Genomic DNA, 72,089 nt, shown 5'->3' on the forward strand with positions numbered 1-72,089 from the left:
TACTATGTGTGTATGTATATGGGTGTGTGTGTATGTGGGTGTGCCTGTGTGTATGTATGTGTATGTGGGTGTGTCACACATGCATGTGTGTATGTACACACCTGGGTGTCTGGGCCAATACCCATGTCTCCACGTGGGGTTAAGGACAATGTCCTCTTGAGACTTACGGGCAGATGAGCCCAGAAGCTAACACACAGGCTTTGTCCTCAAAGAGATCAGATTCAAATATCAGCTCTATCCCGAGGCTGGAGAGCTTTTAATAAATGACCCCACTGTTGGGTACTTGAGGAGAACTCCCTACATTCCAACTGTTTCTGTGAAGGTTAGACATGAAGCTGCCACATGATCCTCTGCTGGCTAGTGTGCAGACACTTCACGGGGACATACAACACTCAGAGTAGATAAACGTGTAGACATGGATGAGCGTGAAAGCAGCTCTCTCTAACTACATTATTCCACGTGTAATGTTTGTTTCTGTCCAAAATTTTTTCTAATAATAGAAGCGTTTATTGGATTATAAACCTCAAGGCTCATTAAAATAATAACCAAATTGAAGTACTTTAAAATTAATTATTCATTTAAATGTGACATTTTGAAATTTATTAATTTTATTATAGTTTATAAATGTTGCCTATACTTTATATGCATGTAAATTTTATAGAATCTAACTTTTATAAGCAAGGCCATGTTCCTGGACCTGGACACCTCAGCCTCTCATTATGTATCTAACTAGTAAATAAATAACTAGATTTTCCCCAACCTCTGCTCTGTGTGACAGCAATATGAGCACCACATTTTAGGACTTCCTTTCTGTGAAAATTTCCTGAATAATGATGTGCATGCATTAAGACAAACTCCAAAGCAACTGATATATCTGTTTCTTTACAGATATATTATGTTAAACAACTAACTTTTCATATTAGGCACACCATACGACTTCCTACAGGGTAATCTAAGGGGCTGACTTTGCCTGGCCCTCTTCAGATCCCATCCCATTTATTCCATAAACCGGATCCGTAGGGATGGCTTCTTTCTCCTCCTCAGGAAAGAAACGTGGTCTCTTTGATACACATTCAACAAACACAAAAACTGACAAAATTCAACACGATGTTAAATGCCAGCAATCTCTCTCCATTGATATTTAAAATTTAGATATTTCAGATGCAGGAAATAATGCAATCCACATGCACTTACATCTTATAATGAGCGTGGAAAATGAAACATTGTGGAAGCTACTAGTTTTAAGTGTAGTATATATTAATTAGATATGTTAAATGCGTCTATGCAGACATTATTAAATCATTAAATCAAACATCATTAACTGACTTCATTCAGTCATCATTCCCTCTCAGTAGGAAGACCTGAGTCTTTTCTCACTGGTAAAATTTGAACATTCAAGAAATTTCTCCTTCAAGTTCTGACGGTCTAAGAAACAAAATATGCTTCTTTATTTTTAATAGATCTTAATTTAAATTACTAAGGTGTTGCCCACAATTTGAGATTTTTTTCCCAATTTGCAGATGCTTTTAAAAAACAATCTATCCTCAGAGTTTTAGATAGAGGCACTAAATTTTCCAGTAGGGAGAATATTAGATTGGAAAGAATGACATATGTCATCCATCTTGATACATGGACCAACTCTTTTCTCTATTTTTTTTATTAGGAGAAACCAAATTGAGCAAAAACTTTAAATTAACACCTGAAAGAGCCATGTATATGTTATATATATAAATATATGTATGGAATGGATCTGTAACCTGATAAATTAGCTACAAATATACTACCTTCTGGGTCTCTAAATGACATTAAGATGTGAATACTTGTTTACACCAATAGTATCTACCATTTATTGGGTCCTAATCTGCTGCCTGGTACTATAGATGGCTTATCTTGTTTGTGCCATATACTATGTTATGATAGGTATTACTATCATCATTTTCATATTGAAGGAAGGGTCCTTGTTAAAGGAGCCAGCCAGGAGTCTTCTATCCTAAGAAGACTGGTTGAAACACAGGTATGTGACTACATTTTGCCACTGTATTACAGCCAACATCTCTGATTTATAAACTAAGACTACAATATAGATCCCACAGAATAAAGTTTCTGTTGCTCCCTCAGAGATTTTAGAGAAACCTGGAATCCATCACATTGTAAATCACAACTAATGTTCATAGTATTTAATAGAAAAATATAATAACGCTAAAGAGACGTAGCTGAATTAAAATAAATGATGTTTGTGTGGTAATCTCCATTGAAGATCACAAACAAGATATGAAGAATTTTTTTGCTGTTTTGGAGGGATTTGAAATAACAGAAAATATTTAAAGTTATTTAGAATATATTTGTTTACAATTCACACATTAAAATTTCTAAACTCCTAAATTCTCTCTTTTGTGGGTAGCACGAGTGCACAAAACACTGTGTCAGGGTTTCCACTATAAAAGTTATTTCTCAGGGATTCATAACTTTTGCCATAAAATGTGACCCCAGGCATTAACTATCTTTTCTCAACACAGAGACTGACATTTTAATGTGTAACTTTTCATATGCCTGCAGAAAAAAAAGCTAGTAGTAAAGTTGTTTTTAGGCCACATATAATTACTGAAAACATACTAGTATTGTAGCTTAAGGTGTGTTTGTACCTGAAATGCACTTACTGCAAGTCAAAAACCTTCATAAAATGGTAGTTAATTAGTCTGTGATAGGGTCTAATCATATTTTAGTTGGAAACACTTATATGAGCCCTACATTTTGGTCTGGGTGTTACTGAGCCCTCCCCACAGGCTTTATCTCCCCCTTTACCCTCCTTCTCACTTATCACGTGACCTAGTTCATTACACACAAAAGTGCTTTGTGGCATTACTGGTTTATGAGAGAGTGGCGGCATCTAGAACTTCCTATGAGAAATGAACATTGACTTTCTCTGAAAAAAAATATAAATGGATTTCCTTAATTGGACTTCAGGCATTGGAGCAATTAATAATAGATTGTGTCATAGTGAGGGCTTTGTTTGTATTTAAAGCCATAAATTACAAGTATTAAATGTATATTTATTCCAGGTTAAACTCATTCCTAATTGACATGTTACTTAGCCCAAGGCTTTTAAGATCTTTTAGTATAATTAAATTAATAGAAAGCTATAGATCACAGTATGATAAACAAACAGCCTAGACTTTAATATGACAGATATACAGAACAGGCCATGTAAGTATATCATTATTATCGGTTTAGGTTCAGCAAAAATACCACCAGAATGGAAAGAAAAGAAGAGAAGTTGCGGCTGATGTGGGTGACATAAGGCATCTTTCTGGTCCCTGTCTGACTAGCCAGCATCAGAAATCCCAAGCTGGGTAGGAACTTCGTTATGAAAATTTCTTGGTTGGATCGATGCCTTATACCAGAAGCTCTTAAAACCCTACATCAAACATCTAAAGGTAATTATCATGGTCAATCCAGGCTTTGGACAGTCAAAAAACATAATGGTATTTCATGTATGTGGTGCAGAATTAGCCACCTCTAGTTCCTATCATTTTTAAAACCTTTATTTATATTTATATAGTTTTTAGTGCTAAATGCATTTTGTAAAGTCTATTGACCCAGGATGTAACATGGGCTTCAGTCTTACAATTTCATTTATTCAAAGGACTCAGAATGCTTTACAAATATTTGTTTGCCGCGTTTGTTTGACAATATTCTGAAGAGACAAAAATAACCTTCTCTAATAGGAGGAAAGACTGAGATATAGACCATGTCTACAGGCTGAATTGTTTTATTTCCAATCAAAATGGTTTATTGTTGAACCTGATGTGGGCACCCGTGTGTCTTCTTGGTCCCAAGGGAATCTTGCCCTCATGCTCACATGTCTGGTGTTCTGTTTCCCTGAGATTTGTCATTTTAGGTGTCTCTTCTTTGTGCCAGATTAATTGGCCCTCAAGTACCAGAGGCCTCTTATTAATCTTTGTATCCCCAATGGCCACATTGCCAAGCACACAGTATGTGTGTGATAAACACCTGTCTAATGAAGAAATGCATTATAAGGACATTTCTTATTATTGAGATGATTCCTCTTCACACAGCAGATAAAGCCTGGGAGGAGCAGGGGCCTGTTCAAGATAAAACACAAGGTCTGTGCAGCCTTTGATCCTTATGCAAGATTCTATGGCTGGGGTTTCTAAATTCTCTAAATCTGTTAGTCACTTCTCAAGTGTGATCAAACATAGGGTAGGCCCTAAAAGCCAAACCAGCAGGGGGACTTGTAAGACTGAACTTGAATAGTTAGTGAATGCCTATTACTGTTTTTGAGTCTATGGGTATTACGAGTTCTCATTCCCCAAGAGGTGTTTAGACAGTGTTTTACTGTGTTGACAAAATAAAGTTTTGCTGCTCTTATTTTGGAGAGGCTGGATGTATCAGTGAAGCCACCAGCATGATTTATAACCATAGTTGGGTTTTTATTATTTGGTGTCCGGGCAAGGATTTTTAGGCAAAAAGTTGCTCAGGGTAAGTTGTCACCTTACCCTGTGTGACATGGCCAGTGTCACACTGGCCACACACTATATATATATATATATATATATATATATATATATATATATATATATATATATATATATATATATAAATGCCACACTATACCATTTTGACTTTCTAAAGTTTTTTTTCTTTTTTAATACACTTTTACATTTTGGGATAATTTTGATTCACAGAAAACTTGCAAAAGTGGTACTACGCCCCCAGTTGCCCCCCATGGTAATATTTTACTTCATCATGATGCACTTGTCACAACTGAGGGACAAACATCCATATACTGCTCTGAATTAAACTCTATAATTTAATCGTCACTGGTTTTCCCACTAATGTCCTTTTGTTATTCTAGGATCCCCTCCAGGAGACCACGCTGTGAATCAAGGCTGCACTTGACTCTTCAGATATTCAGAGGGTTTCTCTCCAGTATCTCCCAGACAAATCGTGGGTGCCTCCCTCCTTGCCCCAATTCTTGCTCTGATTATTTAACCATGTGGAAGGTGGGCATGACGGACCCATTTGAATGGTCATAGAGCACTTGCTCCAATAATCTGTATATTTCCCATGAAACCTGATAAAACTATTTTGGCAGACGAATTAATAGAGATGCTGCTTCAAACAGCCCTTCTGATTCTGTATCAGCACAAAGAGAAAACCCATACCAAAAAAACCTTAAATATTCTAACCAAGCTAATCATAACATGTCATAAAGCTACTTCCCTGATACTAATATAATGACCTTGTGTTGCTTTCTTTTATTCTCTGTCTCAACAGGAAAGGCTGAGGGTCCAGTATGCCTTAACTGGAAATGTATGTCACCAGCAGGAAGCAATTAAACAAATCAGTACTGGTTTAAGACAGTCTAGGATTTCATATTAGTGAGCAAACGCAGGGTACATAAGGACCGTGCATTCCATCAAAAGTTTTGTACAAGGGACATTTTTCCACAGGCCAGGGCTATCATAGTTTTATAACATGAATAATTCCAAAAACTCAAATGTGCTTTTGCTCAGGTCTATGCCATTCCTTGGAATATATTCTTCAGAATATATCCTGCAAGAGGACAATCCTAGCTGTGCTGATAGTTTAGTCAATGCATGTCTGACTTCTCCTTGGGGAGGACAGTGTGGGCTAGAGGTGACAAGTATGTACTTTTCTAATGAAATGGGCCATTAAAACTTAACTAAGAATATAGGGCACAATCTTAGTTTCTAAAGCCTTACTCAACAATCAGAAGCACATTCAATTTACCTCTAAGACTTTTAAAAGAAATGTAGAAAAATTGATGTGAAAGACTGTCAGATCCAACAGTTATGTCAATGTATATGTTTGAATCTGTTATTTCCTTGGTCTATTTAATTTTGTGCCTAAGGGCTTTGAAACCATCTATTCTAGAGAGTAAGGTCTTTATCTAGGACTTAAATAGGTCGTTTAGCTTTATTATTCTGCACAATGATTCTAAATCCAGTAATCTCTGTGGGGCCCTTAAAATACATCTCTAAGTCCAATAACTTAATTATGAATTAAAAAGCACAAAAGTTTAATCTGCACAATTACATGACTTATTGGATGCTATAATTTCTTTAGGTATACATCAATTAAAATTTCAAAATTTCTGAATATTGTATTCTACTTTTAAATCTTATCAGTTTAAATGTGCCTCACTATTGGTGGGAATGTAAATTAGTGCAACCACTATGGAAAGCTCTGTGGAGATTCCTCAAAAACCTTAAAAAGAGAACCATCAAATGATACAGCAATCCCGTTTCTGGGTATATATCCAAAAGAAATGAAAACAGGAACACAAAGACATATCTGCACTCCCATGTTCATTGCAGCCTTATTCACAATAGCTAAGATATGGAAACAACCTAAGTGTCCATCGATGGGTGAAAGGACAAGAGAATATAATGTGTGTATGTATGTATGTATATGCATACATACATACATACACACACATACATGTTAATACATATAAAAATCTACCATGAGAAAGAAGAAAATCCTGCTGTTTGTGACACAGATGGACCTTGAGGGTGTTGTGCTGAGTGAAATAAGTCAGACAGAGAAAGACAAATACTGTATGACCTCATTTACATATGGAATCTAACAAAAAGTTAAACTCATAGAAACAGATTAGGAAAGTGTTTTTCAGGGTCTGGGGGCAGGATGGGAGAAATAGGAAGAGTTGAAAAAAGGTACAAACTTTCAGCTATAAGATGAATAAGGTCTGAGGATCTAAAGTATAAGATGGTGACTATAGTTGAAAACACCATATTGTATTACTGAAATTTCCTAAGAGGGTAGAACTTACATGCTCTCACATAAAAAAAGCGGGATGATAGATGTATTAATTAACTAGTAACTAGATGGGGAGGGATCCTTTTACAATGTATACCTATATCAAATCACCACAGTGCACACTTCAAATATAATTTTCTATGTCAATTATACCTCAATACAGCTGAAAAAAATAAGATAAAGAAATAAAGACAGGTACCTAAGTCGATGTAATTATGGATTTTCTTCCCCATGTTTACTACCTGCTGTGGTTAGGTTATCAGTAATTCTTTGATCAGGGGAAGTTTACAAGAAGCAGGACTAGGTTGACTGTTCCTCACAATATGAAGGTTAGAATCAATGACACATTTTAATTGATTTTATATTAAAAAAAATAAAACAAACAAGTGGCAACCTTCTCAACTCCAGCCCACTCCATAGTATGGGGATGAGCAATCTAAAGAGAGATGAAAGGGCAGTTAAACTGGATTGTAAGATTGAAATGGAATGCAAAGTCCAGATGGACTTTGATTAGTAAAGTCTCTTTATGCTCTGAAAGAGACTGGCCTTGGGTTCCTCACAAAACAATGGCTGGGATTTCTGCATTGGGATAAGTGGTTTATGTGGGCTGCTTCTCAAGTTTCCCTGTTGGTCAAGGATGCCATCTGGAAGGCTGCTTAAACGGATGATCGCTGGCCACAGGCATTAGACCTTATCAGTGAGAACCATAAATTACTTAAACAGTCGATAAAAGAAAAGAACAGAAAAAAAAATGTGAGTGAATTCTGTGTTCAATGGATTAATTGTCTCATTTATGTAACTTGTGGTTAACCTCACTCAGCATTCTTCACATTGTTGGGTTTGTGCTTAATTCTACAATAGTCTGATGATCATCATGAAAGAGTGCAAGAAAAAGAAATCTAAAGCCTCCTGGATGTTTTATCAAATATGTAATAAAGTTCCTTTGTCTTCCCACTCAATTAAATAAAACCAGAAGGCTGGAATACTTTCAGTAAGGTGTGTCCGGAGGCATTAAAATTTTGTTGTTTTTCTTTGTGTTAATCTCTAAACCAAACAAAAACTGTTCCAGTCTGTCTCTGGTTGCACATGTTATTTTTTAAAACTGCTTAAGCATACTAAATTAATACAAACCAAAATTGGTTTAAATTGGACAAGGCAGTTGGAAAGAGTTTTAAAATTTAGTCTTAAACAGCAGAGTTGGATTCTTACTCATTTCAATTAGTATAAGCTAATGTGACATAATATATATATTTTTTTAAATTTTATTACGGAATAAATTTAGATTTAGAAAAAAGTTGCTAAGATAGTACAAAGAGTTCCAGTACACCCATCACAAGATTCTTCTGTTAACATATTACATAACAATGTCAGATGTGTCAAAACTAAACAAGCAATATTCATACAATACTATTAATTGAACTATGGATTATCTGAATATTACCAGTTTTTTCACTAGTGTTCTTTTTCTGTTCCAAGATCCAATCCAGGATTATACATTTCCTTGTTCATCATGTCTCCTTTGATGAGTGAATTTTTCGGTCTCCCATTGTTTTATGAATTTGAGAGTTTTGAAGAATGCTAAAGTAGTATTTGTAGCATGCCCTTCAGTTTGGGTCTCTCTGATGTCTTCCCACCATTGGATTGGAGTTATGGATTTTGGGGAAGAAAACCAACAGAGCTGAGGTGTCTTCATCATTTCACATCAGTAGGTTCACGGGAGCCACAGGCATTACTGGTTGAGTCAGCCTTGACCAGTTGGTGCAGGTCGTGGTGCCAGGGGTGTCCATTTGTAAGTGGCTATGTTTCCCTTTCCAGACTCCATTGTTTGCAAGGAGGTCAATGCGTCTAGGCCGCACTAGGTGTGGGAGATCCAGCTACACCTTCCAGAGCGGGAGTGTCAACTTAGAGTATTTGGAAATTTTCTGTAAGAAAGATTTGTGACATACTATTTTCAAAGGAATAAAACTTTTCATGTAGAAAAGGTTTGATGATTTATCACAGGCCACTGCAGCACACACTTCTGAAACTACGCTGTGATAACGTCCTGTAGACGTCTGCCTTGCCCCGCTAATTATTAAATGGGAAAAGCAGCCAGTGACAAATTTTTCAGAGATAAAGGTATGATTTCTTCATTTTTCTACATCATATGTTGTCAACATATACCAAGAGAATTTTGAATAGAAACATCTTTTCTGAGGGAAACATAAGAAACATGGAAAATTCATCCTGGTAAGGTGAGAGCCCAGAACAGGATTATGCTCTACATTAACCAAGTGAAACAGCCTATAATTTATTTGACTTTAGTATAATAATTCTGAAAACAAATCCATTAGTCTTGATATCTTTTCTCTAGGAATGATACCTGCGAGGCTATAGCTTAAGCCGAATGGTGACAAATGACATTAAACTATTACGTTTTTAAGTCCAGGGTAGTCAGCATATACATATTATATGGCACAATTTAATAACAATTTGCCTTAAATCTCTACCAGTCCAGAACTTTATGTTTTGTGAGTTGTCTCTATGATAATTGATTTTAAAAGCAGCTAATAAAAAATAGAAGTGTGATATTGTATTACTTACATATTGCTGCAGAACATATTATTATAAAGTTTAGTGGCTTAGAACAAGACACACTCTGGTCTTAGAGTTTTTTGTGGGTCAAGTATCTAGGCATGCCTCTGCTGGGACCTCTGCCTAAGTCTCTCAAAGACCTTAGTAAAGGTGTTGTCCCTGGTTGGGGTCTAATCTGAGACCCAGCTGGGGAAGGATCTGCTTCCAAGCTGACTTACATGGCTGTTGGCAGGTCCTGTTTTCTTTTGAGCTATGTCACGAGGATAAAAGTTAAGTTCCTTGCTTGCCCTTGGCCAGGAGCCCATCTCACCTCCTTGCCATGTGGGCATGGTCAACACCAAAGCCAGCATGAGGGAGAGTCTGATAAAAAGATGGATGTCATAATATCTGCAGCTCAGTCACCAAATACATCCCCTCGACTTTACCATGGTCTACCAGGTTGATTTGATGGGGTGGTCCAGTCCTCGCTCAACGAGAGAGGGAATCACACAAGTCTGTGGCTATCAGGAGGCAGGGATTATTGAGGATCATTTTAGAAGCTGCCTACAAGAATCATATTTTTGTAAGAAATGTGTTGTGTGCCTTATTAGTAACCAAATTATACATTAAAGTTATGAGTAGCTCTTGTTCTACAGAAACTGGATATTTAGAATTAAGCTTACAAGCTTAAAAAAGAAGAGTGATCCATTTATTAAGGGTTATTAGGGTTGCAATACATTATTTATTATGGAGAAAGCCTGGTATAAACGGGTACAACAGTAACCTTGCTATGCTGGACATCCTTAGTAGCCTTTTGAAGAAAGAAGGCAATCTTTTGAAGTTTTAATTATGCAATCCAGGGAAATCCAGTTATGGAAGAATTACCTATGATTCAACAAAGAGAAGGGTGGAAAAAATGCTCTAATTGAGTAGGAGAAGAAAAAGAGGGGGAAAAAGTGACACCTGAGTATTTATGAAGAGTGACAAAGGACCAAACATTCTTATAGAGGAAATAAACTGGTCAGAAGTAATTAACTAACATCCTAAGACTGTCTGTAGGTACACCAAGACTCCTTTTGAATAAAAGCAAGACTACTCCTTGATGGGACCTGAAGTTGCATAAGACACAAGCTTTTGTTTTACCTGAATCTCTGTTAACTAACACTTTAGGGTCTGCATTTAACAGACGCAAGAGGATAGATGCATCCGAGATGTTCACTTCTCAGCTTTGTAGCCTTCCTGCCATTGAAAATCTATCAAACTTCAAGACAAAGAAAAAAATATTTTTGAAGATGCCAGAGAAGTTAGAGGTACATTGTTCTTTGAATATTCTAAAACCTACTCTTAGACTTAGTCTGTAATCTTCTTGAAAAATATCTCATTCTTCCAACCATTTCAAGAAACTCTGATAAAACAATTGTTCTATATCATAGAGACTTCTAAGCTACGATCATTTTACTTATTTTCTATCAGAATTAAACCCATGGTCCAAAGTTATAATACCTTTAAGTTCAAATACACTTCTGCATCTTCTCTCTGTGCCAATTCACAGCTCTAGATAAACCCACACTTCTACCCTTGTTCTACTTGTACTTTCACACTGAGAAGTTCTAGGAAATAGTATAGCACAGCTAATTTGATGATGCTTTCATAAAAAACAAGGTTAAGGAGACAGTATGGCATAGCCTAGGTTGAGAATGTGGGGACTGAAGCTAGGATTCCTGAAAGAAAGACCCAGTACATTAGGGCAATGCAAAATAAAACCATAATGAGATGACACTACACATGCATTAGAACAACTGAGATTAAAAACACTTGGCCATACCAACTTTTGGTGACAGTGCGGTGGGCCTTGGACTCCCATTCATGGCTGGTAAGAATGTAAAATGGTACTATTAATTCAGTATCATAGTTTCTCAATAAATAAATAATACCTATCATATGATTCAGCCATCCCATTACTAGCTTTTAACCCAAGAGAAAAGGAAATATAGTCCATACAAAAATGTACCTGTACATGAATGTTCCTAGCAGCTTTGTTTGCTATAGCCAAAAAATGGAAGCAAGTTAAATGCTCATCAAAAGGTAAACAAATTGTGGTGTATCCATGACATGGAATATTATTCAGAAATAAAAATGAATAAACTATTGATGCATCAAGACAATAGGTGAATTTCAAAATAACTTTGCTGAGTAAAAGAAGCCAGATTAGAAGGGTATATACTGTACAACTTCATTTATAAAACTCTGGAGAATGCAAATTGATTCATATTTACAGAAAATGGATTCTGGGGAGAGTGTGGGGAGGGACATAAGGGAGGAATAAGTCAGCATGAGGACATTTAGGAGTGATGAATACATTCATTATGTTGATTCTGGTGATGGTTTCATGGGTGTGTACATCTATCAAAACTTAGATTGTATACTTTAAATGTGTATGTCAATTACACCTTGCTAAGGTTGTTCAGAAAATTGTACAGCCTTTATTTCTAACCACAATGTAAAATGATTAGAATTTTAAAACAAAGCATTAAAATTTTAAATTGTGGAAAAATGAAAGGCTGTCAAGGAATTACCATCAAAACAAGGTGCTATACCCAGATCATTAACGTGTGAATTATTGCAGGTTTTCAAACCAAATCAACAGCAAGATCCCAATCTGCTTACATATCTTCAGAAAATCAAAGGAGTAAGCGCCTCCTGATCCTAATGTTTGGAAGTCAGCAAGACAAAGCAAACCCAATGAAGAAAATCAGCCAATCACACTTACCTGTGGAGATGCAAAATACTAGATACAATACTATTAGGTCAAATATAGCAATATACTCTTTCTGAAAACCCTCAAAACCAAGCATGGTGTTGTGCAGAAATGTAAATACCATAGGTTAAATGAGAACTATTACCAGGAGCAAAATTATGAGATTACAAACCCCCAAATTTAACTTCTATCCTGCTTCAAAATCAAGATCAATCTCTTAATATATTATAATAAAAAAGAAAGTTGAAAAATATGTTAAGGAATATCTTTCTTAACCAAGAGCTATTATATACTTAAGGATAAACCTTTCATACATTCCTATTACTAGGATTATTTAAGCCAATTTTGAATATTTCAGTCTACACTTAGAGAAAAGAAAAAAAATTACAAATGCTATACATACAAATAAATTATTATTTGTGAATAAATTATGCATCTATTTGAAAAATGCAAGAGGATCAACCGGTAGGGTTAAGATCCATGATTACAACCCACCTCCTAGAGAAATGGAAATAAAAACAAAAGTAAACAAATGGGACCTAATGAAACTTAAAAGCTTTTGCACAGCAAGGGAAATCAAAAACAAGATGAAAAGACAACCCTCAGAATGGGAGAAAATATTTGCAAATGAAGCAACTGACAAAGGATTAATCTCCAAAATTTACAAACAGCTCATGTAGCTCAATATTCAAAAAACAAACAACCCAATCCAAAAGTGGACAGAAGACCTAAATAGACATTTCTCCAAAGAAGATATACAGATTGCCAACAAACACATGAAAGAATGCTCAACATCATTAATCATTAGAGAAATGCAAATCAAAGCTACAATAAGATATCATCTCACACTGGTCAGAATGGTCATCATAAAAAAATCTAGAAACAATAAATGCTGGAGAGGGTGTGGACAAAAGGGAACCCTCTTGCTCTGTTGGTGGGAATGTAAATTGATACAGCCACTATGGAGAACAGTATGGAGGTTCCTTAAAAAACTAAAAATAGATCTACCGTATGACCCAGCAATCCCACTACTGGGCATATACCCTAAGAAAACCATAATTCAAAAGGAGTCATGCACAAAAATGTTCATTGCAGCTCTATTTACAATAGCCAGGACATGGAAGCAACCTAAGTGTCCATCATCGACAGATGAATGGATGAAGAAGATGTGGCACATATATACAATGGAATATTACTCAGCCATAAAAAGAAACGAAATTGAGTTATTTGTAGTGAGGTGGATGGACCTAGAGTCTGTCATACAAAGTGAAGTAAGTCAGAAAGAGAAAAACAAATACCATATGCTAACACATACATATAGAATCTAAAAAAATAAAAAAAAAATGATCATGAAGAACCTAGGTTCAAGATGGGAATAAAGACACAGACCTACTAGAGAATGGACTTGAGGATATGGGGAGGGGGAAGGGTAAGCTGGGACGAAGTGAGAGAGTGGCATGGACATATATACACTACCAAACGTAAAATAGATAGCTAGTGGGAAGCACCTGCATAGCACAGGGAGATCAGCTCAGTGCTTTGTGACCACCTAGAGGGGTGGGATAGGGAGTGTGGGAGGGAGGGAGATGCAAAAGGGAAGAAATATGGGGACATATGTATATGTATAACTGATGCACTTTGTTATAAAGCAGAAACTAACACACCGTGGTAAAACAATTATACTCCAATAAAGCTGTTTAAAAAATTAAAGAAATAAATAAAATAAAAGAGAGCCCCCCCAAAAAAATCCCTGATTTCAAAATGACCATATTAAATATTATGCAAAAAATCTGTTCATAGTAGCAACAAAAATACATACTACTTAGAAATCAACTTAACCACAGAAATGAAGGACCTATATATACAAGATAGAGGTAGTCTGCTAAATCACATAAAAGAAGATGAATCCATACAAGGAGAGGCAACATTTCCCAATAGAAAATAATATGTCTTTAAAATGTCAACTATTCCAAAATTAATCTTCAGTGTAATATAAATATAAATACAATACAATTTTGAATAGGATTTTATGTAGAACTTGGCAAAATGGTAATAAAGCTATTTCTTCAGGAAAACGGAATATCCTAATAACATAGACAACACTGGCTATTTTCACTATTCCCCTGAGGGGGCTATGTTCTAGTTTGGTGAGAATAGGACTGAGTTGACGCCCTGCATTCAATTTGTGCTTTTCCTGGAATTTCTTTTCTGTTCTTTCCGGAGGGGGAGGGCCGAAAAAAGGACCATTCCAGGGCGCGGCGCTGGGCTTGCCACATTTGGGAGCGCCGCCTGAAGTTGGGCGCACAGCCTCCCGACGCCCTGCCGTTGGGCTGGTGGAGGCCGCAGCACTGCTAGGGTTGTATCAGTCCTCCTGTTTGCACTATTTCTTTTTGCGACCATGGCCCCGCCTTAAGTATTTCTAATTAAGAAACAAAACCTCAGGAGACCGAAACTTAACCAGCCGCTCTCGCTTCTATAATTACGCCTGCTGACCCCCCCCCCCCCCCGCAACCGTCCAACCAATCAGACGGCGACTAGCGTCTCTGTTTAAAAGTCAACCAATCGGTGACTAGCGTCTCTGTTTAAAAGTCAACCAATCGGTGACTAGCGTCTCTGTTTAAAAGTCAACCAATCGGTGACTAGCGTCTCTGTTTAAAAGTCAACCAATCGGTGACTAGCGTCTTTGTTTAAAAGTCAACCAATCGGCGACTAGTGTCTCTGTTTAAAAGTCAACCAATCGGCGACTAGTGTCTTTGTTTAAAAGTCAACCAATCGGCGACTATATTTGTACCGGTCTATAAAAGAGCTGTACTAATCTCCGCCAGGGCCTCTTAGCGTCACGGGCAAGGAGTGCGCGGAGGTCCAGGTTCGAACCTGCAATAAATGACCCTTGCCGTTTGGCTTTGACTCTCGACTCTGGTGGTCTTGTGGAGGGGCCTCGCGACCTTGGGCATTTCACCCCACCTCCCTAAATAAGCATCAGATTCAGAGGAATTTGGGGGAAGTTGTAAAAACTATCTCTGGGACAGATAACGGTGTTATCAACTTTCATAAAAAGAATGAGTTGTAACTCACTTTTTTGAAGCCAATCTAACATGAATCTCAAATGTTGTCAAGGAAAAGCATAAACCATGCTCTGTTAAAAGTACAAATTTGAAAATACTAAATAATATGTAAGTTAAACATAAATACACTATAAACAATTCAAAGGTATTTCTAGGAAAATATGTTACTATCCTAATAGTTCAAATGAGTGGGTGTTGCTTGATCTTGTTAAGAGATAAAAAGAAAGGTATTTGATAGTTTTTAGCATTTATTTCTGATAGCTACTCTCAGAAAACTGGACACAGAATCTTTTATTACATGAAAAGGTAAACAAATTAGAATTCAGTATGAAACATAATTAACAGGGAAAAACTAGTGAAATTCCACGTTAAGACCAAGAAAACAATGCCTGCTTTTAAACATTTTTCTGGGGGTCTGAGCCAACAAAATGCAAAAAATAAAAGAAGCAGACCATATACATTGGAAAGTAAGCCTCAAGTTTGTCACCATTTCCCATTAGTTGGCTACTTGGATTCTGAAGAGAGTATTAAAGAGCTTGTTGAAATTAGATAGTATAATTTTATATCCAGATAGACAGTGATAGAACTGGTGTGAGTTTAAGTTACAGCTTTGACATCCAAAAATAACAAGCAGAGTGAGAAGCAACTAGAAAGTATGGAGAGAAAGAAAGAGTGAACCAGGCCAAGGAAGCCCAAGTGGAGGGTTTTAAGGAGGAGGTCATAGAAAGGGGTGCACAGAGGTCAAGAGAAAGATGTTATGGTTTGTAGAAGCCACGAGAATGTTTCTCCCAGTGCTCCAACAGTGGGACTCTGGCCGAGCTCTGAAATCCGTACCCTCCTGTGCTCGGAGGCCAAGCTTCCCACAGGCTGTCACCAGCCCTGGCTGAACCAGAGCAATGCTAAGGTGAGAACTTTCCTGAAGACAGGACACCCACAGGGCCCTCTAGGGTGCCTCCTGACCCTTCTCCCCCTCGTCCTCCCTGGGGTCAGCCTTTCTGTGGTCTACCACCCCAGCCTCCTCTGCCTGATGCCGAAAACTCAGCCTCTGTGCACAGGTGCCGAATCAAATCTCAGAGACAGAGTTTTGGGTGAAGAACCGCTTTGCTGCTTTGCCAGGCAAAGGGGGCCATTGAAGGCTCGTGCCCCTCAAAACTGTGTGTCCCAACCCGGAGGGATTTGGTAAGGAATTTTATAGCAATGGTTCAAGGGTGGGGTTGCTGATAAGAATCAGGGTGTATACAGGGCCTGCACTCCTTTAATCTGGTCTCAGGTGGTCCCTTGAAGGGCTTCTCTGGTTCCCTTAATCTGGAATGACAAATGCTAACATCTTCCTTTTGTTGGGGCTTTTAGTTCTGTAAACAGCTCAAAGATTGTTATGTGTATTGCTTGAGGAGGGACCAGGACCCTGCTCCTTGAGGCTGCACTATTGTTCCTTGGCTGCTCCTGCCTTATCTCTGCATCCCTGTTCCCCAATTAGCAACTGTTTGCAAGGCTTTTCGTGCCCAGTAGCCCCACTGGGTCATGCTGGGTTTCATGCCTCCCCCTCATTTCCTCTCACACTCAGTTCTCCTAATAAAGTCCTTTCTTGTTTATTCCTCTCAGTGTTTGTTTCTCAGAGGACCTGGACTTACACACAATTACAGTGTTCTATTCATATTTCAATTTAATAAAATTTTTAAAAGTCTTTGAAAGGGCCCCATGTTCTCCCTGTGCACAGTATTTTCAGTGTAGCTGAGCAGGAGTTGGAGACCATGCCTTGGAGCGGACAAGGCAGTGCTCGTTTCCTGAGCCACTGGGGAAAAGGTGGGGGGCCTGGTCAGGGACAAGACACAGAGCTAAGGGAGGGGGTCATTCTCCACATGGTACCCAGGTGGGGTTTCCTCCAGTCACTGAACTCCCTTCCCTGAGAGGAGACGTGGTTGAGTAAACCTAAGTCTGTAGGCAAAGGGGTGTGGGAATTTAAGCAGTGCTGCTTGCCTTGTAAACTGTAGATAGAATCAGACAGTAAATGCTCTGCAGGTGAGGGTGGGCTTGCTGGTCGTGGCAGGGCTCAGTGTCAGGGGTTGAGGGGGGGCATTGGCTGCAGGGCTGGAGGCTTGGGTTGGGGGGACTGATGCCTTACCTGAGGACAGCAAGGTCTAGAAGATGGTGATGTCAGTGGCTGACTGGAGGGCAGGTGAAGATGGAGGGCTTCCTGAAAATACCAAGGACATGACAGGCTTGCCCTAGAAGGGGGGATTTAAGAGAAGCCTTGAAGGATGGGTCAGCAGCACTTTCCTCCAAATATGGGGGTGGACTCTTGCACACAGGAAGAAGAGAGAGTGCAAAAGTGGAGACGGGCCATCTAGTGTACAAGGGTTAAGTCTAGCCCCACACAATCAGCCTCAGCTATACACCCATTGTATGTACTCTTCATATATCATGAAAGTAGCGTCAGCTATTTCAGGCTGTTCTCACAGAAATCACTCCTGAAGATTTTGAGAAAATTTAATTCTATAAGCTCTCATCCAAAGTTCTCATAAATCTACTCATGGTTGCCAAAGGGGAAAGGGGGTATAAATTGGGAGCATGGGATTAACAGATACATACTACCATCTATAAAACAGGTAACCAACAAGGTCCTACTGTATAGCACAGAGAACTATATGCAGCATCTTATATAAACTATAATGGAAAAGAATAAAAAAATAGAGAGAGATATATACATACATGTATAACCGAATCGCTTTGCTGTACACCTGACACTAACACAATATTGTAAATCAACTATACTTCAAAAAACAATTTTCCATAAATCTGAGTTTCTGGCTTCTCCCTTTGAGTGTAGGGCAAAAGCTAAGGCCAAAGTAGAGGTTCTTTACTGAAATGTGAAATATGAGCCTTGAAGGCATGTAAGGGAAAAATACCCTTTGATGGCATCAAAATTTTATTTTACAGGATTTTGTAGACAAATTATTGGTACATAAACAAAAAAACTAAGGCCTTCAAGATAATATTAAAAACCCAAAAAAATCCAAATTTCTGACTGCCTTTTAAAAGTATCTAAATTATTTTTAAAACAATAGACTCGATATTATAAATTTTATCATATTTTGCTTTTGTTTTTTGTTTGTTTGTTTTTGTTTGTTTTGCGGTACGCGGGCCTCTCACTGTTGTGGCCTCTCCCGTTGCGGAGCACAGGCTCCGGATGCTCAGGCTCAGCAGCCATGGCTCACGGGCCCAGCTGCTCCGCGGCATGTGGGATCTTCCTGGACCGGGGCACGAACCCGTATCCCCCTGAATCAGCAGGTGGACTCTCAACCACTGCGCCACCAGGGAAGCCCTTTGCTTTTGTTTTAAAATTTTATTAATATGAGCATATGTTTTCCTGACTCTCTGAAACTGGGGTAACCACACTTTTTTTTTTTTTTTTCCTGAATGCAAATATAATCATTAATATGAAAGAAAATTTATACAACTAGGAACACAGGGCAGCCCAATTCCGTGCTGCAGAAAGAGGCTGCCAGAAGCAAAAGTTAGAAATCCTCAGGCTTCCCTGGTGGCACAATGGTTGAGAGTCCGCCTGCTGATTCAGGAGACGCGGGTTCGTGCCCCGGTCCGGGAAGATCCCACATGCCGCGGAGCGGCTGGGCCCGTGAGCCATGGCCGCTGAGCCTGCGCGTCCGGAGCCTGTGCTCTGCAATGGGAGAGGCCACAACAGTGAGAGGCCTGTGTACTGCAAAATAAATAAATAAATAAATAAATAAATAAATAAATAAATAAATAGAAATACTTGACCTAAAGCACCATTATAAAATTTGTTTGTTTACAGGAAGATTCCACTAGTCTTAGAATTGTTTACCATCTCCTGACACAGAATGGAGCTGTAAGCTCCCCTGTGTAACAGGCAGGATTTTGCCCCACTTGTCATGAGATGAGGGCCTCTGAGATTCACCTCCAGGATTTCTAGGACATCAGAGGGTTAGGAGCAGCTGATGCCAGAAAAGCAAGCTGGGCTTCCGTCACCTTCCCGCAGATGGATCAATAGGCAACGCTGAATCCCCAGGTGCTTCCTCTCCATCCTACCATCCCCCACAGGTGGACACCAGCTCAGAGCTATCAGCATTTCTTACCAACTGAATTGCCTTTGTGGTCCTTCTGCTCTGCTCTGGATTCTGGCCAGCGGGATCATTGTATGAGGTCTGACTAGATCCTTATTGCCTTGTCTTTCATTTCAAGGGCAAAGGGAGGACCTGTAGGAGGGGTGAGGCAGCCGCTACAGCTGAGTCAGACTGGCCTTTCAGGGGACGGGTGAGTGCTGGAGGAGGGAGGATGTCTGAGAAGGAGATAACAGTCAGAGCCTCTGGAGGGCCAGGAGCTATTTTTAAAAGGAGTAACATGACTCCCTGGAATCATAGAAAGAGTGGATTTTCATCAAAAGGACACATTGAGGTCAGTGTCTTGATTTCCAAGAGACACTTGCTGCTAGAGGTTTAGGCTGCATTGCTTGAGACAGAAAGATAATCTCAAATCTCCACTGGTAAGGATGCAGGCTGCTGGCTGTTAAGACTGGAAGGGATCCAGCCCTGTGTAGTGGTCTATTGTCAGAACAATAGGTGGGTAAACAGAAGGATAAGAGCTATGAAAAACGTGTCAGGTTGCTCTAACTGCCTCTTGACCTTCCTTCCCAGAAGCTGCTTGAATTCTGAGAGTCCACGGAACCTTAGCTGGTTATCTCTTACAGAGCTCATGTAGGAGGCCAGCTCCAGGTCTGTGTGGTGTAGGGAAAGGATCATCTTATCTGATGCAACAATGACCGTTGCTACCAATGTCATCAGGCAACATAATTCCTTCATCTTTGTGCAGCTATTTTAAATTTCCCTTTGATGGTTAACATACAAAAGCAAACAGAACCTGCTTTTTTTTTTTTTTTCTGTGAGAAAGATCTTGAGCTTTTTCTGGATAAGGCAAGAGCATGCAGATTGCATCTTGCCACAACCTCCATTGCTACTCTCCTCTGGATTGAGTGTCACGTGATACGGAGACATTCAATTCACTTCTTTCCTCTTTGGTCCAATCCACCTCTCCAACCTCATCTTCAACATAAACAATCTTTCTGTCTAAAGATAATGCGCCACTTAGAATGTCCTCTCCCCCAATTCCTCCTCCCCTCAAGTTCTTAATTCGCCAGCAAAGTCATGGTCTCCATCTAAGCCTGTGAGAAAAGAGTTCCCCCACATTTATGGGGTATTCGATCTGCCCTTCATTCTGGGTTCCAGCCTGTGGAGAAGTTACAATTCCTGCTCGAATCAGCTGCTGTGTTTTCAGGTCTTTCTGGATTTGCTTAGACACACATTTAATAAAAACATCTTTAAGATATTCCTTTGAGTCATGGATAATCATGTGAATATGATTGTTTCAAAAACAGAGCCTAGTAGCAATTCACTAGTCATCTGTATCGATTTTGATCAATTAATATTTTTTCAGAACAGTTGTGTAAGGAGCAACAAATTCTCCCAATGGACTCTAAGTATGTGGCTTATTCCATATACATTTCTAAATGGTGTCATGGACAACTGTGTCACGTGTTTTGGAGAAGTCAGTTTAGTTGTGTCCACAGAACTGGATGTTCCATACTCTGGACCTCATGAAAACAGAGGTGGGGATCCTTGGACAAGACTCATTTCTTGGGAATCCTCTCCAGTCTTTGGTGACTTCTGCCAGCTTTCTAACTGCCCACAAATGACCAGCCTAACAATTGTTCTAGAAATCTGCTGTGAATCAATGGCAATAAGATCACTCAAAAAATCCTGCAATTTACTAACTTTTGAAAATGGATATACTTTTTCCTCTTAATTTATTTTGACACCTCTATGTTTGAAGAGAAATTCTATTAGCTTATAAGTTCAGCCAGTTCTTTGTATTAATTTTAAACAGATGAAAATCAACAAATTCTGTCCATTTCATTTTGACCTTTGGCCCTCTGACAGTCTTCCTCAGGGTGTGAGCCATGCTCCGGAGATTTAAAAAACTGTGCTATATGACCATGGGTTACCAGTGGTCTCTGTCCATAAAATCATATTTTTATTTTCCCCTGAACTTTTCAAAATCTTATTATTTTACCAGTTGGATGGATGACATTGTGAATTTCACACAATAGGTCTGTGTTTTCAAAATATTTTGGGGAAAATGTAGCTGAAGAGAAAAGTGTTGAAGAAAAGAAATCTACCTGTTGTGTTTTTTCATGAATAGCATCTCAGGGGTGTTAGGAGTCCAAGGTGTCAGGCTCTGGGCTCCATCCAATGCTTCAACTAGGTCACCTCTGCTATTTCTGTCTTTATATTGGTTTTCATGTAATATTACTTTTGAAGAAAAATGTTCTCAGATGTCATCTTCTAACTCCTGCATGTATTATTTCAACTCTCTCCAGTTCCCATCCTCTTCTCCCACTTTCTTGCTCTCCTTAGCCCTTGTTATTAACACATGTTCTCATTTATTTTACACATTGCCTTCCTCCCCACTTCAGGGTAAGCGCCAGTACGGAGGGGCTTTTGTCTGTTTTGCTCATTGCTATGTTCCTAGTACCTTGAAGAGCACCAGACATGTAGTGGGATTCAGGAAATATATTTTGCTCAGCAATATCTCAGTCTGTACCGACTGCCCAACCTCTCTCTCACATCCCTTCCACACCTTCCATCCTCACTCACAAAGAGGCAAGCTGGGAGACAGTGCCAGCAGGAGCATCCTCGCCCTGCCTGTTCATGTGACTTAGAACAATAGCCCACTAGTGGGAGAAAGAAGAGGGACAGCTCCACACAAAGTGGTTAGAAGCCCCTGGTTTTCTCTACACAAATCCCTGAAGGTGCCATACTCAGTGAATGGAATGTCTGTCATGTACTGACTTTTAGGTGGCTGGACCAAGAGCTACATATATTAGAGTTTACTGTACCAGGTCTGAAGTTAGGGGCATTCAGCAAACTATTATCCTAAGTCCCTCTTGTGTAAAAGGAATTCTGACCGAAAGTGGGATCTGTCTGCTCACCACTCAAAGCCCAATGGAGAACAAGGTTGGTGGAAAGGAAAGTCTGCTTTGTTTTGGATGCCGGCAACCTGGTGGAGGGAGGAGGGTGGATTCCTCTCCGAAAGCCGACTCCCCGCAATGATAAGAGAGCGTTTATAGGTGGAGGGAGGGGGCTACATGCAGGAACAGCACTGTCACCTCTCACAGTCATCTTGAAATTGGTCATGAAGTGGTCTGATCAGCATCCTCTTGATTGTTTTAAGTGCAGTTAGTCTTCAGTTCCAGGTCAGGCCAATTTTCATAATTGTGGCAGCTTAGGTCATGGCTACAGTCTGGTCACCATGTAGTTAACTTCGTGCACCTGGTGGGGGTCTCAGTATCTATAAGACAGCTCACAGGATGTGGCTCAGAATATTATCTATAGCCCTTGAGGAGGAACGAAGGAGCTTGACTTTGCTTACTGACTAAACTATTACTGTTTTGTTCTGTTTGACTGCTTTTCTTTGCTTCTGCATTTTCTCACTTCTCTCATTAAACTTATTCTTTGGCTAAAGTTTTTCCACAGACAAAAGGCAGGTTGAGGACATGGGGGGCATAGACCATAGGGCCCTGTTCTGTTTTGGAACGGGTACTAACCTCAAAGTTGACAGCCTCTAAGGCTGAGTCATTCATGAACACTCTGGGCTGTTCTCTTCGGAGCCACCATCACTTTATATGGGAGCTTGGAGGCTGGTTTAATTAAAGTTATCTGAATAGTGTACAGTATGCCAGATGTTCACAATAAATGTAATGTAGCTTATGTAATGTCATGCCATCATGGAATACATTGGAATGATTGTGATTACCCATTATTACCCATAATAAATCTAAATTTATTTCACTGTTTTGAGGCATGAAGCTTTTCTCAATCACTATATTAGCTTGGTATTTGAACTTTGCCTTTTGCTGAAGTTTCTCCAATAGAGATAATTAAAGAGCTCTTTTGGCAAAATTAGTTCATGTTATTACCATTAGAATTAAACATACACATGGGATACTACCGCCTATGATATGGAAGTTTATGGTTGACATATTAAAGTACAAATATAAATTAAACAGTTTTTCTCTTTCCACTTTTCCCCCCGTACAAAGGTGAAAAACTCTTATTTCCATAAACTCTTTATCTCTATAGTCAAAAGGTATTTTTAACATTTTTTGAAACTAGTAGACTGTGTGATATTTTCAGAATTAGAAGGTCTTGGCTTCATAAACACTTAGCATCTGGAGAAGACTCACCTCTCCTACAACTGTGACTAAGGAAGGTTCAAGTGGAGAGCCAGAATCTCCTCATGAGAAGGGCCAGTGTGTAGCAGCCTTATCAGAAGCGTAGGTGTACAGGGCAGTTGATTTTTCTTAAAGGTGTATTTTCCTTTTCTTTTTATTTTTTTAAATTTTGTTGAAGTATAGTTAATTTACAATGTCATGTTAGTTTCAGGTGTATAGCACAGTGATTCAGTTACATATATTTGTGTGTGTGTGTGTGTGTGTGTATTCTTTTTCAGATTCTTTTCCCTTATTACAAAATATTGAGTAGAGTTCCCTGTGCTATACAGTAGGTCCTTGTTGTTTATCTATTTTATATGTAGTAGTGTGTACCTGTGAATCCCAAACTCCTAATTTATCCCTCCCTCCCCCTTTCCCCTTTGGTAACCATGTTTTTTGTTTGTTTGTTTGTTTGTTTTTCTATATCTGTGAGTCTATTTCTGTTTTGTAAATAAGTTCATGTGGATCTTAAATAAAAATAAAAGCAAATAAATAAATACGACTTTCTCAGTTGGGATACTGTTCTGTTAAACAACAATAACAAAAAATGTATTATATCATGGCTTTTCTCTTATTACAAAACAAAGCTATTATATCTCTATTATATCTGGTACCATGCCTGGAAGGCATGGGCACCAAAAAAATAACTTTTAAATAAATAGATAAATCAAAGTATCCTAATACCAAATTTAAAAAAAAAAAAAGAAAGAAAAGGAAAAAAAATGATCTATTTTCATAGGAATCACACATGCTTTTAGGTTTCTTGTGGTGTTTGAGGGATGATGGTGAAGCCCAAAATCCCCCATGTAAACTCATATCCTTTTCATCCCTGCAGTGAACTCACTGATCGACTCACACAGAGAGCTCTACTCCTCTGACCCTGGGGCAGACCAGGGCTGAATCTCTTTGTTGATAATTAGCCTAATATTTAAGTAGATACATTGTTAAGTTTGAGGACCTGGTTAGACATTTGGGGTAAATGGGAAGGTGCTTTGAACGGATATAAATGGAGGTGTCATCAATATACAGATGTTTTTTAAGCTACAAGTCAGGATGAGGTCATCATAGTGGTGAGTATAGGGGGAGATGAAGAAGAAACCCTCATCTACATTTAGGAGTGAAAGGTGGAGACTAACACATAACCAGAAGTGCATTCTTCACCAGGTGTGCAGACTGGAGCAGGTGGGCATTGGCACAGGTGTCATGGAGCCTGATTTCTACTGTAACCCTCTCACCCTCTAACCCTGAGGCAAGGAGTTTGCAGATGAGGTGTGTTTTTCTCGTCTCAAAGAATGTGCTTTACACCGTACTCTACTTTTCAGTGACTTAAAAATCTAGTTGGGTTAATTGAAAGAATTCTTTATTAGCTATCAGAAGGAATCAAGTTTAAATGACATAACTTAGCTTTGAATTCAATGACGTATTTGTAGGTTTTGGTCATCTTCTGAAGAATGAATGCATCTCAAAACAGAAGCTAAATCCTCACATGACCGAGCAGAAGATTCTAGAACCCTGTTCTTAACTGTAGGTTTGGATACAGGCATGTTTGACTGCAAACGGGCCATTCTTTCTGACCCAGAGTGAAACAATGAAGGAAACGACAAAGGAAAGAGAACTTATTTTGATACAAGTCATTTGGCCACGAGAAAAGACATTTGTGATGTGAAGAATAAATAATAGGAAAGTCCATTTGAATCTAATTCTGATGCTGTTTCTAGAATGCTGTCACTGGATGCGGTACAAAGGCAGCTGGAAAACACTCTCCAGGATGGAGTCATCTATTCTGCTCATCATTCTGTAACAACCTAATTGGGAAAACAATTTGAAAAAAAGAATAGATACATGTATATGTATAACTGAATCACTTTGTCATACACCTGAAAGTAACACAACATTCTTAATCAACTATACTCCAATATAAAATAAAAAAGTTAAAAAGAAAAGTCAAAACAGAAGGAATCAAATCATTTTGTAAGTTTAGGTTAATGCAAAATGGGCATTTCTGCTTAAGAAATCAACTCTGGCAGGCAGGTCTTTCCCAGATTAAAAGTGTGGTGAGTATCAAAAGAAAAGTATAATCATAAGGTGATTATTTAGAATTAAATGTAATAGAACCATTATTTAAGATGTGTATATGGGTCCTTAAAAAGTGTACAGGCAGTTTAATGAACTTCATTTCTAAAATGAGACCTATTAATATAGCTGTATGTTCATAGCAATGATTACGACTGATTAATAGTTCTATATGGTGTCATGTAAACACACACACACTCACTGAGTAGATGACACTAATTGAACAAAATAATTGATGGTGGTTATAACACCTACATTTGTGTCTGTGGGTGACTTTCTCTTTGGAGAGAGTGAGGTAAATTCAAATCATATTACTCTCAAATTATCAGATTTTAAAAGTACTTTAAATTTCCTTTCAGAGTCAGCATTATAAGTAGAGGTATTTAAATTTTTTAACAATTTCCCCACTGTGATCGCCACAAAAATTGCAAAGGTTAAATATGATTGCTTTTAAGTCTTTTATGTTTTCAAACAATGGCTCAATTTGGCCAAATTGGGGCAGAATTGGATGCTGGAGGATCCCGACTCAGAAACACGTGCTCTGATCCCAGGGATGTCGCTCCAGGTCATCAGAGCTCTCCTAGCCTCCTGAACTGGCTGTAATTCAGCACCACAAACTCAGTGACTGAAAGTAGAACACACATAATCTTATGGTTTTGTAGGTCAGAAGTCCATTTCTCCAAAGAAGACATGCGGATGGCCAATGGCCACATGAAAAATGATCAATGTCACTAATTATTAGAGAAATGCAAATCAGAACTACAGTGAGGTGTCACATAATGCCAGTCAAAAGGGCCATCATCAAAAAGTCTATAAATAATAAATGCTGGAGAGGGTGTGGAGAAAACTGAACCCTCCTACACTGTTGGTGGGAAGGTAAATTGGTACAGCCACTATGAAGAACAGTATGGAGCTTCCTTAAAAAAAAACTAGAGTTACCATATGATCTTGCAATCCCACTCCTGGCCATATTTCCAGAGGAAAAAAAATAATAATTTGAAAGGATATATGCATCCCAATGTGCATTGAAGCACTATTTACAATAGCCAAGACATGGAAGCAACTTAAATGTCCAACAACAGATGAATGGTTAAAGAAGATGTGGTACATATATACAATGGAATATTGCTCAGCCACAAAAAAGAATGAAATAATGCCATTTGCAGCAATACTGATGGACCTAGAGATTATCATACTAAGTGAAGTAAGTCAGGCAGAGAAAGACAAACATCACATGATATCACTTATATGTGGAATCTAAAAAATGAAACAAATGAACTTATTTGCAAAACAGAAGCAGACTCACAGACATAGAAGACAAACTTATGGTTACCAAAGGGGAAGGGGGTGGTGGGATAAATTAGTAGTTGGGATCAACATATACACACTACTATATATAAAATAGATTATCAACAAGAACCTACTGTACAGCACAGGGAACTATACTCAATATCTTGTAATAACCTATAAGGGAAAACAATCTGAAAAAGAATAGGTATGTATAACTCATTCTATACACCTGAAACTAACACAACATTGTAAATCAACTATACATCAATAAAAAAAATATCAGTTAAAAAAAAAAAAAAGAAGTCCAAAATAGGCCTCATTGTAACTGAGCAGGACGCCATGGGGACTTTCCCAGGACAGGCCTTCGCCCATATTTGCTTCTTTAGCTCCTCTCTGAAGTACCCAGATAATAGTAATTGATGCAAATTTCCTGAGTTGTTTGGCAGATGTGAAAAACACCCAGCAAATGGAAGATGTTAGCAACTTGATGACCTTGAGCACATAGCCCAGGCCTCCTGGAGCCTAAGGACTGATAACGTGAACCCCTGTGACACCACCCTGTTCCCTCACCATCAGTCCATCAGAGAATTGTGCACAATTGGATCACCTACCCTGAGACCCCCTCCCACTCACCTGGCTTTGAAAAATGCTTTGCCAAAACCCTTCAGGGAGCACGAGGCATTTTAGGGCATAAGCCACCTCATTTCCTTGCATGGCCTTGCAATAAACCTTTCTCTGCTCCAAACTCCTACGTTTCAGTCTGTTTGGCCTCACCCTGTGTCCAGCCATGAACCTGAGTTAACAACTGGGCTAAAACCAGGATGCCTGCAGGGCTGCATTCCCTTTGGAGGCTCCAGGGTAGAATCTGTGTCCTGCCTTTTTCAGCTTCTCAAGGCCCTTGGATCCCTTGGTTCATGGCCCCAGGTCACCCCATACTCCACCAGATCATCACATCCCCTCTCATTCTGACCCTCCTGCTCCTCTCTTATAAAGACCTTGGTGCTTATACTGTCATCATCATATATTGCATAATATGTATTGTATAATAATCATATTACTGACTAATTGTGATCAATATGGTAATTGGTGACTATATTGCGATTACATGGACTATAGGCGGAAGAATCTTCCCATCTCAGTATCTGTCATCACAGCTCATCTGCAAAGTCCCTTTTGCTTTGTAAGCTAACATATTCACATTGTCCTGCCTGTTACAATATTCCCTTCAATTATTTTTATCCTTGTAATTTTAAGACTAAAATTTGTTGTAGCTTTTGGTGGATGTGTATTCCACTGAAATTTTACTATCTGTTACTAACTTCCCCAAATATCCAGGTATGTGAAAAATGACTGCCTTCCAAATATTATACAATCTGAGCTATCTGCTTCCTGATTCTGCCTGGGACTTCGGCTTACCACCAAGACAGCTGAGGATGAACTGTGGGCCCTTCCTTGTGGGCCCAGGAAGAGTCTAGCTGCCCCCGTCATCACGTGGTCCTCAGTGTTTCTGATGGAGGCCGTGGGGAACATCCCAGCAGGGGAGGCTGACAATGAACAGCCTCCATCGTCTGTAAATAGTTTTAGAGGATCTTTTCAGGGCTTGAGAAGAAATCTGGAAAGAAGCAAAGGTGGACACATTAAGGAAGGTTGGGACGGAGGCGCTGGGCTGACAGGGTGAGGAGGGCAGTTTTGAACTTGAAGGAAAGCGGCTGAAGTATCCTTGTTCAGAAGGTGGCGCTGGACAACCACATGACCCTGAGGACCTCGGGAGGAAGTGAGTTCAGGCCGAGGAACAGCCAGTGCAAAGGCCTGTAGGCGGTGTCTGACCAATCATGGAAATTAGCGCAGCTGCTGCAGACGGGGGAGTGTCCTGGGGACCCACCCTCGTCACCCTGCTTGTTGCCCCACAGGCCACGTCCGTCACTTTGGCCTTACCATCTGCTTCTTTCCGGGTTCCTGTCTCTCAGTTCATGCCCTGTGAGGCCACTGTCCCCTGCCTGCCTATTTTCTGAAGGCCGAGGCCTCTATCAAGGCAGCCCCTTCACCCCCTTGCTGCCCTGCCCTCCTCCCAGGTCAAGGTGTGTGTGTGGGGCTGAGGGACACCGGGCGGGTGGGTATCAGTGTCCCTCCAGGCCCCACACACCCCCCAGCTGCTGGGTGTTCCTTCTCACCTGCTCACACTTTCTGTAAAGAGTCCTCGGAGTAAACCCTCCTTAAATCAGTCTAATCTGAGTGTGTCCCTGTGTCCTGCTGGGGCCTCGATTGACACAGGTGAAGAATCACACAGGGCCTACAGGTCTTCAGGGACTTTGCCCTCCCTCCCAGGGAGACAGGGGCCTGTTGCTGTGAGCAGAGACCTGACGCGACCTCACTGACCTTGACAAGGACAGCTCTCAGAGAACAGGCTCCAAAGAACAGGGAGGGAAGAGGTGGTGTCCAGAGTGGAGGCAGGAGTTACAGCAGCTGTAGGGGATGATTGCTGGGGCCAGCGTGGGAGCCCTGAGGGCTCAAGGGTGGTCCAGCTCTGGAGGTACTTTGAAAGTCAAGGCAACAGAATTTCTGCAGGATTTATATGTGCGACGTGAGAAAAAGGAAGATACTGCCCATTGGTTTGGCGTGGGCCACTAGAAAGGCGACTTTGTGGCAGATTGACAAGAGAAAGGTTGTAGGTGCCACGGATTTGGGGGAGGAGGGTGGAGGGTTCTGTTTTGGACTCTGAGGAGGGTGAAGTATCAAATATCCAGGGCGGATGTGACCTTCCTTCTACCTCTCCCGTCTCACCACTGTCACTTCATACCTACAGGCTCTGCAGCAGACACATCTGCCTCCGTACACACCCTTGGACCCATCTCGGGGCCCCAGGCTGGCGCCTTGGGGGGCCTCACTCCCTCTGCTCAAAAGGCTCATTTCCAAGTGACTCTCTTTCTCTACCTTCGAATAATTGCTCAGATGGCATCTTCTCATCCCAGCTTTCCTTTCCAGCCTGTATAAAATTGTGCATTCTCTTTTCAGATTCCCCTAGCCTCATTTCTGCTGAATTTTCTTATAATTCTTAGCACTGTCTAATGTATGACATGTGTTTTGCTGATTTATTGTGCTTATTTTCTGTCTTTCCTCTAGAAGATAAGCTCCATGGGGGAAGGGGGTTTTGTTTGTTTGGTTTTGTTTGGGCTTGTTTTCTTTTTTTTTTTTGTCATTTTTCTTCATTGTGTTATATTTAGTGGCAAGAGTAGTGACCAGTCACACAGTAGATGCACAATGAGCATTTGTTGAAGAAAGGAACAGTTGAAGACTGAGGACTTCTCATTGTTTGCAGTTGTCTGAAAACTTGCATACGTGTGTATTTCATCGATTAAACACTCATAGGTAATTTGCACCTGAGTGTCATCCGAGGCCAGGCACTGCGAATTGCAAAATAAACAAGATGTGGTCTCTGCCCTCACAGATTTTGTGTTCAGTCTAAACATTTTCAGGGAAAACAATCCAGTGGGACTGCCTTTAATTTCTTTACATCCTTTTGATTCTCTCAAGCTTCACCTGCCTGCTAAGATTGAATCCATGTGCCTTTAAGAGAGAACAAAAACCTTTTCCAGATGTTCTTGTCAATTTTTGCAACCATCATATTTTTATTCAATTTGAACATATATTTTTTTATTAGTACAAGGACCCCTAAATAGAGGTTCTTAAAATTTACTTAACAGTGGTACAGTCTTGTCAGATAAGATCATGAGCAGAATCTGCTTATTCTAAATGGGAAGATGATATACAAGGCTTTCCCTTTCTCCTCTTGTATCATTTTGTTGAGGTTCATAGCTTTGTAGTTTAAATTCCTAGCATCTTTTATCACTAATGTGCCAAATGTACTTGCCAATTTTGGAAATTAGAAGAACACAACCATTCTTGATAATTTTGTATGTGGTTTTGCATCCATTAAATAGGATGCTGGGAGTATCTGGGGTACCTGCTGAGGGTTAGAGGGCAGCATCCCCTCCATGGAATATGCTTGACTTTGAACCAGTCCCAGTATCACTGTGAGATGCTTATTAACAAAGAAAATGTTGATGGAACATTTCCCAAGAAAGCTCCCAGGAAGTAAAGAATTGTAGATATTAAAACATAATTTATGTTGATATCTGTCTGCTTTACAATCAAAAGATGAAAGTCTCCATTGAACCAATGATCACACATTCATTTCGCAGCAAAGTTAGTTTCTTCTGTCTCCTCTTGCGCACCCAAACCACTTAGAGGAGAAATGACAGTTAAGGAGGCAACTGCTGGCCACATTTGGGGCTGAGTTACTACAGCGTTGGCTGTCCCATTGCATAGTACAAAGAAATTGGGTGAAGGAATAACTTCTAGGAAGTTATGTCCAGAAATAACAATAATGGAATCTGACGTGTACCACCTGTACTCTTACATTTCTTGAGAGTTAAGCACACGAGAGTGGCGAAGAACTCTAATAATTTTTTTCCTTAATCCCACATATGAAGTAGCTACGCTTTCCCCATAAGATTAATGAGGTAAGTTCATGTAAAGGTTATGTATTCAGCAAAAACCTGGAAGGAAAATTGGGAACACATTTAACATGATTTGTCATTAAAAATTATACCCTGTCCGATTTTTTGATTACTGGGTTCTGATCACTGAGTTTCTTGCCAAGGAGTAGAACTCCAGTTCTATGAGAAAAAATAAAAAAGAAAAGAAAGAAAGAAAAAAAGAGAGAAAGAGAGAAAGAGAGAAAGAAAGAAAGAAAGAAAGAAAGAAAGAAAGAAAGAAAGAAAGAAAGAAAGAAAGAAAGAAAGAAAGAAAGAAAGAAAAAGAAACCTGTTCAAATTGGATGGGTAGAAACAGGAATGTAAAAATATAACAACTTTACTAAATATTTCACATAAAAAAATTTGTGAAAACAGCTAAGATATGAAGCTATTATTGCCACTGAAATAATAGATTCATGAAATAAATAAATAGATTATTGCATCAATAGGTAGTGGGTTATACAAAGAACTCTCCAGTAAAGTATCCAGGTGCATGCAAAATTATTATAACATTAGTGAGATATATTTGTTTTAAATTTTACAGTTTAATGAAAAATAATATAAAGCAATTTAAACTAAGGCAGAAAGAAAAACTAAGGCATTGGCATAAATTGCTGAGGTGTCCATTACAATATTGTCATCCAATGATAGCGATGACAGGATTCCAAGCAACGTAGGGAAAAAACAAGGTGCCCCATGGCTATGAGCATTTCTCCCCGGGTTTCTGCTTAAGGTTAAGAGACAGGATTGTCAACATTTGTTGAAAGTGCAGTAACTCTGTTCTCCATCATTCTGAAGCACTGTCTAGGTTACACCCAATGGAACCTCTTTTGGAGATAAAAGTTAAAGATAACCATTGTGTCACGAAGGCTGAACATCAGTTTTCAAAATCTTCAGTTTGCTGGAGCCCCAAACCATTTATTGATTAAAAAATAAAAAGTAATTGACTACATCTATATTTAGTTGAAAATAATGTTTAATATTTTATTAAAACCAACATGCAATCAAGACTACAGGACGAGTGACAGTTGAGAGATAAGAACTTTAACTTTCATTTCTGGGGCCATGTTTGATCCCAGATTAGGTGGTTTCCCCAAATTTCATGGGCACATGAATCAGAACAACCTTGCTTTTGGAGACAATTGTGCTTATAGCTCCCCCTCCCAGAGACCACCTCTCTGTCTGCTTTTCCTTCTTAAGCCTCTTTTTTGTTCACGTATGACAGACGCCTGCTTTGCCTCTTGAGGTTGCTTTGAAAGCATGTAGCTTGTTTTCTTTAGTCTTAGAACCACTTAATTTTGTGGAGTCATCAGGTAACTTTTCTCTGCAAATGAGCTTTTGCTTTTTCTCATTCTTTCTGCTGTGGGCTGAAGGGTGCCTCACAAACAGGTATGTTAAAGTTCTATCTTCTGGTGCCTGTGAATTTGACCTTAGTTGAAAGTATGGTCTTTGCAGATGGAATCAGGTTAGAATGAGGTCATAATGGTTTAGGGTGGGCCCCAGATTTGAAGACTCATGTCCTTTTAAGAAGAACGTGTGAAGACAGACACACAGGGACAGCTGCCTGTGCTGGTGGGGGCAGAGATGGGGGCAGAGATAGATGCGTGGAACAGTTCCTCCCTTGGAGCCACCAGAAGGTTCCAGCCAGCAATCCTTGACTGCAGACTTCTGGCCTCTAGAAGAGTGAGAATAAATTCATGTTGTTTTAAGCCCCCCAGCTTGTGGTCCGTGTTACTCAAATACCCTCTGTTCCCCAAAGAAGCCTGCAACAGAGGGGGTCGACATGGTCCACTGGTGCCCCAAATGTAAACAGTCCTTCCAGGCTGGAGGGGACCCACCGAATGCAAGGACAGAATTCCCTGAAGGAAAGGGGCAGACTTTTTGGTGGTGAGGGAAAAGGGAAAGGCTATAATCCATCAACGTGTGCAAGCAGGAAGATGTGCCTGGAAAACAGGACTGAAGGAAAACACAAAAGAGAAACAAAGCCTTCCTTTCAAGTTGAAGAATAAGTCTGAAAAGTCATATGTCATGTATGATGCCTATAAACCGTTAAGTTTTGTTATCCAACAACCAAGGAAGAAAATGGGGAAAATTAGGATTTTTCTTGAACTAAAATTACAGATATTTTTTATTTCCCTATTTTTTAAATTATTATACCATCAGGAAAACTTTCTAGATATTACATATGGAGGATTATTTTGTATGGCTCTGTTATAATAAAAGAACAATTAATCCAAAACCTGTGATTAAAACGTGAAAACTCAAGGGCTTCCCTGGTGGCGCAGTGGTTGAGAGTCCGCCTGCCGATGCAGGGGACACGGGTTCGTGCCCCAGTCTGGGAAGATCCCACCTGCCGCGGAGAGGCTGGGCCCATGAGCCGTGGCTGCTGAGCCTGCGCGTCCGGAGCCTGTGCTCTGCAACGGGAGAGGCCACAACAGTAAGCGGCCCATATATCGCAAAAACAAACAAACAACAAAAAAAAACCGTGAAAACTCAAGAACATGTCAAATATTATTAGAGAATAAGGCAGATTTTGTTCACTACATTCATGCTGTTAGACTATTATCCAATATTGAGCACAGTCTCAGTATTTCATAGTGATTGTTTTACAAATTAACTTAAATTGAAATGATCTTGATGACAGTCTCTTTGGCCTGAACTTGTAGTCAGAAATCTCTTTTCTAATTCTGATTTCCCCCCTGATTAATGTGCAAAGTGCAGGAATTCACAAGCATCTCCTCTCCTCAAATCCCATCTCTGTCAAAGAAGGAAAATAGAGCCTCCTTGCATTACCTGCATTCTGACTCCAGAGCTGTTGAGAGGATAAAGCGATCACATATGCAAAACTCCTGGAGTGCCTCAAAAGTAATCTAATTTGCCTACTTAGAAGGTTTATTGAGGGGATAAAGGGAACTAGAATTTCTGTGAAGTGCTGTGAGCATCTCTGAAGAAAGGAAGCGTGTATATTCAGTTATGCACCCTCTGTATTAATATGCAGGAGAGTTCAATTCAAGAGTATTCTTATTCTGAAGAGATGCAGGAAGTCCTTCTCCTCTTAGATGTGCAGTTCGTTTTGTGATTATGCCCAATAAGTTAATCCTCCGGCTACTGAGATCATTCAATTTCCATTTGAAATAGAGATGGTAAGACAGGTGTTAGCTGTGGATTTGATAGCACTGCTATCAGAATTTGTTTGTGTTACCCACCTAAAATTAAAACCTGGGAAAAGCAACTGCTCATTGTTTTTAAAAATTTCACCAGTGTGCCCTGCTGGGGTCCTGCTCTGGGTGGTACGGGGCATCTGCATTGGACTGGCCATCTGTCCACTCCCAAGCAAATGCTCTGTTCGAGGTAGAGGCAGCCCCCCCTTTGGCTTCTGTGTCACTTCCCAATCTGACTCCATTCTGATCCTGAGTCCTTGGCTGCTTCTGGATCAGTCTCAACCTGATGGCGACAACTCTGCTTATCTGTTTTTTTTTTTTTTTCTTCTTTTCATTCAACCAACTCGAGAGCCTTTTCACACAGCCCTTATTCTTTCTATTGTCCAAAGTCCTGCCTGGCCTCTGAGCATGGCAGGAAACACTCAGTCTCCCTCCAGATGGCCAGGGGTGCCTCCAGTCACTGCGTTCCATGACTGCACTATCTGATCTAGCTTGAGTCCAGCCCCACCACCTACTATCTCTCAGGTGACCCAGGGTGGCCTGACCCAGCCCACCCCATGTCCTGGTGGGCACTCCTCATCCCTTGGTTGAACCTCGGACTCAGGGTCATTCCAGGCAGTAGCCAACTCCTTGTTTTAATTTGTTTGGGAAATTTATTATAAAGATAAGAGAGAGGGGGTCGTTATAAAGTGTGGAACAATATTGCTACAAAAACAGGCTCTTCTTTCTTGCCTGTCACAGAACCAAGACACATGATTCCTCACTCTCTGCTATAGCATTTTGATCACAGAAATCAGTATATAATAAAAATGTGGGGACTGTGCACACAAAGTCTTGAAAGTTACCAATATGAACTTTATCCATTGGGAGCCACATTCTAACATGGTTTACACGTAATGGCTAATAAAACATGAACAATAATCATTGAGGGAGCAAACGATAGAGTATATATGCCACATATCTATAGGCTTGGAAAAAAATTCCGTATTCCCAATGAATTTCCTTATTAGTGTCACTGTAGATAAAATATTACTAAACAAAGTATAACTAGAAAATAATTTTAATAGACAATGACAGGAATACAAATGCATGCGCGTGCGCACGCACACACACACACACACACACACACACACACACACACCTGCAAATATTGCAAAGAAAATGTAAAACATTAGACCTGAAAAGAACCACTGAGCTAGTGACACCCAGTGTGTGGCACATTCTGCATATAGAAATGTCAGGACCAGCCCAAGGGAAGAGTATGAAAAAAAAAAAGTCAAAACTTACTTTGGACGCCTCCCACCTAGGTAATCAAATCTTCTTCTTTCCCCAATCCATTTCCATTGCTTTGTTTTTCCTTTCAAAGCATGATTAATTTCTTTCTCTTTCTGCCTCTTTTTGCCAAAATTTAGGCCAGTCTCTTGGAATCAGCTTCAGGGACAATAGGCTATAAAGTTTTGCTTGAGCTCACCCCACTGGGTATAATCTTGATTCCTTCTCAGTTCCAAAATTTCCTATAAGAAAATATCAGTGGTAGAATAAAATAGAGGTGAAAGCAGACAGATCTTGGCTCCAATTCACTTACCATCTGGTGGCATTAGGCAGCTTCTTAAACTATATATGTTTTTATTGTCTCACCTGTAATTGCATATAATAATGTCTAATTTAGACAGTTCTTATAACAATTGAGTGACATCAAATATATAAAATATTTAAGAAGGTGCCTGTTACAGAGTAAGCCTTCAGCAATGGTTTTATTTTCATTGCTGTGGTGGTATATATTTCTCATTCAAATTATAGTTCATTGTCTCTCTGTCCACATCATCTCTATTAGACTGTTAAAATTCTTTGAAAAGAAGGTCTATGACTTGCTCACCATTTTTGTCTACCTAAGTATGAGCTCACTGACTTTTGAATAAATGTATGTATGTAGCACTGTATGCCATGATGATAGAGAACTTCCCTACCAAAGGAATAGGTAAATCAAGACCCGACCATCCCCATCTAAGAAACTATCTGTCCACAACTTAAGACCATGAAGATTTAATATGCCAAGTCCTGTCCTGGGAGCTCCCTGGAAAGAATAAGTATTATCTGTCTATACTATAGGAGCTTTATTTCTTTAGTCAACACCTAACAAAAAGGTGATTAAGTCAGGCTTGAGGGTTTTAATGGGTTCAAACATTTCTCTTAAATTTGTTTCTTTCCAGGAAGTTAAATTGTTTTTTGAGACTTGTCATTCAGAATTCCTAATTCAGAGTCTCTTCCTGCTAATCACCACACATGATGAGTGTGGGCATAAACACACAAGGGTGTGTAACTGAGAAAAATACACAGTTGAGACCTAGTAGCATCAAGAAAATGGGGTTTGTCATTGGTACATAGCATGACCCCCAATTAGGTAGCTATGTCCCTGTAACCACACCTCCCCCAAACTCATTGGCTTAAACAGTAATCATTCTTTCACATCCATGTGTTTGACCATCGCTGGTGGAGGTTGGGTGCAGCTGTTGGATCTTCTGTATTTTCCTTCGGGTTTGGCTCAGGTCTGCTCCAGATATGTTCTTCCTGGGCACAGGCTGAAGGGGTAGTAAATATCCAGGGGATACTTTTCTTATGAAAAATGGCACTCGCTTGCATTGCTTCTAGTAACATCCCACTGGCTTGAGTCACATGGCACCAAACCAAGGACAGAAGCATCTGCCATATTAATAATACTCACCATGCTAATCCTTTGTGTCAAACCAACACAAAACACAGCAAAGCTCAATATAAATGGGACATGGAAGTTGGAAGGGGTACAAAGTGTGAACATTTCTGAACAATACTCTAATCAACCACATGTCCAGAGTCTAATGACTTGTTCAAATGCTCAGCTTTGAGCATCAGGAAATGCAAGAAAATTACCTATAAAGCAAAGGGCTACTTTCATTAGAGAGAAAGAATGTCCATGGCAACGTTAGACTGTAATCTTACTGCTTTGGTTTATTTTTCTGTATATCTTGAAGACATTTTTAATTCTATTGTTTATAATATAAAGAGCTTATAATTCCATATGATCTCTATTCTTTTCCAATTATATTCCTAACTCCTTTCTTTTAAATTTGAAAAGAAGATAACGTTCAATGGACTTGAGGTTTAAGTAAGGAGATTAGTTCTTTGGTAGCTAAATATTGAAGCAAATCCATTTGAATCTTGATTGAGACATTCTGAAGGAGAGTAGGGAGTTGTAGACCACAAGGTTGGATTAATATAAATTGATTTGTCCAAGGTTATTTGTTTAGGTAATGGAGGTAATAGAAGGAGGGCCCAAGGTCTCAGAGAACTGATGCTCTGAGACGTCGCCTCCTGTCATCATGTTCAAAGCAAGTTCACATCAGGGCAACTCCATTTAGTCAGGGAAAATTCAATTAGGATCATTCTGTGGACTGAAGTCTCCCAGTGGGATCTGGTAAGAAATATGGAGCTCTCACATTGTCTTAAACTATATGCTAACAAATGATGGTTTGGGCCCTGTTTTGGGATCATTGCTGTGTGTATGTTTTCTGTAATATTAATATAATAATGTTAATTAATCAAAGTAAGTTGTATTTGTATCATGTGCCTCATTCATATTTTTTGTATATGTCTCTTCCTAGTTTGAAAATATTATAGATTATGATTTCACTGTAAGTCTCTCTTTTAGCATCCCTTGGTATATAGATCTTTTTATCTTGAATTGAGCTATAGGTCAAATCATGTTGCCCCAAACCTAATGATGTACTTAGAAGTCTATTATAATTGTGTGATTCTGACATGGATAATATTAGTCCTGTTTTCTTACTTGAAGGTATTTTACTACTCAAATATATTTACACATGTACTATCAATCATAAAGCAAAAAACATTTAATATATATGTGTATATATATTTAATTTAACTATATTAAATAATGTAAATATATAAATATTACATAATTAATATATTAATATATTTTATCAACATGTATTTAATTAATATATATTAATTAAATATACATTTTTAATTTTAAATATATATCTATACATATATATATTTTTTTCCAATATGGTGTTTCCTTGCAAATGGAAATCAATTCCCTGTACTTTAAAATACTTTCTGAAAGTAAATAAATAGTAAAGCTGCAAGAGTGAAGTACATTTTTTCCCCTGTAATCTTTGATTTTAGAGACCACAGTCATTCTTTTTGTTTGTTTGTTTTTCCTTCCCAGAGTAACAGATGGAATCATTGATTAAAACTTCACAAATAAATAGAACCTATAACAAATAGTGTCCGGGAGACCTTTCATTTCCTAAATTTGATTCACTATAAGTCATAATTAAATAATACTAAGTGACAATTTGAGACTTATTCCAAGGGAAATGAATCACATGGAAGATCAAAATACTTTCAACGTGATTATTGAGATGGAGGAACCGAAGTGCACAGGGCCTGCTTTGGCTGGGATGCACCAAGCCTGGACTGTGGAGCAGCCGCTGTTGCCCCAGGATAGGTCTTACCCACCTTGAGAATTTCTGTTTATTTCAAGAGGTTTCCACCAAGGGTGATCCAGCCTTATTATCCTTCATTCAAGTGGATCAAAAATTAAGCTCAGATGGCAATTGTAATGTTAAGTTCAAGCAAGAGCCAAAGTCCACCACCCACCTTGAATATTTATAAGCTATTTCCAAGGACCAGAAGTAAAATTTCTGAGTGACATCAAAATTCAAATTACAGAAATTTACAAGAATGATCAGAGTAGTCACCAGCACTGCTCCAGGTGCTGTCTGGGTGAAGCTACTCTTGGGCCAGAAGTGTCTCTCTTTACAGGTTCTTCTTTCCAAGTCCTTCTTTGACTTGGAAGGAACATGATAATTGTGGATTCCAAGGCAGCAGGAGGAAATGGTCATAATTTTGACAACAATAGGAAAAAATATCTATCCTTCAGCCACTTATCATGTGCTGTAGTTTATAGTCAACTGTCAAATACAAATATTGATTGATCTCTCTTAAACATTGGTAATGACAAAATCTGCTGGCCACTTTGCACAAGGCATGCACTCCATAACACTCTGTGTGTGTGTGCATGCGTGTGTTTGTGTGTGTGTGTGTGTGTGTGTGTGTGTTGTCAGGGTGCTGTCTCAGCTCTGCTCCGGAATCATGACTCTGGCCATTGTGCACAGAGCATGCACTCCTTAACACTTACAGCTGTCTGTGCACACCAGGAGCTCTTGGCAACATCCTCCTCTATGTCCTGCTTGTACATCCTCATGACACAGAGGAAGGGAATTTGGCAGGACACCCTGTCTCTAAACATCTCCCTTAATTCCTCACCTATAAGAACTCATGGGTCATGAGAATGTGCTAAAGACCTGAGGTAACTGGTGGGAATTACTGTAGTCTATTTACTGGGTTTCTGGAATTTAAAACTGTCTATAGATATGACTGTGTTTATGCCCCACACTGGACAGAGCCTGGTCTCCAGTCTTGACTCTTCTTGTCCACGGTCTCCTTTGTTTAAACTTCCACAGCATAATTTTTCATATTCCTTTAGGGAAGAAGCTTGGTCTTAAACTGAAATATTTTGGTCTAGCTCTCCTGTTGAAGTTCCATAGGAACTAATTCTTTCATTGACTATTGGATAAATACATACTCAATAATGTATTGTACCAGTGGGTCTAACTGGACTAGAGGAGGGAGAAGTAAAGAGTAGAATTAAAGATGATTCTCAGAATATCAGCTTGAGCAACTGAGTGGGTGGTGGTACCATTTACTGAGATGAAGAAGAAGATAGCATTGCTTTTCCTACAATCTGAGTTATTCAAGGTGGGGGGGATTAAAAAAAAACAGAGTAAGCTATAAGGAGAGGATTCCAATTGAGGTTTGAATTTTGAAGTACAGTACAATATGAAATAGAAACTCAGCAACTGTTCTTCCTCTTTCTTGATCATCTAAGTTCAAATATAAAGATCTTTGACTGGGGAGTTTGTACACATGTTCACATTTCCCAAGGACCAAGGTTGATCATTACAAACAGTACATCTTAGCTTCATATTAAGGGGAAAAATCTTCCTGTTGATCATTTTTAGCTATAGAGACACAAGGTAAATCTTGAAAATGACAACCTTTCTTTTTTTTTTTTTTTTTTTTGGTGCCTTAAGTCAGAAGGCATTCTTGTTCATGCATTTTCCCCATAATTCTCTCAGTAAGTGAAAGGCAAGTAAAAGATAATTTTCCTTATTTTCATGCAATCTCCAGTAGTCAGAGATGGGGTAGGGCTCTTAATATTACAATCTTACTTAGCAAAGGAGTCACACAGTTGTCCCTCTGTGGATTTTCCAAAACTCAACTGTTGGCCAAGTATCTTAATCCCCAAGCCCCACTGACACAGCAACTGTCTGTGTGTGAGAAGTGCCCAAGCTAACTGAGCAGGAGCCTTTGAAATATCTCTATTTTTTCTGTTTCAAAACCAATAACTACATGGGGTATAAAACAGTCATGGATCACCTAAGAAATACAAAATTTACTCCAGGTATGGAAGAGGACACCCAGCTTCAAGGAAGCACCTGGACACCAGGTATCTGAAAATTATGTAAGTTACATGGTGGTTAGGTATCCAATCCCTATGCATACTGCTGGGATAGGTCTATTTTAATACCATGCTACATTCACAGAAGTTCTATAAGCATCCTTTACTGCATTCATAGCATGCATATTTAACTTTTTAAATACTCTCAAATTAAAGCATGTTATGTTTGAATTGTTAGGTAGATAGTAGCACAAATCATTACATGGAAGATAATTTTTTGTCTTTCTCCAATGGAATCCTACTGCTGTGTAAGGTATACCTAGTTTCTAATGATCTGAAGGGGAAGTGACCAGAGTTGGCATTTTGGACCAGGCAGACACTGCAAAGCACAAATCCTTCATTTATTTAACTTTCTTCACTATGGTTTTTAAAAACATAATAAGTTGGTTTTAAAACCAGCAGTTCTTTCAAGGAACAAAATTGTCACAAAAGTTATAAATATTACAGTTAATAAACATCATTTTGAATACTTACTATTCTTAAGGAGGAAAACAATTTTTAACTCAACAAACTCCCACTGTTTTAGTAAAATATTTAAGAAAGCAATTAACCAATTATCTTATTGCTCATAAACATTAATGAATGAATGTTGGCTATTTTAACTCAATGTAAAAATTTAGTTGATTGCTTCCTTAAATTCTTTGATGTGAGTGTATTACCTTAGGGAGGGTTCACGTTAGTTCATTGCTTTCCAGTAGATTTAGATTTTCCCCTTTCCCCTATTAAAACACAATAAACAATAAATCAATCATAGTAAACCAGTGTGTGCCTTCTTTTTTTACAATTCTAGCTGTACTCCAGAGATAGTGTCATCTGGGTTTTCAAACAAGTTGGCAGCATTTTCATACCTTATCCACATACTTCTAATACCAAAGGGTTTGCAACATCATAAAATGTTCATTTGCTTTGATTGTTCATCCCATATGATATGGTGAACTTTGCAATGCAACATAGATTGCTTTTGTTGCTTCCATTTCCAAAGATAATTCTGTATTGTAAAAACAAATGACCCCAGAACATATTTCATGTAGCTTTAAAGGCAAAATACATAACCATTTAGAAGATTCTAAATGTAAGAGGGTTAGGTCACATTCTACAGCAATCTTGAGCTATGCATTCTCTTTAAATTGCTTTATCAAGCAGTTATCATTATAATGGTATGAGCAGTGCAAAACTCTAAATATACAGGTACACTTATTCACTACACAGTAACTAAGGACCTTATCACCCATCTTCTGGAGGCAAAAAGGCAGTAACATGGCGGTTATAAAAACTGGGCCAGGACTGCAGCACTATTTGGGGCAGCTTATGGAACTAACTAGCACAGTCCAGGAGGAAGAAAACTGACTCCACATTTTGTTGCTGACCCTAACCCTTGCTCATCTTGTCTCCTGAATGGGACTTTGAAATTTAGGGCCCCAACCCATATACCAGCATCTGAGTCCACAGCATGAAGTTCAGGTAACTGGAACTTGAAAAAGAGAAATCCCTTAAGATAAAAATACACAACACTTTCTCCGAGATAGTAATTTCCTATGCTGTAAGAGATACTGATCTTGAGCTTCTTTGGTAGGACTAATGATGGACTCTGGGAGGGCTCATGCCAAGGAGTACTTCCTGGAACTTCTACTGCCAGTGTCCTTGTCCCCATGGTGAGCCACAGTCATCTCCTGCCTCTGCAGGAGACCCTCAACACTAGCAGTTGGCAGTTTCAGACTTGGAAAAAATATAATACCCTGACAAGAGGGTAGACAGCAGAAGCAAGAAGAACTACAATCCTGCAGCCTGTGGAACAAAAATCACATTCACAGAAAGATAAACAAGATGAAAAGGCAGAGGACTATGTAACAGATGAAGGAAAAAGATAAAACCACAGAAAAACAAGTAAATGAAGTGGATATAGGCAACTTTTCTGAAAAAGAATTCAAAATAATGATAGTGAAGATGATCCAGGACCTTGGAAAAAGAACAAAGGCAAAGATTGAGAAGATGCAAAAATGTTTAACAAAGACCTAGAAGAATTAAAGAAAAAACAAACAGAGGTGAAAAATACAATAACTGAAATGAAAAATACACTAGAAGGAATCAGTAGCAGAATAACTGAGGCAGAAGAATGGATAAGTGACCTGGAAGACAGAATGGTGGAATTCACTGAAGTGGAACAGAATAAAGAAAAAAGACTAAAAAGAAATGAAGACAGCCTAGGAGACCTCTGGGAAAACATTAAACACAACAACATTTGTATTATAGGGGTCCCAGAAGGAGAAGAGAGAGAGAGAAAGGACCTGAGAAAACATTTGAAGACACAATAGTCTAAAATTCCCTAACATGGGAAAGGAAATAGCCACCCAAGCCCAGGAAGAGCAGAGAGTCCCAGGAAGGATAAATCCAAGGAGAAACATGCCAAGACATATAGTAATCAAACTGACAAAAAATAAAGACAAAGAAAAATTACTGAAAGCAGCAAGGGAAAAATGACAAATAACATAAAAAGGAATTCCCATAAGATTAACAGCTGATTTCTCAGCATAAACTCTACAGGCTAGAAGGGAGTGGCATGATATATTTAAAGTGATGAAAGGGAAGAACCTACAACCAAAATTACTCTACCCGGCAAGGATTTCATTCAGATTCAACAGAGAAATTAAAAGCTTTACAGACAAGCAAAAGCTAATAGAATTTTGCACCACCAAACCAGCTCTACAACAAATGTTAAAGGAACTTCTCTAAGTGGAAAACATAAGAGAAGTAAAGAACCTACAAAAACGGACCCAAAACAATTTGAAAAAATGGTAATAGGAGCATACATATTGATAATTACCTTAAACGAAAATGCATTAAATGTTCCAAACAAAAGACAAAGTCTCGCTGAATGGATCCAAAAATAAGACCAATATATATGATGTATACAAGGGACCAGCTTCAGACCTAGGTACACATACAGACTGAAAGTGAGGGGTTGGAAAATGATATTCCAAACAAATGGAAATCAAAAGAAAGCTGGAGTAGCAATACTCATATCAGATTAAATAGATTTTAAAATAAAGAATGTTACAAGGGACAAGGAAGAACACTACATAATGATCAAGGGATCAATCTAAGAAGAAGATACAAAAATTATAAATATATATGCACTCAACATAGGAGCACATCTATACATAAGGCAACTGCTAACAGCTATAAAAGAGGAAATTAACACAAATATAGTGGAGGACTTTAACATCTCACTTACATCAATGGACAGATCATCCAAAATGAAAATTAATAAGTAAACACAAGCTTTAAGTGACACAATAGACCAGAGAGATTTAATTGATATTTATAGGACATTCCACCCAAAAACAGCAGATTACACTTTCTTCTCAAGTGCACATGGAAATTTCTCCAGGATAGGTCACATCTTGGGTCACAAACCAAGCCTCAGTAAATTTAAAAAAATTGAAATCATATCAAGCATCTTTTCTGACCACAACACTATGAGATTAGAAATCAATTAAAGGGAAAAACCTGTAAAAAACACAAACGCATGGAGGCTAAACAAAATGTTACTAAATAACCAAGTGATCACTGAAGAAATCAAAGAGGAAATCAAAAAAATACCTAGAGACAAATGACAATGAAAACACGATGATCCAAAACCTATGGGATGCAGCAAAAGCAGTTCTAAGAGGGAAATTTATAGCAATACAATCCTACCTCAAGAAACAAGAAAAATCTCAAATAAACAATCTAACCTTACACCTAAAGGAACTAGAGAAAGAAGAACAAAAACACCAAAAGTTAGTAGAAGGAAAGGAATCATAAAGATTAGAGCAGAAATAGATGAAATAGAAACAAACAAACAAAAAAAATAGCAAAGATCAATAAAACTAAAAGATTGTTCTTTGAGAAGATAAACAAAATTGATAAACCATTAGCCAGACTCATCAAGAAGAAAAGGGAGAGGACTCAAATTAATAAAATTAGAAATGGAAAAAGGATAAATTACAAAAGACACCACAGAAATACAAAGCATCTTAAGAGACTATTACAAGCAACTCTATGCCAATAAAATGGACAACCTTGAAGAAATGGACAAATTCTTAGAAAGGTAAAACCTTCCAAGTGTGAAACAGGAAGAAATAGGAAATAAGAACAGACCAATCACAAGTAATGAAATTGAAACTGTGATTAAAAATCTTCCAACAAACAGGGGCTTCCCTGGTGGTGCAGTGGTTGAGAATCCACCTGCCGAAGCAGGGGCCATGGGTTCGTGCCCCGGTCATGGAAGATCCCACATGACATGGAGTGGCTAGGCCTGTGAGCCATGGCCACTGACCCTGTGCATCCAGATCCTGTACTCCACAATGGGAGATGCCACAACAGTGAGAGGCCCGCATACCACAAAAAGAAAAAAAAAAAAAAACTTCCAACAAACAAAAGTCCATGACCAGATGGCTTCACAGGTGAATTCTATCAAACATTTAGATAAAGGCTAACACCCACCCTTCTCAAACTCTTACAAAATATTGCAGAGGAAGACTCCAAAACTCATTTTATGAGGCCCCCATCACCCTGATACCAAAACCAGAAAACGATACTACAAATAAAGGAAATTACAGACGAATATCACTGAAGAATATAGATGCAAAAATCGTCAACAAAATACTAGCAAACAGAATCCAACAACAGAATTCAACAACACATTGAAAGGATCATACACCATGATCAAGTGTGATTTATCCCAGGGATGCAAGGATTCTTCAATAAAAGTACATCAATCAATGTGATACACCATTTAACAAATAGAAGAATAAAAACCATATGATCATCTCAAAAGATCCAGTAAAAGCTTTCGACAAAATTCAACACCGATTTATGATAAAAACTCTCCAGAAAGTGGGCATAGAGGGAACCTACCTCAACATAATAAAGGTCATATATGACAAACCCCCAGCAAACATCATTCTCAATGGTGAAAAACTAAAAGCTTTTCCACTAAGATCAGGAACAAGACAAGGACGCCCACTCTCACCTCTATTATTCAACATAGTTTTGGAAGACCTAGCAATTTCAATCAAAGAAGAAAAAGAAATAAAAGGAAAACAAATTGGAGAAGAAGAAGTAAACCTGTCACTGTAGATGGCATGATACTATACATAGAGAATCCTAAAGATGCCACCAGAAAACTACTAGAGCTAATCAATGAATTTGGTAAAGTTGCAGAATACAAAATTAATGCACAGAAATATCTTGCATTCCTATACACTAATGATGAAAAATCTGAAGGAAACATTAAGGAAACACTCCCATTTACCATTGCAACGAAAAGAAGAAAATACTTAGGAATAAATCTACCTAGGGAGACAAAAGACCTGTATGTAGAAAACTATAAGACACTGATGAAAGAAATTAAAGATGATACAAACAGATGGAGAGATATACCATGTTCTTGGATGGGAAGAATCAATATTGTGAAAATGACTATACTACCCAAAGCAATCTACAGATTCAATGCAATCACTATCAAATTACCAATTTCATTTTTAACAGAACAAGAACAAAACATCTTAAAATTTGTATGGAGACACAAAAAAACGCAAATAGCCAAAACAATTTTGAGGGACAAAAACGAAGCTGGAGGAATCAGAATCCCTGACTTCAGACTATACTACAAAGCTACAGTAATCAAGACAATATGGGAGAAGGCGGAAGATGGCGGAAGAGTAAGACGCGGAGATCACCTTCCTCCCCACAGATACACCAGAAATACATCTACACGTGGAACAACTCCTACAGAACACCTACTGAAAGCTGGCAGAAGACCTCAGACCTCCCAAAAGGCAAGAAACTCCCCAGTACCTGGGTAGGGCAAAAGAAAAAACAGAGACAAAAGAATAGGGACGGCACCTGCACCAGTGGGAGGGAGCTGTGAAGGAGGAAAAGTTTCCACACTCTAGGAAGCCCCTTCGCGGGCGGAGACTGCGGGAGGCGGAGGGGGGAGCTTCGAAGCTGCGGAGGAGTGCACAGCAACGGGTGCGGAGGGCAAAGCGGGGAGATTCCCGCACAGAGGATCGGTGCCGACCGGCATTCACCAGCCCGAGAGGCTTGTCTGCTCACCCGCGGGGGCGGGCGGGGCTGCGAGCTGAGGCCGGAGCGCAGGGAGAGGACTGGGGTTGGCGGCTTGAACATAGCCTGAAGGGGTTAGTGCACCACAGCTAGCCGGGAGGGAGTCCGGGGAAAAGCCTGCACCTGCAGAAGAGGCAGGAGACTTTTCCTTCCCTCTTTGTTTCCTGGGGCGTGAGGAGAGGGGTTTAAGAACGCTGCTTAAAGGAACTCCAGAGACGGGCGCGAGCCGCGGCTGAAAGCGCGGAATCCAGAGACCGGCGCAAGCCGCGGCTAAAAGCGCGGACCCCAGAGGCGGGCGGGAGACGTTAAGGCTGCTGCTGCCGCCACCGAGGGGCCTGTGTGCGAGCACAGGTCACTCTCCACACCCCTCCTCCGCGGAGCCTGTGCAGCCCGCCACTGCCGGGTTCCCGGGATCCAGGGACAACTTCCCCGGGAGAGCGCACAGCGCGCCTCAGGGTGGTGCAAAGTCACGCCGGCCTTTGCCACCGCAGGCCCGCCCCGCACTCTGTGCCCCTCCGTCCCCGCCGGCCTGAGTGCGCCAGAGCCCCCAATCAGCGGCTCTTTTAACCCCATCCTGTCTGAGCAAAAAACAGACGCCCTCCAGCGATCTACACGCAGTGGCAGGGCCAAATCCAAAGCTTAGCCCTGGGAGCTGTGAGAACAAAGAAGAGAAAGGGAAATCTCTCCCAGCAGCCTCAGAAGCAGCGGATTAAAGCTCCACAATCAACTTGATGTACCCTGCATCTGTGGAATACCTGAATAGACAACCAATCATCCCAAATTAAGGAAGTGGACTTTAGGAGCAAGATCTATGATATTTTCCCCTTTCCTCTTTTTGTGAATGTGTATGTGTATGCTTCTGTGTGAGATCTTGTCTGTATAGTCTTGCTTCCACCATTTGTCCTAGGGTTCTATCCTTCTTTCTTTCTTCCTTCCTTCCTACCCTCCTTTCCTTCTTTCTTTCCTCATACTTCTACTAATTCCCTCTACTTTTTCTCCCTTTTATCCTGAGCCTGTGGATGAAAAGCTTTTGGTGCTCCAGCCAGGAGGCAGGGCTCTGCCTCTGAGGTAGGACAGCCAACTTCAGGACACTGATCAACAAGAGACCTCCCAGCTCCACATAATATCAAACGGCGAAAATCTCCCAGAGACCTCCATCTTAACACCAGCACCCAGCTTCACTCAACGACCAGCAAGCCACAGTGCTGGAAAACCTATGCCAAACAACTAGCAAAACAGGAACACAACCCCACCCATTAGCAGAGAGGCTGCCTAAAATCATAATAAGGCCACAGACACCCCCAAACACACCACCAGACGTGAACCTGCCCACTAGAGAGACAAGATCCAGCCTCATCCACCACAACACAGGCACTAGCCCCCTCCACCAGGAAGCCTACACAACCCACTGAACCAACCTTAGCCACTGGAGACAGACATCAAAAACAGGAGGAACTACAAACCTGCAGCCTGCAAAAAGGAGACCCCAAACACAGTAAGATAAGCAAAATGAGAAGACAGAAAAACACACAGCAGATAAAGGAGCAAGATAAAAATGCACCAGACCTAACAAATGAAGAGGAAATAGGCAGTCTACCTGAAAGAGAATTCAGAATAATGATAGTAAGGTTGATCCGAAATCTTGGAGATAGAATGGACAATAGATTGGACAAAATGCAAGAATCAGTTAACAAGGACCTAGAAGAACTAAAGATGAAACAAGCAACGATGAACAACACAATAAATGAAATTAAAAGTACTCTAGATGGGATCAATAGCAGAATAACTGAGGCAGAAGAACGGATAAGTGACCTGGAAGATAAAATAGTGGAAATAACTACTGCAGAGCAGAATAAAGAAAAAAGAATGAAAAGAACTGAGGACAGTCTCAGAGACCTCTGGGACAACATTAAGCGCACCAACATTCGAATTATAGGGGTTCCAGAAGAAGAGAAAAAGAAAGGGACTGAGAAAATATTTGAAGAGATTATAGTTGAAAACTTCCCTAATATGGGAAAGGAAATAGTTAATCAAGTCCAGGAAGCACAGAGAGTCCCATACAAGATAAATACAAGGAGAAATACGCCAAGACACATATTAATCAAACTGTCAAAAATTAAATACAAAGAAAGCATATTAAAAGCAGCAAGGGAAAAACAACAAATAACACATAAGGGAATCCCCATAAGGTTAACAGCTGATCTCTCAGCAGAAACCCTACAAGCCAGAAGGGAGTGGCAGGACATACTGAAAGTGATGAAGGAGAAAAACATGCAGCCAAGACTACTCTACCCAGCAAGGATCTCATGCAGATTTGATGGAGAAATTAAAACCTTTACAGACAAGCAAAAGCTGAGAGAGTTCAGCACCACTAAACCAGCTTTACAACAAATGCTAAAGGATCTTCTCTAGGCAAGAAACACAAGAGAAGGAAAAGACCTATAATAACGAACCCAAAACAATTTAGAAAATGGGAATAGGAACATACATATCGATAATTACCTTAAATGTAAATGGACTAAATGCTCCCACCAAAAGACACAGATTAGCTGAATGGATACAAAAACAAGACCCTTATATATGCTGTCTACAAGAGACCCACTTCAGACCTAGAGACACATACAGACTGAAAGTAAGGGGATGGAAAAAGATATTCCATGCAAATGGAAGCCAAAAGAAAGCTGGAGTAGCAATTCTCATATCAGACAAAATAGACTTTAAAATAAGGACTATTAAAAGAGACAAAGAAGGACACTACATAATGATCAAGGGATCGATCCAAGAAGAAGATATAACAATTGTAAATATTTATGCACCCAACATAGGAGCACCTCAATACATAAGGCAAATACTAACAGCCATAAAAGGGGAAATCGACAGTAACACATTCATAGTAGGGGACTTAAACACCCCACTTTCACCCATGGACAGATCATCCAAAATGAAAATAAATAAGGAAACACAAGCTTTAAATGATACATTAAACAAGATGGACTTAATTGATATTTATAGGACACTCCATCCAAAAACAACAGAATACACATTTTTCTCAAGTGCTCATGGAACATTCTCCAGGATAGATCATATCTTAGGTCACAAATCAAGCCTTGGTAAATTTAAGAAAATTGAAATTGTATCAAGTATCTTTTCTGACCACAACGCCATGTGACTAGATATCAATTACAGGAAAAGATCTGTAAAAAATACAAACACATGGAGGCTAAACAATACACTACTTAATAATGAAGAGATCACTGAAGAAATCAAAGAGGAAATCAAAAAATACCTAGAAACAAATGACAATGGAGACACAACGACCCAAAACCTGTGGGATGCAGCAAAAGCAGTTCTAAGGGGGAAGTTTATAGCAATACAAGCCCACCTTAAGAAGCAGGAAACATCTCGAATAAACAACCTAACCTTGCACCTCAAGCAATTAGAGAAAGAAGAACAAAAAAACCCCAAAGCTAGCAGAAGGAAAGAAATCATAAAAATCAGATCAGAAATAAATGAAAAAGAAATGAAGGAAACAATAGCAAAGATCAATAAAACTAAAAGCTGGTTCTTTGAGAAGATAAACAAAATAGATAAACCACTAGCCAGACTCATCAAGAAAAAAAGGGAGAAGACTCAAATCAATAGAATTAGAAATGAAAAAGGAGAGGTAACAACTGACACTGCAGAGATAAAAGAGATCATGAGAGATTACTACAAGCAACTCTATGCCAATAAAATGGACAATCTGGAAGAAATGGACAAATTCTTAGAAATGCACAACCTGCCAAGACTGAATCAGGAAGAAATAGAAAATATGAACAGACCAATCACAAGCACTGAAATTGAAACTGTGATTAAAAGTCTTCCAACAAAGAAAAGCCCAGGACCAGATGGCTTCACAGGCGAATTCTATCAAACATTTAGAGAAGAGCTAACACCTATCCTTCTCAAACTCTTCCAAAATATAGCAGAGGGAGGACCACTCCCTAACTCCTTCTATGAGGCCACCATCACCTTGATACCAAAACCAGACAAGGATGTCACAAAGAAAGAAAACTAGAGGCCAATATCACTGATGAACATAGATGCAAAAATCCTCAACAAAATACTAGCAAACAGAATCCAACAGCACATTAAAAGGATCATACACCATGATCAAGTGGGGTTTATTCCAGGAATGCAAGGATTCTTCAATATATGCAAATCTATCAATGTGATAAACCATATTAACAAATTGAAGGAGAAAAACCATATGATCATCTCAATAGATGCAGAGAAAGCTTTTGACAAAATTCAACACCCATTTATGATAAAAACCCTGCAGAAAGTAGGCATAGAGGGAACTTTCCTCAACATAATAAAGGCCATATATGACAAGCCCACAGCAAACATCATCCTCAATGGTGAAAAACTGAAAGCATTTCCACTAAGATCAGGAACAAGACAAGGTTGCCCACTCTCACCACTCTTATTCAACATTGTTTTGGAAGTTTTAGCCACAGCAATCAGAGAAGAAAAGGGAATAAAAGGAATCCAAATTGGAAAAGAAGAAGTAAAGCTGTCACTGTTTGCAGATGACATGATCCTATACATAGAGAACCCTAAAGATGCTACCAGAAAACTACTAGAGCTAATCAATGAATTTGGTAAAGTGGCAGGATACAAAATTAATGCACAGAAATCTCTGGCATTCCTATATACTAATGATGAAAAATCTGAAAGTGAAATCAAGAAAACACTCCCATTTACCATTGTAACAAAAAGAATAAAATATCTAGGAATAAACCTACCTAAGGAGACAAAAGACCTGTATGCAGAAAATTATAAGACACTGATGAAAGAAATTAAAGATGATATAAATAGATGGAGAGATATACCATGTTCTTGGATTGGAAGAATCAACATTGTGAAAATGACTCTACTACCCAAAGCAATCTATAGATTCAATGCAATCCCTATCAAACTACCACTGGCATTTTTCACAGAACTAGAACAAAAAATTTCACAATTTGTATGGAAACACAAAAGACCCCGAATAGCCAAAGCAATCTTGAGAACGAAAGAAGGAACTGGAGGAATCAGGCTCCCTGACTTCAGACTATACTACAAAGCTACAGTCATCAAGACGGTATGGTACTGGCACAAAAACAGAAAGATAGATCAATGGAACAGGATAGAAAGCCCAGAGATAAACCCATGCACATATGGACACCTTATCTTTGATAAAGGTGGCAGTAATGTACAATGGAGAAAGGACAGCCTCTTCAATAAGTGGTGCTGGGAAAACTGGACAGGTACATGTAAAAGTATGAGATTAGATCACTCCCTAACACCATACACAAAAATAAGCTCAAAATGGATTAAAGACCTAAATGTAAGGCCAGAAACTATCAAACTCTTAGAGGAAAACATAGGCAGAACACTCTATGACATAAATCAAAGCAAGATCCTTTCTGACCCACCTCCTAGAGTAATGGAAATAAAAACAAAAATAAACAAATGGGACCTAATGAAACTTCAAAGCTCTTGCACAACAAAGGAAACCATAAACAAGACCAAAAGACAACCCTCAGAATGGGAGAAAATATTTGCAAATGAAGCAACCGACAAAGGATTAATCTCCAAAATTTACAAGCAGCTCATGCAGCTCAATAACAAGAAAACAAACAACCCAATCCAAAAATGGGCAGAAGACCTAAATACACATTTCTCCAAAGAAGATATACAGACTGCCAACAAACACATGAAAGAATGCTCAACATCATTAATCATTAGAGAAATGCAAATCAAAACTACAATGAGATATCATCTCACACCAGTCAGAATGGCCATCATCAAAAAATCTAGAAACAATAAATGCTGGAGAGGGTGTGGAGAAAAGGGAACACTCTTGCACTGCTGGTGGGAATGTGAATTGGTTCAGCCACTATGGAGAACAGTATGGAGGTTCCTTAAAAAACTACAAATAGAACTACCATATGACCCAGCAATCCCACTACTGGGCATATACCCTGAGAAAACCAAAATTCAAAAAGAGTCATGTACCAAAATGTTCATTGCAGCTCTATTTACAATAGCCCGGAGATGGAAACAACCTAAGTGCCCGTCATCGGATGAATGGATAAAGAAGATGAGGCACATATATACAATGGAATATTACTCAGCCATAAAAAGAAACGAAATTGAGCTATTTGTAATGAGGTGGATAGATCTAGAGTCTGTCATACAGAGTGAAGTAAGTCAGAAAGAAAAAGACAAATACCGTATGCTAACACATATATACGGAATTTAAGAAAAAAATGTCATGAAGAACCTAGGGGTAAAGCAGGAATAAAGACGCAGACCTCTTAGAGAACGGACTTGAGGTTATGGGGAGGGGGAAGGGTGAGCTGTGACAGGGCGAGAGAGAGTCATGGGCATATACACAGTAACAAACGCAGTAAGGTAGATAGCTAGTGGGAAGCAGCCGCATGGCACAGGGATATTGGCTCGGTGCTTTGTGACAGCCTGGAGGGGTGGGATGGGGAGGGTGGGAGGGAGGGAGACGCAACAGGGAAGACATATGGGAACATATGTTTATGTATGACTGATTCACTTTGTTATAAAGCAGAAACTAACACACCATTGTAAAGCAATTATACCCCAATAAAGATGTTAAAAAAAAAAAAAAAGACAATATGGTACTGACACAAATATCAGAAATATAGATCAAGGGAACAGGACAGAAATCCCAGAGATAAACCCATGCACCTATGGCCAACTAATCTATGACAAAGGAGGCAAGGATATACAATGGAGAAAAGGCAGTCTCTTCTATAAGTGGTGCTGGGAAAATTGGACAGCTCCATGTAAAATAATGAAATTAAAATACTCCCTAACACCATACAGAAAAATAAACTCAAAATGGATTAGAGATCTAAATGTAAGACTGGACACTATAAAACTCTTAGAGGAAAACATAGGAAGAACACTCTCTGGCATAAATCACAGCAAGATCTTTTTTGATCCACCCCCTAGAGTAATGGAAATAAAAACAAAAATAAACAAATGGGACCTAATGAAACTTAAAAAAACTTTTGCAAAGCAAAGGAAATTACAAAAAGATGAAAAGATAACACTCAGAATGGAAGAAAATATTTGCAAACAAATCAGCAGACAATGGATTAATCTCCAAAATATATAAACAGCTCATGCAGCTCAATATTAAAAAAAAAAAAAAAAAACAATCAAAAAATGGGCCAAAGACATAAATAGACATTTCTCCAGAGAAGACATACATGTGGCCAAAAAGTACATGAAAAGCTACTCAACATCACTAAATATTAGAGAAATCAAAAGTACAATGAGGTATCACCTCACACCAGTTTGAATGGGCATTATCAGAAAATCTACAAACAACAACAAATTCTGGAGAGGGTATGGAGAAAAGGGAAACCTCTTGCATTGTTGGTCGGAATGTAAATTGATACAGCCACTATGGAGAACTGTATGGAGGTTCCTTAAAAAACTAAAAATAGATTACTTTATGACCCAGAAATCCTACTACTGGGCATATACCCAGAGAAAAACATAATTCAAAAAGACACATGCACCCCAATGTTTATTGCAGCACTATTTACAATAGCCAGGTCATGGAAGCAACCTAAATGCCCATCAACAGATGAATGGATAAATATGATGTGATACATATATACAATGAAATATTACTTAGCCAAAAAAGAACGAAATTGGGTCATTTGTAGAGGTGGATGGATCTAGAGGTTGTCATAGAGAGTGAAGTATGTCAGAAAGAGAAAAACAAATATCATATATTAATGCACTTATGTGGAACCTAGAAAAATGGTACAGATGAACCAGTTTGCAGGGCAGAAGTAGAGACACAGATGTAGAGAACAAACGTATGGACACCAAGGTGGGAAAGGGGCATGGTGGTGGTGGTGGTGGTGCGATGAACTGGGAGATGGGGATTGACATGTATACACTAATATGCATAAAATAGATAACTAGTAAGAACCTGCTGTACAAAAATATAAATAAAATAAAATTCAAAAATTCCAAGAATATAATACCCTAAAAAAATATAGAGGTACTGGTCTTTTTTCTTTGCAAAATTTCTTTTTTGCTTTATTTATATATTGATATATGATATTGATTAACAGTATTCAATACATTGTGAAAAGATCACCACAATCAAGCCAATTAATACATCCATCATCTCATAGTTTCCTTTTTAGTGTGAGTATGTTTTTAAGAACACTTAAGATCTTCTCTTTCTTAGGACATGTCAAGTATACCATACATTATTTATGATAATCTCTTATAGTAAACTATAGTCACCATGCTGTACATTAGATCCCCAGAACTTATTCATCTAATAATTGAAACTTTGTATCCTATGACTTACATCTCCCCAGTTCCACCCCTAATAATAACTGTCCTCCTCTCTGGTTCTATGAATTCAACTATTTTAGATTCCACATATTAGTGAGGTCAGGTAGTATTTGTCTTTCTGGTGTATTTCATTCAGCATGATGTCCTCCTGGTTCATCCATGTTATTGCAAATGGCAGAATTCCCTTCTTTTTGTAAAGGCTTAATAATATCCATCTATTTATATCTATCTATCTGTCAATCATCTCTCTACCCTAAATCCTCCTTTTCCATTCATCCATTTAGGGTTATTGAGGTAGATTCTATATCTTGGCTATTTTAAATAATGTTTCAATAGGCATGGGGGTACTCACTCATTTAATTTCCTTTGAATATATAACCTGAAGTGGGTTTGCTGTTTTCCTCATACAGTTTTCTGTAATGGTCATATTTACATTTCCACCAATGGTATACAAAGTTCCCTTTTCTCCATATCCCCACCAACACTTGTCATCTTTTGTCTTTTTAGTAATGGCCACTCTAACATGTATGAGGTGATGTCTCATTGTGGTTTTGAGTTGTATTTCCCCTATGATTAGTTATGTTGAACATCTTTTCATATATCTATTGGCTTTTTGTATGTCTTCCTTTGAGAAATACAAAAAGCCAATAGATACATGAAAAGATGTTCAAATGTCTGTTTGGGTCCTTAGCCCATTTTAATTGGTTATTTGTTTTCTTTCTTCTATTGAATGGTTGAGTTCCTTATATATTTTGGATATTAACTCCTTAAATATATATAGAGAGAGTTTGCAAATATTTTCCCCCGTTCTGTAGGCTGCATTTTCACTCTTTGTTTCCTTGGTTATGTAGAAGCTTTTTAGTTTTATGTCATTCTGCTTGTCTATTTTTCTTTTTATTGCCAGTGGTTTTGCTGTCATATCCAAAAACTCATTACCCAAACCAATGGCAAGAAGCTTTTCTCCTAATTTCATTTACAATAGCAACAAAAATCATACAATAATTTCGAATGGCCTTAATCAAATAGGTCAAAGATCTGTGTACTGAAAATTATAAAACATTGATGAAGGAAATTTTAAAAAAACACAGATAAGTGGAAACACATCCCATGCCCATGGAATGGAAGAATTAATATTGTTAAAGTATCTGTACTAACCAAAGTGGTCTATAGGGTAAATGCAGTCCATCTCAAAAATCCCAATGCCATTCTTTACAGAAGTAGAAAAAATAATTCTAAAATACGTATGGAATCACAAAAGACTTAAAATAGCTAAAGCAATCTTGAGCAAGATGAATAAAGCTAGAGGCATCACCCTTTCGATTTCATATTGTAACTTTGTATGATACTAGCATAAAAACAGATGTGTAGACCAATGGAACATAATAGACTCCAGAAATAAATTCACACATTTACAATCACTTCATCTTTGACAAGTGTTCCAAGAATCCACAATGGGGAAAGAATAGTCTATTCAATAAATGGTGTTGAGCAAACTGGATATCCATACACATAAAAATGAAATTAGACCTTTGTCTCACATCATAAATAAAGATCAACTCAAAACAGGTTAGATGAAATACCTGAAACATAAAACTACTGGGCATACTGATCTTAATGCTAACTCATTCAAGGCTCATGCCATCTCTGTCCATTAAGTACTGTTTTTACTCCCATTTTACAAGAGAGAAAACTGAGGTAAAGAGTGTTGGGTAATTTGCCCAAGATCGTAGTGAGGTGACCTGGGGACAGAATCTGTGTAATTGGTCTCTCAAGTATAGACATTAAAAGAAAAACAGTATCAAAAGTCAAATTCAGGAAACGAAGAAAGCTTTAAAAATAATTTTATTAATATTTCAAATTAAGTGGTAGTAGAAAATTGGCTTTTACACAAAAGTAAGATCATGCTCTCATTTTCTGATATTCAGTGCAAGCATAAATATTCGTAGCTGTGCATTCCTAGAGCAGAGACTTCATGATATACATCCTGATAATGATTGATTAGAGGAACAGGCGGCATTTGAATATGACCCTTGGTCCAAACAAACATATAAGTGTTTGGACAGCAGCCAAAATATCTTCCAAATTTTAGAACCTGTTGAACAGGCAAGTATGAGCTGTTATAATAAGACTTTCTAGGTCATTTCATAAATACTTGTTTGGAAAATTACAGAGGAGCAGAGAATAATTAAAATCTAATTCATTACCAGGTTTCATAAGCAGTATTGTCAATGAATATTAGCCCTATGAAATTAGCATAGAGAAGTTGAAAATGTATGACTCTCACCATAAAGTGTTCGTGTTAATATTCTGTGATTTGAACAATGTCATGATGGCTCTTCATTTAGGGTCAAAATGTCCAGGTAATGAAATAGTGTGATGGTCCTAAAGTGTGAAGGTTAAGATGATTGGACTTCTGGTGCATGGGTTGATTTAACAGGTTTCATTAGTATTTCCCAGGAGTAGCACTAATTTGAGCTAAAATCTTTTTACCAAATATTTCCTTGCAAGTTGTGTAGGGCACACTCACTACATCTCACTACATGCCTTCTTGAGCTTTTGTTCATAATAACTGCCACGCTGGCTGAGCCCAAGATTTAGCAAGCCCAGTGCTCTGTCACAGTTGTTGGCATGCAGATATGCATGGGGGGGGCACCATGATGCCAGTTGGCTTTCAGCCTCCAGCGTTTAAGAGGACACTCCCAATAAGCCAGTGCCTCTTCTTGTAATTGTGTATCTGTTTATTCAAAAGGAGTGCATTTGCTTCCCATGTGATAAGCAGGTAAGGGTAAGGAATCCAAGGAAATTACACGCCCTGGTTAAATATAACTATTTAAATATTCAAATTCCTTTGTAGTCAAAAAGGCAACAAGACAAGCTTATAAAGAGAGTTTACTTACACACACACACACACACACACACACACACACACTTTCATGTACACACTCTCATTCATCCAGAGAAGCACAGAGAGCTGCCCTGTTCTGTTCTTTACTCTTTGAATACACTAGGACTCTGTGGAGGCTCCATAATTGAGCTATAGCCGTCACCCATATATTAGATTCCAGCCTGAGCCATGGCAAGTCTAAGTAATAGATTGAAAAATACAATTATTGCTTACCTACAGAATTCCTTTGCTTGAGAGGTAAGGCATATATATCAGAAAAGTTGTTGTGTTTTTTTTTTTCCCCAGGCCTATTCAATAAATGAACATTACACCAGGATTCTTACACAGAGTATCTTTGAAATGGGTTTTGTATTGATTTTTGTAACTACCCTGTTAGATGACGTTATCCCTTAGTGTGTCAGGTTTAGACTGGTACCCTGGAGCAGGTCATTGAAGTGATAACTGTCATTTGGAAGGACAGAAAAGCAATCATAGCTTTTTCATTACTTACTGTTTTCCCCCTGCAAGTGTAGGATCATTTGACATATTATGGCATCTGTGATTTAAGCTGCATTCTGAAATTAAGTGTTAGAATATCACACTCTGGGTTGAGGAAAATAAACTTGATGTCAAAGAACCACAGGCCCGTGAGTCACACATACCCAGGATCCCCTCAAATTTCAAGAAAGATGGGTTGTTAGCTGTATAAATAAATGTACACTTCTATCTGAAAAGTGATGCATGCAAAGCAGAATTAATCCAGTAAATTATAATTCCCTCAGGTTTTTTTTTTTAATTTTATAATTATTCTGGGAAAACACTAAAAACAAGACCAGTGTTATCACAAGCATAGATTAAAAGCACACGTATTTTTGAAATTCTAATATTTAATGGTAACCATGTTTAAACTGTATGCATTTCATGAAAAATAATTTTTTTCCTGACAATCATAGTTGTTCAGTCCAACCTAAAGACATGAGGGCAGCCAAAAAATAAATAAATAAAAGTGTAACACACCAAACAACCGTTTCTAAGAGTGACCAAGAAGAATCAAGGGGTAGAAAAGAAACATATAAAAAGCAGATCCATACAGAATGGTGCCAACCTGTCCTTTCAGGGCCCACAATGTGACTCGCTCAGGGGTCCAGCCCAGCCCATCCCCAGCGTGAATTGTGCTGCAGGAATCAGGGTGACTGACCTTGAACACTACACAGGTGGAGGGGGTTCCCAGAAGCCACACCCTAAGGAGTGACATGTGTCACTACTTGGGACTTCCGCGGTTCATTCTTCCAGAGAACTTTGCGTGACTTTCCTTTCATTCAAACCACTGGGTCAGCTCCAAAAAGTGTGATTTTTAAATAATTAATGTTTTCTCACTCACATTATTTCTGGTAATACCCCTGACTAAATATGCCCACTTGAGTCATTCCCAACTTGAAATTTCCAAAATATCCGCTCCCTCAACCTTAATTAACCATCCAATAGTAGCTCTCACTCATTTCTCTATCTCTCTATTTCCGTATCCTGGCCTCTTCCTATTCTTTATTTCACCATAAGCTTGTTTTTCCTTTAACTAAGACCACCGTTCCCTTGAAACTTGAAAGGAGGTAAAAACATTCTTCTTGTTAAATTAAATATCTCCTTGTTGAACTTTCACTTCTCATTCACTTGGCTTTTCTCCACTGTTACACCTATACCATTCCTCTTGAACTTTCTTCTTCTATCATGTTGCAAAGAGTATGTTCTCTTGTTTCTGTTCTTATTTTTCTGGCTATTCTTTAAAAAAAAATTGCACATATTATTTTCTAATGTTGCCTTAAATATTGCATTGGTTATCTATTGATGCATAACAAAACTTAGCAGCACACCTGTATTATCTTACATGTTGTGGGTCAGGAATCTGGGCATGACTTAACTGAGTCCTCTCTTTCAGAGATTCTCACATGGTTGCAAGCAAGGTGTTGGCTGAACCTGAGGTCTCACCCAAAGGCTGAACTGGGGAGGAAGCTGATTTGAAGCTGGAATAGCTATTGGTAGAATTCAGTTTCTCAATGGCTTTTGGACTGAGAGCAATCCAAGAAGGCAATAGGGCTATTCTGCTAGCAAGAAGATAGTAACTGTATTTTGTTACTTAATCAGAGATATGACATCCCCACAACCCTGTTATCTTCTATTGGTTAGAAGCAATTTTATACATGGGGAGGGCATTATACAAGGCCATGGATACCAGGAGGCAGAGACAATGGGATCAATACTGGAGATAGCCTATGACGAATATTGTTCTTTCTGCTGTTCTGGGTTAAATACTTTTCTCACTGTATTCAGCTGTGTTTAACTATAACCTGTATTCTCTGTTGAATTATAAAAATAACATTCATTTAAATACTATCATGAGTTCTGGCTCCCTTTTTCTAAATCTGGCCCCCGTTTTCAAAATATTGAGTTTGGGGAGGTGCCAGCACCTCCCCAAACTCAATATTTCCACGGCTGGACATGTCATCAGCTACTTCCTCCTACCTCTCACTTTGCCACCACACACCCCACAAACCTCCTCTTGTTTCTGCCACTATATGTGCCATCTTGGTGACTTTCTAGCCAGTTGGTGACACAGAAATGTGAACATGAACATCATTGTTGACCACTCTGTCTTCCTCATCTTACTAACATAACCACCAACATGGAAGTTCTAATCAAGAGCACCTCTGGATTCCATCTCCCACCTGGATACCCATCAGCACTCCCTTGGTGTAGATCACACACTTTTTGCCATGTCTGCTCAGATGTCACCCTACTGTGTCTCTAGTGTCCCTGCCCATGTTATTGTTTCACACCCCCCACCATGTCACTCTAAAAAGCAAATATCATCACATTACCCTCTTGCTTAAGAATCCTTTATTAACACTCTATATCATCTTGATGGTGATGGCCAGACACCTTGAATATGGTAACAGGACCTCCACGGCCAGGTTCTATCTGTCTTTCTGGACTCATCTTTGCTCAAACCCCAACTTCTATCTCCCCCAGCTAAGAGGAACCACTTGCACTTTTCCCAAAGTTTGGAATAGTTTTTTTGTATTTGCACACATATTTTTCACTGCCTGCACCACTTGTCCCTTCCTAACTGGCTTTATGTGGTCATCCCTAGGGGCTCTTCCTCTGGGATACTGAAACAGACACTGCTTCCCCTTGTATCCTGGGCTTGCTTTTATCAGGGTACATATAGAACTGTATCACACACCACAATGTAAAAACAGGTCTGCTTTTTTTTAGGTTGTTTGTTTTATGTTTCTTTGTTTTCCACACCTTGACATACTTGTAGGCAGGTTTCTTATTTCACTTATTTCTCCATCTCAAATATTGAGTACTGTGCCCTATATATCTGATAGTATTAAATAAGCATTTAATTGGTTTTGAATGGTTTAATACCCTTTCAAGTGCACCATTTAACCCTACACTCTCAAAAATTCCATCACGTCCCATTAACTACTGGGGAAGATGATTCTGTCAAGTTCATCAGATGAATTCTATTTACTGAAATTGACCTGTGTGGGAATAAATTAGTACCCAGAAAAAAAAAAAAAAAAAACAGAGGAATTAAGTATAGATGCAAATGTACAATTTGATTATCTACATACTTTTCCCCTTAGACAATCATATGGCTTAGCATTTAGTTTATTTTAAAAAGCAAAATAAAATATACTCTACCACTTTCCAAGAGGCAGAAATTAGCCAATAAAAAACTAAAGCAACCGAAATATTGGTTATACATCAGTGTTGAGATTTTAGGCCACATCCTATAAGTGATTCCAGTAAAACATATTTGGAATTTCCACCATTTATAAACTGGATTTGATAAAATAATTGTTAGCAAGATTTTCAGGTGAAAAACCTTCTAAAGAACTAGGTCCTAGAGAAGTTTTGAGATATAGACATGATAATTTTATTTTACCTAAAGACTATCTAGCAGGGAATTTAAACATTCTATTATTTTAGAGGGATGTAATTGCAAATAATTTTAGAAAAAAAATTTAGTTAGAAACCCAAGCCACCTTATTAACAATGCTTAAGTAATGACCATTTTTAAAGTCTGAACTGATGATTCAGACACAGAAAGACAATGTTACAAACATTTGTTTCAGTTGAGTGCTTAGGCCTGCCTGTAAGAAAATATTCTCTGTTCTATCCTGGGAATTTATTTCTTCTAGCAGCTGAACTCAGCTATGAAGTTATATATAAATAGATGATATCTGAAGTTTTGAAACTCTAAATAAGGTTCATAAGGAAATTATTTTTTACTTCTTTCAAGCATATTGTATGATACTACAGCATCTTTTCTGTAGAGTGAATGCATGCTTTTTCAAATGTTTCAATTGAATTAACAAAAGTATGCATTTCAGCATAAGTATCTCCTTCAGAACTTGATTTCAAAAGTATATCTAAGTAACTTAAACTCTGTATTTATTATCTTGAATAGAAACACAGAGGATTATCATTCAAAAATTTCACAATATGCTCTGATCCATGGTGTGTCCCTAACTTACGATGGGCCTTTTAAAAGAGATCATCCTTCTAGGCACAGACACGGCTCCCAATTGAAACTGGAGGATGTGAGCGTCTCTGTAAGGCTCTGCACATGCAGGCTTCCATCATGCACTTAAGCCAGCAGTGTGGCTCTCTTCATGGATTTTCTTAATCAGTTCATCTCCATTCAGGAATGTAAAAGGAATTTAAAATAGCTTTACTTGGACTGCAAAACTGGGCAAGAAAAGATTATAACAAATCTTCTCAGAATTTCTATTATGTTTCAATTGGTCTTTAAAAACTGGGGTGGGGGAAGGTGAAAAGAAAACTTTAAGCGGCACTTAGAAAAGGTTTCAAATTTGGCTGAATATAGGTTTTTGTTTTAGCCACAAATGCAAATAGAATAAGCCAACAAATAAGTTTTCCTTAATCTTTGAAAATTATAAAGGCACACATGAAAACCTATTTACTAGAACCTTGTCAATGTAGTAAATGGGAAGGATAACTAATTTTAATAAAGCTTAACTATTAATGGAGTCAAGTCTTCACGAATGGTATAGTGAGGAGCTCGGCAAATCCTCTGCCACAAAGTCAATGATCATATTGGGAAAAATTCATTTCAGGGCTCTGGACATTAACCAAATGTATACAAAAATTAGTAAGCAATCATTCAAGAAAAACTATCTAACCTTGAGTAAGAGCAGTGGAACTCTGTGTCCTTCTTGTCTAGAAATGTTCCCATCTCACCCTTGATCCATTAGCACAGGGATTTTTGGGAGCATTGACCTGTGAGCTCAGTAGCTTTGCTGCTGGAAGAAACTGACTGGAACAGAGCACAGAAAAACTCATGTCCATGGTGGTCATTGGAAACAACAGCCATCTTAGTGGAAAACAAATGGGGAAACAAATGGTACAGTCTTAGTTGTGATCCTGACTGGGGCAAGAAACAGATCAGCAGGCTAGCCAGAAATTTAGCAGGGAGATATAATCAATAAGGCATATGGAACCTTTAAAAGCTTATAAGCTTTCTAAGCTCCCACATAACTCTGGCAGTCTGAAAGGTTCAGGGGAAAATAACTTGGGACAGACTTTTTAACAGCCTGGTTTGAATGTGCTCTCCAACGTACACACAGATCCATCAGCAAATCATGTAAGTCTTGTTGGCTCAAGGTATTTGAACAAATCCACTAAAGAATCATTGATTGATGACTAAGCTATGCTGATATAACATGACCCAAAAATTAAATTAAAATTTAAAATAAAAATAAGAATTAAACAACAAAAACTCAGCAGAGACATTGGTGGCTGCACACTGCTAGACAGACAGACTTTATAGAATATATCCAGGGAAGTTATTAATCAGGTAAAAAAAATCAACAACAATGATTTCCAGGGTGGATATGGGTAGATCCCAGGGTGAGACAAGAATCCAGAATTATGACATTATTACCTACAGTATCCAATTTTTAAGAAATATATCTATGAGACATTCAAAGAAACAGGAACAAAATTAGTCAATTGAGAATTTCTCTGAGGGGGTCCAGATGTTGGACTTAGAAAGAAAATTTATGGTCACAATGACTCATCAAATAGAAATCATCAAATATAAAATAAAGGAATGCACAACACAGAAAATAATGATGTAGGTACTGTGGAGACAATAAATTTGAGATATTAGGAGAAAAGTATCAATGAAATTCATGATATATCAATAGAAATTATTTAATTTGAAGAACAAGAAGTAAATGCATGAAGAAAAATGGGCAGGTGAGATAGGCAGCTAAAACACAGATCTAATCATAAGGTTACAGAATATTTCCCCTCTGTACAATTTTTCACTCCATCAGCAAGTCTCCAGTATAATAACAGAGCATCACAGATGAAAGAACTACAATATGCAGACTCTCTCTAAGAAGGAGTAATTAGGAAAAACTCAACTCAAGAAAAGAGACAAACACAAGGACTCTATGGGGCACTGAAGCCTCTGTCACCTACAGCCACAGCAAGCATTTAAAATAGCCCAGTTCCTAGTTGAATTAACAAATCTTCATGCTGAAGGCTTATTAACTCAGTTCCTAATACCTGATGCAGTATGCCTGGCTTTCAACAAAAATATTACAAGTCATGTCAAAAGGCAAGAAGAAAACACAATCTGAAGAGACAAAGCAGTCATAAGAACCAGACTCAGATATGCCACATATATCAGAGTATTCAGACAGGGAATTTTAAAAGACCATGATTAATATGTTGAGAGCTTTAATGGAAAAGGTAGACACTATGCAAGAACAGATGGGCAGTGTAAACAGAGATGGGATGACCTAAGCATGATCAAGAAGAGATGCTAGAAATCAAACACACTGTAATAGAAACAGAGAATGCCTGACAGATACATCCTTAGACTGGGTATGACCAAGAACTGAAATAGTAAACTTGAAGATATGTCAATAGAAACTTCCCAAACTGAAATGCAAAGAAAATAAAGAGTGAAAAAGATAAAAAAAAAAAAAAAAAAAACACATAACATTCAAGAATCATGGGGCAATTTCAAATTGCATAGTCAAAATATAGTTGGAATTCCATATGAGAAAAGAAAATGGGATGAAAAAAAATATTTGAAGTAATAATTGCTTAACTTTCTAATATTAATAACACACACCAAACCAGAGATGAAGGAAGCTCAGGCAACACCAGCAGTTTAAATACCACAAAAAATATATATATATATGCTTAGGCATATCTAATTCAAATTGAAAAAAACTGTGGACAAAGACAAAATCTTGAAAGGAAGATAAATGGGGAAAGTATCTTACCATAGAGGAACAAGAATATGAATTACAGCAGACATCTTATTGGGTGCCTTATAAGCAAGAAGAGAGTGAAATGAAACAGCAGCATATGGGTAAGTAAAATGTAGAAAGTATAATCTTCTTTTCAACAAATGTTGCTGGTAGAATTGAGCATTTATATGCAAAAAGTAAATGGATAAAAGTAAATATATATGTGGATGTGTGTGTGTGTGTGTGTGTGTGTGTGTATATATACACACACACACACACACACACACACAAACACAAACTTAGACACCAATCATGTACCTTTCACAAAAATTAACTCAAAATGGATCATAGACCTGACTATAAAATGCAGAATTATAACATTCTTACAGTACATAGGAGACAAGCTAGGTGTCCTTGGGTTTGCTGATGAGTTTTTAGATCTAACAGCAAAAGTACTACCCAGGAAAGAAAACAATAATACTCTAGTTTTCATCAAAACCAAAACTTTCTGCGCTGCTAGACACTGTTAAGAGAATGAAAAAACAAGCAAGCCACAGATTGGGAGAAAACATTTGCAAAACACCTATTTATAAAGGACTTTTATCCAAAATATAAAAAGAACTCTTGGGCTTCCCTGGTGGTGCAGTGGTTGGGAGTCTGCCTGCCAATGCAGGAGACACGGGTTCGTGCTCTGGTCCGGGAGGATCCCACATGCCACGGAACGGCTGGGCGCATGAGCCATGGCCACTGAACCTGCGCGTCTGGAGCCTGTGCTCCACAACGGGAGAGGCCACAACAGTGAGAGGCCCGTGTACCACAAAAAAAAAAAAAAAAAGAACTCTTAAAACTCAAAAATAAGTAAAAATAAATGACATAATTAAAAAGTGAGCAAAAGATATGAATAGACCATCCAAGAAGAGAACACTGTTTCAAATAAGTACTTGAAAAGATGCTCATTATCATTTGTCATTAGTGGAATGCAAATTAAAACAACAGTGAAATACCACCACATATCTTATTAGAATGGTTAATTTTTGAAAAATTAAGTGATACAATATTAATTGCTGGTGCAAACTCTCATTCACTGATGGTTTGCACTGAGAGTGCAAACTCTCATTCACTGACGGTCACTTTGGAAGATGGTTTGATAGCTTCTAACAAAAGTAAACACTTTTACCATGTGATCTAGAAATCTTGCTCCTAGATATTGACCCAACAGATTTGAAAACTTATATCCACACAGAAACTTGCAAAACGTGTCTATAGCAGCTTTATTCATAATCATCCAAACCTGGAAGGAACCAAGACATCCCTCAAATTTAATGTATAAACAAATTGTGGCATATCCATACAGTGAAATATTATTCATCACTCAAAAGAAATAAACTATCAAGACACAGAAAGACACAGATGAATCTTAAATACATATTGCTGGGAGAAAGAAGTCAGTATGATAAGGCTATATATATTGAATTATTTCACTTATACAACATCCTGGAAAAAAGTCCAACTTTTCATAGAGATAACAATAACAGTACCATTTTCTTGGAGTTCAGGGAAAAGGAGGAGGATTGAACAGGTGAACGATACGTTCACTATTTTTCATGATGGTAAAACTGTTTGTTATAATGCTGTAAAGGTTTATCCATGACATTGTGACAAACCCCATAGAAATTGACAGTAAAAAAGTGAATCATAAGGCATGAAAATTAAAAAAAAAAAAATTCAAGATATTGCGGGATCACAGCATGTGATGAGAAAAAACAATATAAGTGTGGTACAATGTGTGAAACAAATTCACTGCAAGGGGTGAAGAAAAAAAGTGATGACTGGTAACTTGGAGAAAGAATGAGGTCCATAAAACTGAAGGGAAAATGAGCTGCACACCTGCACCTCACCTTAGTGGATGGAGTCTTTCTTTCCTTCCCCTGCACAGGGCTGTGGGCTAGCATTTCTGATAGCCCTATACCTGTGTACTCGGATGGAAGAAACAGGCATGGATGGCGAGTGGTGTTCACCAGGTTTCTCACTGTCAGAGTAGGAGGTTATTAAAGAAAAAGGAGGAAGCTAGAATGACCCCATGGCTAGAATGACCCCTTGTGTTAATTGATTAAAGTTGGATATCAGCATGATCGCTTGTTCAGCTTCATATAGGTACGGATATTTACATGTAGAAATACTTCAGATGTATGCACATACATGTGTTAGTATACACACATGTATCTTCCTTACTGTGTCAGCTGAAACGGCCTAGAAACACCAAAACCCCAGTAGCAACAAACGTAACTCACTCCCAGTTCTTGGATTCTATTAACATTCTCCAATTAAAAAACAAAACAGGGCTTCCCTGGTGGCGCAGTGGTTGACAGTCCGCCTGCCGATGCGGGGGACACGGGCTCGTGCCCCGGTCTGGGAGGATCCCACATGTCGCGCAGCGGCTGGGCCCGTGAGCCATGGCCGCTGAGCCTGCACGTCTGGAGCCTGTGCTCCGCAACAGGAGAGGCCGCAACAGTGAGAGGCCCACGTACTGCAAAAAAACCCCAAAAAACAAAAAAAACAAAGCTAGAATTCTTTAGAGAAATGTCTGATTTAAAGACTGGGACAGAAAATGAGAGAGAGAGAGAGGAAAAGAGAGAGAGGGAGAGAAAGAGATCAAAGCATCTTGCAGTTCCAGAAAGTAAGACTGTGCTCATAACAAAACAAAATAAATCCCATGACAGCAGAAGTATGTCAAAAAAACACAAGAGCCAACTGAGAGAGCTCCCAATGGCCAAAGCTGAAACAGTTTGAGCAATGAAATCAATAACATAGTTTGACTCTAACCCAAAATATAAAATGAATATTCACGATTTGTGTCTTAGCTTGAGATGTTATAACAGGATATCATAGACTGTGTGGCTTAAACAATAGACATTGATTTTCTCACTGTTTTGGAGACTAGAAGTTCAAGATCAGGGTGCCAGCACAGTTGAGATCAGGTGAGGGCCATCCTCCAGGTCGCAGATGACCAACTTCTCATTCTACCTTCACATAGTAGAGAGAGAGGAAAAGCAAGCTTCTCCTGACTTTAGTAAGGGTGCTAATCCCATTCATGTGGGATCCACCCTTCTGGTTTCCTCTTTTCACCTCCCAAAGGCCCCACCAGCTACTACCATCACATTGGAGGATAGAGTTTCAACATATGAATTTGAGAAGGACACAAACATTCAGAAGTTGATACTGATATACATAAATGATTTTTTTAAATTTGAAGTAGAGTTATTTACAATGATGTGCCAATCTCTGCTGTACAGCAAAGGGACTCAGTTTTACACATAGAGACATTCTTTTTTAAACATTCTTTTCCATTATGGTTTATCGCAGGAGATTAAGTATAGTTCCCTGTGCTCTACAGTAGCACCTTATTGTTTACCCATTCTAAATGTAGTATTTTGCATCTACTAGCCCCAAACTCCCAGTGCGTCCCATAAATGATTGAATAAATAGATATATGTGGGAGAAGAGACGAGTAACCTTTGTGGAAGAATCCCAATTAATTAATGTGGATACTTTGCCTCAAGAAGGTGGATCCTGACTCCCCATTACTTAAGTGTTGGCGTGCATTGCTACTTCCTCTCAAAGAGTACAGGGCAGAGAGGAGGGAAAAGACAGTGATTTTGTGGCAGAGAATCCTGATAAATATTACTTTAGCCAAATGATCAATACCAGTAGTGACCAGTTGTGTTGATAGCATGTGCCTTTGATAAGCTGTGAGGAGAATGGTCCTTGACCTTTGAGACCTTCATCACAAAACACATGACCTCAGCCTGATCATGAGCAAAGCATCAGAAAAATCCCTATTGGGGGACCTTCTACAAAATACTTAACCAGTAGGCCCCCAAAACTGTCATCAAAACAAGGGGAGTCTGAGGAGCTATCACAGCCAAAAGGAGCTTGAGGAGACATGATGACTAAATGTGATGCTGGGTCCTGCATGGGATCCTGGATCAGAAACATTTTTGATGTCTGTGCTAGAGACTTAAAGTGTGTGTGTTTCAGGGAGTGAGGGGGGTTTCAGGGTCTGTGGACTGTGCACTGGAAAATAAAAATAACGCTGTGTTAAAGGAATTGAGCTCAATAGGCATTTATTTTTAAAAATTTCATGTCTATTGGTTATTACAGAGCTCTTGATTTATCAAAACTTGTATTCATTTTTTACCCTTATCATTGTTATGAAAACCACAGTCTTGGACATCCCGGCTTTGCTCTTCCATACTGTGAATAATTTATACGTTGTCAAGTCAAAGGAGCTTGTCTTTATGTTTTGACCTTTTAACTCTACCTCTGGTTCCTTTCTGACTAAAGATAAAGAGAAAAAGTTTGAGTAATATAAAAGTATATTTAAATAGCCTCCTTTCAGATCTCCTTCACCCAAAGCTTTATTTTCATGTCAATAGTAAGGGCGATCTCTGCCCTTACACACAGTCTCAGATACCAAGAGTTCCACTCAGAGAGTGAGGGTAAGTCATGCTGGCAATGTCATTTAGTTATTTATCATTTACTAAGTATTAGAGCTGCATTTTCTATTTTCATCCAATCAATTTTAGTAAAAAGATGTAGTTCTCTTAAAACATTTGTCAAGGGACTTCCCTGGTGGCACAGTGATTAAGAATCTGCCTGCCACTGCAGAGGACACGGGTTCTATCCCTGGTCCAGGAAGATTCCCACATGGCATGAAGCAACTAAGCCCGTGTGCCACAACTCCTGAGCCTGCTGCTAGAACCCGCAAGCCACAATTACTGAGCATGTGTACCTTAACTACTGAAATCCTCACACTTAAAGCCTGTGCTCCCCAACCAGAGAAGATACTGCAATGAGAAGCCCGGCACCGCAACAAAGAGTAGCCCCCCACTCACCGCAACTAGGGAAAGCCCGAGTGCAGCAATGAAGACCCAACACAGCCAAAAATAAATAAATTTTAAAAAATAAAATAAAATAAAAAATTAAAAAAACCCCAAACATTTGTCAAGTCCTTACTGTGTGTCAGGCTCTGTAGAACCAGGGAAGTTAGAGATGATTAGCCTTTCTTTAAAGGAGTCACTGCAGGTGCATTACAGATGTATCCTGGCAGCTGTGTAACTGAGCAAAGCTACACATGGGGCCCAAGGTGAGGAGGGACAGGCCATAAGGCAAAGGTGCCTGTGAGTCCAAGTGACAGGTGGGACTTATGACACAGTAGGGATTTGGACTTGATCCTATTGACACCACTGTCAGAAGCTGGATGGATGCAAACCTGTGTGTGATCTCCTCAGAGTTTTACTTAATGATAGCCCTGTGGTGGTGGAGTGAAGATGGGATTTGCTTTCTCCCGTTGGAGTCAGCAAGAGGAGATAAGAATCAGGGAAATCAGTTAAAAGGTCACTTCTGTGGCCAAGAACATGGTGAAGATCAGCCCTAAGACAGAGGACAGGGAAAACACAGAAGTCTTAGGTGTTTATGAGGTAACATCACCAGTTCTTGGTTATCAGAGGAAAGGCTGAAAATGAAGACGAGAGTATGAATCCCAGGTTGCTGGCAAGGGAGATGAGGATGGTGCTGGGTGGGTGGTGATGTCATCCGCCACCAGGAGGAGGACCACATGGGCCCATGGGAGGAGGAGGATGAGCTCGACTTGGTTCTTAGTTGAACTAAGATGAACTTGAGAACCAGTATGGGGGAGGGGATGTGATTGCATACCGCTATGTAGTCATGTTTGAATCTATTAGAGAGTACATACTTATTAAAATTTGAGGAAAATGTAAGATGGCATGAAAATGACAACTTATAGATTCAGCAGAAACTTGATGGCTGAGAACTAGAGTGAGTGACCTGAGAAGCATCACCAGCCACGGTGTTTGTGGACGTCAGGCTGGGTGCGTTTGTTCTGGGGGCTCAGATCCAGGCTATGACACCCCAAGACAGAAGCTCATCTCTCTGCATCTAGTTTATTGTGTGTAATTATATCTTATGGAAATCTTCAAATATACATATATGTCTAAAAAACTTATAGATATGCCAACATATAAAACTGTACAGTGGAATACTACTCAGCTGTAAAAAAGAACAAACTTTTGCCATTTGTGGCAACATAAGTGGACTTGGAGGACATTATGCTAATTGAAATAAGTCAGACAGACAAATACTGTATGATATCACCTATATGTGGAATCTAAAAAATACAACAACCTAGTGAATATAACCAAAAAGAAGCAGACTCACAGATACAGAGAACGAACTAGTGATTG

This window comes from Tursiops truncatus, chromosome 3 (genome assembly GCF_011762595.2).
Source record: "Tursiops truncatus isolate mTurTru1 chromosome 3, mTurTru1.mat.Y, whole genome shotgun sequence".
Lineage (NCBI taxonomy): Eukaryota > Metazoa > Chordata > Mammalia > Artiodactyla > Delphinidae > Tursiops > Tursiops truncatus.